Source organism: Homo sapiens, chromosome 7 (assembly GCF_000001405.40).
Source record: "Homo sapiens chromosome 7, GRCh38.p14 Primary Assembly".
In the NCBI taxonomy this organism is placed as follows: Eukaryota; Metazoa; Chordata; class Mammalia; order Primates; family Hominidae; genus Homo; species Homo sapiens.
In genome coordinates this window covers 41,093,582-41,165,670 of record NC_000007.14, presented here as the reverse complement: position 1 = coordinate 41,165,670, position 72,089 = coordinate 41,093,582, and the positions used below count along the sequence as shown (strand labels likewise).

The following is a 72,089-nucleotide window of genomic DNA, read 5'->3' as shown; positions in this document are numbered from 1 at the left end:
ATTCTACTATTTGACCCCCATCCAGTGGAAGGTGGAGGTATATGAACAGTCATCATCATCATCAACATCATCCTTGATTTTTTTAAAACATAAAATACACTTTGCTACAAACGTCTATGCCTGATACACACAGGTGACCAAGATGATATTTTCCCTTGGGCGACAGGAATAACAAGTTAACATTGAGAAAAACGGGAAAAGGGCACAGACTTCAGAGTCTGAAATACCTTGGTCTAAATGAATGCTTCCCAGCATAGGCAATGGACTTGTGAACGTGTTGAGCTCATGTGTCAAACAAATTAATAATGAAAGATAGCATGGTACTGTCTTGAAGATAAGTGAAATTGAATGTAAAGTATTGGTAGAGTTTTGGAAATAATAGTCAGTCTATGACAGTCTTCTTTCTCGTGTCTGTCTCTCCCTACAGGAGGTCTTGTGGTAATTTGCTAAATATTACTATTCTGGTCTGACAGAACTCTTAAAATTTTGCATACCTAACTGCTACAATTACTTAAACAAGGATGATATATAATTGCTGAATTATAAAACCACTAGCCCAAGAGATTAAAAACTATCACAAGAAACTCAAACTTTTTCTTATTTCTCAAGACCACTGAGCCAAAAATGGAGGTGATTGATTCTCCTTCTGTATCTTATGAGAAGCACAGAAATAGAAGTTTGGAAGAGTCAAACTTCAGATTTCTGGTGAAATGAAACTAGTAGGCTAATTTTCTTCTTTTTTTAAAATTTTTTTTAGAAAGAAAAGAGGTTGAGGATTTTTGCTCTGACAGCTCATTCAATGACTCCAGAAAGTGGTGGGAAAGAATTTGAAAATTTAAACTTCAAATGAAAATAATATGAACATATCTCCATGTAATAAATAAGTAGCCCTGCTTTACCCATAAACCCTGCTATTATTAGGCCCCACTGGTTAATTAGACAAAAACATATTTGGCTAATTTCCCTTCAAATTCACCATCAATGTCAACACATTTAGATAATCCTAAAAGGCTGGGAATTTACAAGTCATAAACATTTAACAAAATAGCTAAGCTTCTTAAAATACTTTCGCCATCTGTGTTAAACCACAGAAAATCTAACCGGAACAATATTATATCCCCCAGCCTACAGGAGTTTTTATTAAAGATAGTAAGTCACTTAGAGCTCTGTTCTTTAAGTGTAGAGGGGAAAACACAACACAACCAAATTAAAAAAAGAAAAAAACAGACTTTTGTTATATTAATACTCCAAGGTTAGTAGGAAAAAGTAAGAATTAACTTGTAGTTAAACAGCCCTTTTTCACTGGGCATGTATATATTTCACCTTTCACATATTAGTTTTTGTTCAATGACCCAATTGGGAATTACGTACCAACAAGGCTCTGCACAGTCTGGCTCTCCACATCTCTCCCTCTTCCTCTCTGCTGAAGCCAGCCTTGTCTTCCATGCATTCCTTAAATTTATCAGCTCTTTCCCTTCCTGCGGGCTTCACACATCCTGGAACACTCTTTATCTAACTGCTTGTCTCTTCTTTGCTCAGTGCAGCTATCTGCATGGATGCCATCATCTCAATGATACCTTCTCTGATTGCTCTTTCATAGAAGTTCCTCCTCCCCAGGAATTCTCTATCACAGCACCATGTTCAGTTCTTTCACTGCACTTTCCGTAACTTGTAAATATATATATAAAACCACCCTCTACCCTCTTCAAACAATTTTTGTTCTCTCATTCAAAGTCTGTGCCTGGCTGATTAAAAGTTTCCTTCTACTTCATTCACCAATGTTCACTCAAACAATAGCATGGTACTTGGTACACAATAGGTATGCAGTAGAGATCTGCTTAATGAATCAATCCACAAAGAACAAATGGACGAAAGAATGGATGGATGAGTCCCTGGTCTTTAACTGTTTTTGTTTTAAATCAGAACAAATTATGAAATGTCATCATCCTGTCAAACTTTGTCATATTCTCTCTATAAAAATCTAACAACTTATTATTTAGATTTCTGGTAACTTTGACATTCTTTCATTTAAATATGATTTTTTTAAATTAGGAAAGCTAAAATGTCCAGTTTGTGAATAAATATGCCACATTACACAAGAAGTAATCTAATTGGTAATTAGAAGCTGAAGCCTCATGGTATTTAGAGTTAACTTATTTTTTAAAACCTCCTTTTGGCTTATATGTATACTTTCAGCTTTTACAGTTTGGAAGAAAACACACACCATTATTTCTACTAGGCCTTTCCAAGTGCTTAACTCTCTGCTCCTCAAAACTTTAGCTTTCTAAATGTCATTCTCATGGTCACACTTCTGGCTCCTGCCTTACCACCTCCCAGCTCCCGAAACAACAACCAAACACCTATTTTCTTTCATTCTCATTCCAACCTAATTCAATTGCATATATCCTCACCTCTACCTGTGTGCTTCTGTTTTTGGCTCAACTTCTAGAACCTTTTATTTAGTTCCTTAGAAGTCTTGTTAATTTAAGGGTAATTTTTTAAAACATGTAAATGTGTTTTCACTGTTTTCCTTCAAATTATCATCTGGACAGTGAAGCCTGGCTTTTATCCTGATGACCTAGGAACCTCTTCAACTCTCTTATGGACCTTTTTATTCCTTACTCTGCTTAATGCACTAAAGGTCTGGGCCTTGGCCCCCAGGGCTGCTTTTTAAACACCGATCATCTCTCATCATTTCACTTCTTTACATTGGGAGCCAATAGTGTCTACTTCTATCAGCCTCCTCACCACCATTTATCATCCTTCACAACTCATTACCTTCCACAACCATTTCTGTGCCTGATTCACCATTCTGCTTTCTGCCCCTTCTCTTCTATCATCATTAGTGACTTAAACATTACAGCTGATATTCTGACTCATCGCTGTTCACCCTCCTCCACTTTGACCTTCAACTCCAGTAACCATCGTCCTCTAATGAGCGCAGTCATATCCTGGATCTTGACCCAACATCTTTGAGGTCTCAAATATTCTTGTCTTCTCTGAACATGAGCTGATTATAGATCACACAACCCTTTATCTCTAGTTTTTTGAATTATCTTTTCGCTTTCACCAAGTTCTCCTGTTACCCATTTTTCTAATGGCCCCTGCCAATAATGCTTCTTGTCCCATCTAGTCTACCTGCCTAGTCACTTCAATGTGCCCTCACTGACACATTCAGCCCCATGTTTCTTGGCTTCCCCTGATGCCCACCTTGCTTTTCCCAACCTTGTATTGCTTGTACTTCTTAAAGGATCCTTCTGGACGAGTGTCCAGAGAGCTATCTCCTGATCCTTCTAAAGTAGACACTCTCCATGGAGCTCAGCTGGTTGGGAAGTTGGGAAGACACACTTCTACTCCTTTTCCTGAATCACCCTTTGTCACATAGTCCTCAAAATAACAGAACTTAGGCTTAAAGTTTCACAAATTCTTTCATGAGGGAGCCTTCATTTTTTCTCCTCTGTACCCTTTCATCTGCTTCGTACATTTCTCCAGGAGAATTTCTCACCACACACAAGCAAATAAGAAAACTCATCTGCAAACTAAACCAACAATCCCATAGCAACAACAACAATATATGCAACAATCTCCATCCCATGATTTTTCTGCAAAACATCAGCAAAACATCCACTGCCACTTCCGTTGCACACACAGAAACTCCAGTTTTCTCTATGATTAGATACTAAGATTGCATTTCTGGTTTTGAGGGTAACTACCTACCTAAACACACACACACAAACACACACACACACACACAAATTATTTAAATTGATTTTAAATATCCATTTGTCTTCCCATAACACTGACTGCCAGCCATTGAGTACAAAGTAGTTATTTTCTCTAGCACTAGCTAGTCCCTCCTAAAGACATTAAGAATTCCATTGGTAAACTAATAGCAATTCTGACTTAGTAGGTCTGCAGTGGGGCCTTCACTCTGTATTTTAACAAGACCATAGGTGATTCTAATTCACACTTTTTAGAATATTGCTTACCATGGCCTGACTGCTGCTTGGGGACTAGTTTGAATGAAAGAGGCATCAGTGGGAACCATGATATACGGACTTGCTCCCTGGGACATCTGCTCTATTGCTAATCTCTTGGCAGATCTTCTGAGATAAGAAAGCCTTCTATAAGAAAGACCAGCTTCCAAGGCATTCCACGTATCCATTTATCTATTCTCCTGGGGTGACATCTAGGTTGCTACCAGTACTTACTACCATGAACAGCCATAAACAAGTATTTTTCTGGACAATTTGCTGTTGGGAGAGTTTGCTGACTCATGAAAACTTCTCACTTAGGTTCATCTAGAATTGTCAGATTGCCCCCTAGACTTGCTGCTTATTAAAAATGAGACTGAGTGAGTACTCCTTCATGAACTTTGAGTCGCTCAAGATGCCCCTTTCATGAATCAGTTATTATTATACACGAACGTTTATTCTGCTGGATTGTGTATCTTCTCTTGATTTTCCACATTTCTTTGTCCAGATAAACTTGTTAGATCTAGATGCTTCAAATGCCATTTCCAGTATGTGGTTTCTGTTAGCTTTGCCTATAATGATTTTATTAGACAGAAATTCTGAATATTATGTTAAATACATCCCTTTCTTTATTTTTTGTCCTTTCAAGAGCACATAGGTGTTAAAAAGTCCTTCTCCATACCAAGATCACCATCCATTGACTCACATTTTGCTAATAGATTTATATTTATTCCTATCATATTTAAGTATGTAATCCTCCTGTATATTTTCTTTTTTTAATGGAAGAATTCTAATTTATTTTTCCCTATGAGTTTTTCTAACACTACTAAAGAACCCATCTTTTCTCTACTAAGTTTTGTGCTATCTACTTTATATGTTTCAACATATACACAGATCCATTTCATTGAGCTGTGTGTTCCTGTACCGACACTACACTCTTTACTAATATGGTTTAGTACTTTGCCTGAAACACTGGTAATGCAAGTCATCTTTCCTTATTCTACCTTTTGAAGGTAGATTTAGCTATTTGTGAATCTGTATTCATCCATATTAAGTTTACAGTAAGTTTGTAGAGTTCTTAACACTTCTATCATAGTTTTTATTAGAGTTGATATTAATGTACAAATGAAACAAAATTCATTCCAACCATGAACATGATATCTGTCTCTATTTAGTCAGATATTTTTTCCATTGTGTAATGTACTTTAAAGCTTATTTCTTACTTGTTTTACAGATATGTTATAATGATATTATGAGATATTTTCTATTCTCTTTCTTATGTTCTTGCTGGAAAAGGGGACACAATATTTCTAAATTAATCTTGTATATGTGACTATTTTACTGACCTCTTTGCTTTTTCTAAAGATTTTTTGCTGTTTTCAGGGATTTTCTTTGGTAATTGATCATATAACCTATAAATAATTAGAATTTGCAACATCCTTTTAGATCTTTACCTCTTGTTCCCTTTTCTTATCTTATTGCATTGTCTAGGACTTTTGAAAACATCACTAATGGTAACAATGAATGGTGGGCATTTTCATCTGGTCTGTAATTATAAAGTAGATTCATCCAAACTTTCTTATTAAGTAAAATATTTGATCTCAGTTATTGATAGAAGAATAACTTAAAGAAGGATTTCAACTATTTTTAATATACATATGCCTTGAATTTCATCAAATGTTTTCTCTAAATTTATATGGCATTTTGCATGTATTTTAATAAGTGAAATGGGCCCCACATTTTGTTTCTTTATAGTAACTTTATCTACTCTTGGTATCAAAGTTACATAAGCCATGTAAATAGGTTGAGAAACTTTCCCTGTTTATATATTTTTTAATCCTCTTGTATAAGACAAAGATTATTCTACCCTTGAAAGTTTGAAAGAACATCCATAAAATGCCATCTGAACTTTTATTTGTTTATTTAATGGCTTTTCTATTTCTCTTGTGTCATGTTGGCAATTTTATGATAGACAAAAATATATTTTAACAAGACTTTTAATTGTATTGATAAGTAATTGTTCATAGGATTTTTGTTATTTTTAAATTATTGCATAGTTGTCTATATTTTTTTCTTATTTTTACATGTCTTACCTCTATCTTTTCTTCCTCAGGGCCAAATTTTTCCCATTTATTTATCTTCTTTAAAAAGACTTTGCTTTAACTAATCTCTCCTATTGTTTTCATTTGTCTTTAATTTATTCTATAATTTTTAATATTTTTTCTTATATCTTTGAGTTTATTTTGAAACTTGTCCTCATATTGAGTTGAAAGTTTTGCTCATTTTTTTTCTATTTCTTATTTTTTGATAAGTGTACTGAATGCATCCAATTTGTCTTTAGGTGCTTCTTTAGCTGTGTTTTGGAAGTTTTGATGGTGTTTTCTTTTTCATTCCATTCTAAGGATTTTGTAATTTTTCTGTGGTTTAATCAACACAAATGTTATTAAATAATATACTTTTTAGTTTTTAAGCTACCATTTCATTATTGATTTCTAATTTTATTGCCTTAAAGTGAGAAAACAGTCTGTATGTTACTGATTCTTTGTAATCTGGTACATAGTTTGTGTATGTGGAAGAAGGATTATATATGTGCTCAAAAATAATTTGGAACCGCCACTTTTTGGATATAAATTTCCCTATATATCTATCAGTTAAAACATAGTATGTTATTGCTTTATTCTATAACTTTGCTAACTTTTTTCTAATTTTGATGTTTCTAAATTTCATTTTAATACAGCTGGATATTGACTTTTTCCCCCTTCCTTAGGAATACTGTTTCATACTCTAAGTCCTTTCAGCCTGAGTTCTTTCATGTCACTTAAGTTATGGCAAATGTTCTATAATTAGTTTGAAAACTATTTTCTTCCTCCCATGTATGTTTTTCTCTTCCTTTTGAGATTCCTATTATATGAATGCTGACATTTCTACTTTTATCCTTCATACCTTTTAAATTTTATTTAAAATCTTCCTTCTTTCTCCCTTCTTGTTGACTCATAATTCATTAATCCAATTCGACAGCAACTTATTTATTCTTTTGCTGTATCTATTCCACCTTTCAATGTCTTTTTATTTAGTTTTTAATCTGCTATGTAGTTTCATACTTAATCTTCTCCATTTGTTTTTCATAAATATTTATCCCTGTTTCTTTTTATCAATATTCTTTCTTACCCCTTTGAGAAACTTACTATGCTGACCTTAAAAAGTTATTCTCTCTAGACAATTCATTTCATGATGAATAGGTTGTTCAGTTTGTTTGTTTGTTTGTTTGTTTGTTTTGTCTCTCTCTTAAAGGAGTATTATTCCTCAGAGGTTTTGTTATTATTCTTTAGGATCTCACATTTCCTTAGCTAGTAATATGCACCCATAGGAGGAGCGAAAGTCTAGACCCTAACATGTTTCCCTCTTGATAAGTTTCAAGTGGGTCAGGGCTCACCGGAAAAAAGCCTATCTCATGACAAGCTGAGTTCCATCATTCCTTATTGACCAAACCTTTGACAAATGGCACTGCTCCACAGAAAATCTCCCAGTACCCCCATGCAGGCACTGATTCTTTCCAAACGCAACGTTTCTTTCTTGTAATCAGTCAAATCTTGGGATGGATACAGGGTTACCGGAGGAGAAAATACTGAGGAGCAGACTGGACCGTCTGTGCCTGTTGTGATACACTCACTAACTCCAGACAGTATAGGGAACAACCTCTGGCCTGTTCTTACCAGGTCGGCCTGTTTTCTGTCTCAAAGTGGCATAGGAGAAGGAAATGGTCCACTCCATGATGTGTGTGTGAGAGGAATCTGCAAAAACACACGCATACACACACAATGGAAAGGTCTTGCCCTGCCCTTGGTCTCTGGACTTTCTTCTCTTGGCTAGTGCATCACCCCTCAGTTGAGCCCACCTTCTCTTTCCAGGGCTTTCCCAGGATGTAGCAATAGACTGTTGTTTCTATGGCATCAGTATATACAGTATTTACAGTGTTGTGTTGGGAAGGGAATTAGAGGATTATGTTCATTCACTATCTTGCCAGGGACTAAATTATTCCCAGGTATTAATAATAGGTGCATTTCCCTCCATGTTGAAAATCTTTATTATTTCTCCACTATGAATAATTTTGGCTATTCATTTACAAATGTAGTGTTTCTTTTATTAAAAGCAAAGTGCCAAGGTACTTTTTAAACTTCCTGAAATCAATGTTTCTTAGAAATGTATATGTAATTTTCAAAGAATCTGTGGTAACTTCATGCTGATTGTATTATATTGACAGAGTCTCATATTTAAACATTTATATTACTGGATATATTTTACTTGGTTATGGGAGATTATTCTTTTATTGTATTATGTAATTTTTATTTTGGTTTTTAAATAAAAATTGTATATATTTAAGTTGCACAATATTATGTTTTGATATACATAATCACAGTAAAATGATTACTACAGTCAAGCTAATTAACATCCATCTCTTCATTTAGTTGCCTTTGTGTGTGTGTAGTGAGAATGCTTAATCATTTGTATTTCATTTAAGGGTTCCTTGTGTACTTTTATAAGTGAAATCCATCTCTATTTTCTCATATTATTTGTATGAAATGTAATTATTTAAGAAATTGTTACATTTTCTTTTTAGAATAAAAGGTATGGCCACCTGTATCCATCCCTTGAATGTTAGAAGGAATTAACCAATCAATCTATCTATGAGTTGGAATACATGGAATTCGTAATAGCCATGTAGATTTCACCTATAAAAGCCAACAATAAATATGATTTTATTCATTTGAATATTAGAGTGAACATTCCTTCATTAGTGTTCCAATCAAGTTTTTACTTCATTGGGAGTAAACATTGATATATTGGTACTGATTTTTGATAAAGCAGAAAGGCATTCTTAATTTCTTTTCCAAACCTACCACACACATTTAGAATGATATGAAGATATATATTTAGAAATAATTCTAGAATTTTTGTAAAGACAAAAAATCCCTTTATTTACTAATATTCTCACCTACAACATTCTAGACAAACAATATAGCAAAATTAGTTTCATCTATCTGTTGCTTGACTCATTCACTCTGGCCTTTCTTTCCAGGCAAAATACATGGGAAAAACAAAACAAAACAGTGAACCAAGAACTCAAGGGAGAATCTTTTGAGCTCATTTTCTGGGTGAATGCTTCCCTCCTACCCGACCACCAGAACAGAGGAGCTTCCAGGAAGTTAGAGAATTGAAAAATAGAGAAAAAGAATGAGTCACAAGAGGGTCTTATCATCTGACTAAGTGGGAGACTGGATAAAAGCCTTGTAAAATCATTGCAGCTTATATACATGTGTATGGTTATCAAGTAGCATTCTATTTCTCAAATTAAGCATATACCGCAATTATTTTGTGAGACTATAAAATTCTTCTAGAAAGAAATAAAGAACATTAAAATTCTACCATTCGTGTTTTAATGTAAAACAGTTTTTGTCTTATAAATGAAACTATATGATAGAGATTTTGGGATTTTAATAATAAAGTGCCCTTGGATACAGTCCAGTATAGGCTTTCCACATAAAACATTATGTTTTAAAAGCAAAAGATAGAATATTAAATTTCCAGGGCAAAATGCACACACACACACACACACACACACACACAAAGAATGATCTTTGTGTTAACCTCAATTTGTTTTACATATAGAAGACAGTTTTGTAAAAGTAAGATAATGGCGAGAACTAATTATTAACTTGTTTTACCTTCAGAAAATGTATTTTGGGATGGATTCCCAGACTTCAGGGTTGTTTAGGTTCGTGAGAGATAGGTCTGTGTTTTGGAAACTCTCCTCTCCATAGCCTTTGCTCTTGCTCTTCCTGCGGCCATGAGGGCCCCTGCTTTTCCTGGCCTGAGATTCTGAACCTATTGCTTCTGCCTTGATAGCATTCAAAGTTCATCTTTTAAAGATGGCTCCTCAAAATTTTCCCCAAATATATTTTGTGCTCTATTGACCACTCTCAGGTAGAATAGTTGATATTATTCCTAAGAGAGTGAACCACACCCTCTATGATCCAGAAAACCCTCATTCATATTCTTAAATTTTTCTTATTAGTCATTTTTTGGGGTTGTGTTATACAGTCCCCTCTCCTTGAGATTATCTTTTTTAAAATACGAACATCTGGGAAAGATCCACCATGGGGCCTTTACTACTTTAGTATGAATAAGATTATTAGACAATGTTCCTTTGGAAAGAGAGCTCTCAGCAGGGTACTGGGTACCAAGATGAGAGGATGGATGAGGACAGAAAAGAGAGGCAGAGTCCAAAGCAAGACCAATTTATGATTTTTTTCTCCTTTGTCTTTCCTTATTTAGAGCATAACTATATTTTGGTTTAGTGCAAACCGCTGGTGGGAATGTAAATCAGTTCAACCGTTGTGGAAGACAATGTGACGATTCCTCAAGGATCTAGAACCAGAAACACCATTTGTTCCAGCAATCTCATTACTGGATATATACCCAAAGGAATATAAATCATTCTATTATAAGGAAACATGCACACATATGTTTATTGCAGCACTATTCACAATAACAAAGACACAGAATCAAACTAAATGCCCATCAATGATAGACTGGATAAAGCAAATGTGGTACATATACACCACAGAATATTATGCAGCCATAAAAAGGAATGAGATCATGTCCTTTGCAGGGGGACATGGATGAAGCTGGAAGCCATCATCCTTAGCAAACAAACACAGGAACAGAAAACCAAACACCGCATGTTCTTACTCATAAGTGGGAGCTGAACAATAAGAACACATGGACACAGGGAGGGGAACAACACTTACTGGGGCCTGTCGGGTGGGGGCAAGGGGAGGGAGAACATCAGGATAAATGGCTAATTCACGCAGGGTTTAATACCTAGGTGATGGGTTGATAGGTGCAGCAAACCACCATGGCACACATTTACCTATGTAACAAACCTGCACGTCCTATACATGTATCCCAAAACTTAAATCAAAATAAAAATTTTTAAAAATCCAGCTGTAGAAGGATGTACATCAAAATCCTATCAGTAAAAATCAGAATTGCAGTGGTGAACCACTATCTAATTTTTAAAAATTCCTATGCAAGAATGTATTACAACCATATCTCCAAAAACCGTGTTTGGATAATGTTGATTTATTAGTACTGTAGAATTCCACTAATTAGCACAAATGACAGGGGAAACCCACTGTGGATTATAGAATTTTGCAAATTAGTGAGTACATGAATAAACAACAAAAATCAGGAGTCCTGAACTGAAAAAAAAAATAAAGATGATGGAGTCTGTAGTCAAATTGGCCAGGTTAAAATCTAGGTTCTACTACTTACTGTATTTGTGATTTGAGCAAAGTGTTTCATTTTTCTATGCTTTGGTTTTCTCCTTTGTAGAATAACGTTGCTACCTCACAGGGTTGTCGAGAGCACTAAATGAGGTAGTACAGATAAACTCTTAGAACAATGCATGGCATGGAATAAACACTCACTACTATCTTCGTTTGCTTTGCTCTGCCATGTGGAATTCAATATGTGCAGTTCTAAGAACAAGGGTCCTGATATTTTAAAGGATTTATGGTTGAAATCCTCATTTGCCTCTCTTTATAAATCATAATAATCCATACATTCATCTATGATTGGCTATTGCCTAGGACACCCTGCCTATTCACAGACACACATTTCCTGAAGATGAAGGTCTCTGTGAAGTCACCGCCTGGTTGTTATTAGCTCAAGATAATGGGAAACTTGTGAACAAAGAGTACCTCATTTATCTCTACATCCCCAGTGCCTTACACAGCATCTGGAAAATGGTAACCAAGGGAAATATTGGCTGCACTGAAAATATATTATTAATTGTGATAATAATAGTAACATTTAGAGTTTCCATTGATAGCTTTATAGTTCCATTTCTCTAAGAAACTGAAAGCACTCTATAAACTATATAGAGAGTTGCTCTGCCAACTATATGATGCTATACTTGTTTCACATGTATTTGAATTGGAAAATTATCTCCATTCAGGATGAAAAGAAAAAGCATTTATTAAATACCATGATCCACAGGTGGGATGCCCAGTGTTATGGGAATTACAAAAAAAAAAAAAAAAAGAAAAGACCCAGTTCCAACTCTGGTCCCACCTCCCTCTCTTAAGTACAGCTGGAGTTTCTGAAATACAATGTTTTTCCCTGTCTGGTCTATGGCATCCCTCTCATTCCTCATGATATCTCCATGCATACCCAGAATGACTCCATAATCACCTTAGTGAGCTCTGTTCACACTGATTGTTGCAAAACTTATCAAGACCTTTCTTGATGCTGTTTTTTAGTACTGTTTTATTCTACTCTTTTTTACCCTGGTTAACAGTAGCCTCTTAACAATACTTGCAATGTAATTTTAATTTGGAAGGCTGTTTACCTCAGTGGAAAAGATAAAAACAAATAGGGGCTACTCCATGTTATCTTTTCTTTAAATTGTGTAATATTTATGCAACCTTCTCCAAACAGTAGGGCTATACATCCTTTGCCAACTTTTTTATTCCAAGCGTATGTGCAAAAATATTATTTATCTATTTATTTGCTTGTGTTTAGCAGTTATATAAACATGAGTTTATTCTGAGCTTTCCCTGGTACCATCCTCAGGGCTACATGGCACTCGTTAGGCTTCCTCTTTGGTTAAATACATCATTGTTCTTTCTCTTTTTTGAAATCTGAGAAAACTTTTCCCAGAAGCTACATGCCCTAAGTGCTCTTTCTGCTTTCTTCTTACTAGGATGACATAAACATTTATTTTCCAAGGCTCTTCTCATTTGCTTCTCACCAGTCACTGAAGGATTGCATGGTGGATCCGATGGATCACAGACTCTGAAGCTAAAGTTTTCATTCTAACTCCCTCATTAATAGTTACTGCCTATAAGACAGTTATTAATCTGAGTATTTACTTCCTCATCTGAAAAATAGGTCTAAAAATTGTACTTCAGTTGGATTTTATGAAGACTCAATGAGATGAGGGCTGCAGAATGCCTGGAAGAGTTTGATGAGTGTTAGCGCTTCTACCCTATTTTGTCGTTTAGATCAAGGCTAAAGTAAACCATTTTCCTGGGGATTTTTCTAGCTTTCGAGTCATAAAAGATTCTTCTGGTTACATCAAGAATATATCAACTGTTCTGCATTAAGGCACTACCAACAGAGACTAATTTCAATTCAAAAAGCATTTTGCTGAAATCTAAAGGGAATTCAAAGATGAGAGAGGTAAGGTTTCTGACACTAATAGCCTGAATACTAGAGTTATAATCTATATTAGGAAAGCATCAGTTGTATCTTCTCTCTCTTTCTTTGAGCAGTCTGTGGTATCTCTCAGAAACACCATTTTTTTTCTCTGCTTGTCAATATCCTTTTTAATACACTGTTTAACAAATCAATCTACTTTCAACGCAAAATCCACTTTGTACATTAAATCTCTTTCCTTTAAGACAGATCTTATCTTTTCCAGTGTTGTCATACATATTTAAGACTCATCCTGCCAAGCCATAGTGATAGCCATGGTATGGATTTTACCTATGTAAAATTGGCTATATTAACTAAATGCCAGTTGCCAAGTTGCTCATGTTACAACTCAAAAAGATAATTTAGATTCTGTAGGATATACAGATGCCTATGATAAATATCACATAGTGATAAAGGCAGAAATGTATTTAAGAAAAGATGGAATCAGTAGCATGGGGCAAGATACCAAAATGAATGGGGAAGAATAGATAAAAAAGAAAAAGGGTGCGTGTTTGAAGCTGAACAGAAGACCAAACAGCTAGGTCAGTCATGCTGAAGAGAAGAAGGGGGCTGTTGGAGGGGAGAAAGGTGAGGAGACAGGAGAACTATAAACTCAGAAGGAAATCAGGGACACAGCAGTCAAACTTGGTCAGAGAAATAAGGGGATCAAGATCTTTAGACAATTCAGGTACTTTCTGAGGCAGCCACCCTAATATTCCCCTCAGTTCTGCCCAGTTTTTAAAGTATGCTTACTCCAGAGTGATTGAGAATTTGTATGAATTCTGAAGAGCTTAGCTGAAGTCACAGATACTGTTCAGGAACTATCTCTCTATGACACTTCTGTTAATTGTGCTATAATGTCCCATTCTGCATCTCAGGTTGTAATTCACCTTCCTCCACAAATTTCCAATTTAAGACCTGCTTGATCAGTTTGGGAAATCTCCTGCCACATATGTTTTTTCCCTCAAGTTGATGTGAGCTAATAATATGGTACAGTTGCTAAGAAAGTGAACATAATAGCAGATATTTTAAATATTAATATAAATTTATGGTCCTGATAATAGAACTTCTGGAACTCAGAGTTTTCAAATCTCATCTAAAGTACTTTATACAATTTTGGACTATGCTTTTTAAGGAGTTTTTGAGAAACTGAAAAAGATCAGAATGGTAAAATTTCTACATATTATTTTGTAATTGAAATATATGATGGACCTGGTGCAATTTTTATTGAAGTGTACTAAAAGGAGAGATGCCAGCTGATCTTGATTTTTGAAATATTCGCTTATTCAGAGAATAGAGTTGTTCTGTGTTATATCAGAAGGTGAACTGAAAAAAATGGATTGATATTTTAAGGGGGGAGATTAGAGATTTATCCATCAACAACACAGGTGTCAAATCTACCCAATACAGTCTGATCCCTTGAGATATTTAGCATGCATTTTCACTTTAGTATTAAATTCAGCATCACTCCTTGAAAGCTGTTACACGTCTCCAAAAGATGCCAGGTGCTACACTAAAAAAAGACGGTCTGATTCCTAGTTACCTTTCCTTATTACCTTTGCTCTTCTCAACTCTCTAAGGTTCAGTCCTTGCCTTGCTCTTTATATTGATGTAAATTTTTTTTTTTCTTAGCTACAATTTTGACTTTTCTCAACAAGTTTGACCCATGAACCCTGTCACCACTCCCTTCCAAGCAATATTTGGTATTCAGGCAGGAAAAAGTAAACTACATATCCAAAAATATATAAAAGGAACCTGCACTGTGTAAGAAATTCTATCATCCACCATTTGTAATCCTTTTCAAAATTATGATATAACGTCTTATAAATTACATTTTTCCATCTCTAGAGAAACAAATGTCTTTTTTATGGGAGAAAAATTAGAGAGAAAATCTTTACATTTTTAGTTGTTTTGACCCAAGTAGAACTATATTATGTTACAAATTAATAATTATTGATGTAAAAATTACAAACATATCATATTAGGAGTTTTATTGATGGCATGGTAATTCCACACAGGCTGACACTGTTGAGCAGGAATTCTAGGTCTTGCTTTGCATTCATTTTCAAGTAAAGAACAATTCATAAGTAATATTTAAGGTAACAATTGTGAATAAAATATATTATTGCCCCATTCTCCACTTATCAGTCCTGGCTGCTTTCTTGAGTAATGCCAGTGGAGTTGAAACTACAGCACTGGCACTGTATTCAATCCTGGACAAGAAGGCTTGCTTCTCTTGTCTATGGTGGTGGAAAAGAATCAAAGTCTATTCTTTGTCCTTTGACCCTAGCTGTGTCACCCTGAAACATCCCATTACCCTCCCTGGCAGGGTAAAAGCCAGGATTCTCAGCTGCAACTGAATCTCAGGAGGATGGTGGAGTAATCTAGGACCCAAGAAAAAGCTGCAGTAGTAACCACAGAAGGAGGCCAAGTAGAAGAATCAGCTGACACGACAGGGCAGAAAAGACCAACATCCATTTTGCATGATTCCTGGTCTCCATTTCTAAAGTATCACTTGCAGGCCAATGGGTTCCACATGGAGAGAAGGCCACGCCCACAAGAGCGAGGGTGGAGGGTGGAGGGTGGAGACCGGAGCCCTACCCAGCAGCCCCCACGGGAATGGCAGAGGAGCAGGGCCTAACGAGACAGGAGGATCTAGGCGATTGCGCAGGTGGGGCCCGGGCCTCCGCCTCAGGTGGCACCAGGGGGCCTGGAGCAGCCGCGGCTTCGCCCTGACTGTGAGGAGAGGCCTCACACGCAGGCCAAGTGTATTGGCTTTGTGAAGAGGACTTCCCAGGGCCCAGACCGAGTTGGGGACTGTGGTGCGAACCATGCTGCTGCCGGGTCTCTGAGTCCCTGGTGCAGGTGATTGCGGGGTGGAACGTTGAAGCAGGTACTGATCCTGCTCTGGTCCGTGGGGCTGTGGAAAAATCATTTTCAGTATTTCTGGTCTCTTCTGGAAGACCTTCGCTAACAGCAAATTCTCATCTTGGACGATGTCACGCGGCTGTCGTGGGACTGTGTCCCCAAAGCAGCAGTGAGGAAAAAACGGGCCCAGTAGTGGCGAGACCTCGGCCCTGGCCCTACCACTAGGTGTGTATATATTAACCCTCTTCGAGAACCCTTCAGTATTGTTGTATCTTGAAAAGGGCTTGATACTGCTTGATCATAATTCATAATCTACATTAATGAGAATGAGATGTATCAATAAAAAGGTGGCAAAGAAATGAAAACAATGGAAAAGGAAAGGTTGTGCTTGGAGCTTAAGGAGGCTGATAAGCAAAAATAAACAGGGGAACGGGAGTGCCAGTCCAAGAAACGAATTGCACAAAGGAAAGTACTTCTCCCAATTTCCTCTGAAACTCTTCACTTATATACCAAAGGAAATACTAGTCTTTCTGCAGGAAATGTTCCCGGGATATTTGTCTCTTCTTACAGCCATCTATATATATATAAATTTAGCCTTTAGTATGTATTAAAGATAGAGAGTTAGGGACCAGTAGAGTGGGAATTTCTTACACCCATTCTGCCTTCTCTGTGGTTTATTTGTTTTGTTTTGTTTGCTTATGTGTAGCCAAGAGGAGCATAAATGTGTGTGCGTGTATCTGAATGATTCATCTGCCAGAGTTGCTAGAACTACATCTTTTAATAGACCAATTATTGTGGTTAGGATTTGGCTTTAGTCAGGTGATGAGAAATTAGATAAATATTCCAGCCAAGCCTATGTTTTGAAATCCTGCCCCTGGGATTAGAGAGAAAGCCCTGTTCATATTGATACAAACCTTCAAAATGCATAGAGTTTTGTAATATACCTGCCTCCACCTGTTTATTCACTGTTCATGGTTCTTCCTCTTTCAAATGGGCTCTGAATAAGTGCTTCCTTTTGCTAGCTTGCTTGACTTCACCAAACAACTTGTGAGCACAGAGGAAAACATTATAGCGAATTGGAAACTCATGACTGTTCAATAATATGTAATACTGCATATGGTTCAGTTAAGACCCACTTGGGACAGAATTTCTAGTTTTGCTCTGTTCTTCATTTTGTGTTTTCTCAGTGTCATTCTTTATGTTATTTATGCCTCTTAACCCTCAAAGGTCTTAGCTGTCTAAAAAATGAGTAATAGGTAGGGCAAGTAGAAATTCTCAGAAAATGTCTTGTTTTTCATAGATGAAAATCATGACTATCTTTGGACATCTTCAGTAATTTAAAAATTACACCCCACTGGTTGAGAAAAAAATTATTTAAATTATGGCCCCAAGCATGTTCAGACATCACTGGAACATGAGGCAAGTTTTAGAATTGCAAAATAGCTCTTAAATTTTTTTTATTTTTACAAAGATTTTTTTTTCAATTAAATGCTCCCTGTCCTGCACCCCATTCCACATCATTTTTAGAATGTTCTCTTGTAGTGACAGTTAGCAGTGCAGTTACATATGGCCAAGGGGCTCACAAAATATTCCACTGGAGTTTTAGGAGCTTAATTTGTGGCATAAATCTCTGTTCTCAGGCTTCTGCTCTCAGACCCCACAAGGCTGTCAAACCATGCCCGGAAGGCAGTCGGACTTAGTTATGTTTTGGCTTTTGTAGCACTTCACGTGACTCTGAGACAATTGTTTTCCACTGGATTTCAGATGAAGCTGTTAGTTCTTCAGGAGTCCCCCATCTGGGTTTCCATTAATCTTGGTAATAGGCTCAAATCCTTTCACACTCATGCTTTGTCTGAATGTGTAACAGAGTGATGGTGAATGGAACAAATTACTAACTTACTGTTTTCTGGTATCCTTACTCACATTACAAAGTCTTCCATAAAAGATAGTACCTTGTGGGTGGGATTTGTAAACAGGCCAAAGCAGGAATAGCTCAAAGAGATTAAATATAAACATTCAGTTTTGTATTAAAGTACATTTTTCTAGAAAGACATTTGTGTTTGTGTGTTTACTGAGGTAAACTTACATGTGGAGAAATCCACTCCTTTAAGTGTACAGTTCTTTTTTAAAAAATGCACATCTTACATAAACCAAAATCTATCATTTTTATTTATAGCATAAGTACAAGTTTTTAGCAACATGAGCAGTCATATAGCTGCCACCAAGATAAGTCTATCACTTCAACAAGTTTTTTATGTCCCTGTGTAGCCAATTCCCTTTTCTCACCCAAAACCCCACCAAGCACTGATCTGATTTCTGTCCCCTAGTTTTGACTTTTCTAGAAAGTCATGTAAGTGATTTATACAGTATTTAGCCTTTTGTGTCTGGCTTGTTTCATTTAACATGATGCTTTTGAGATTCCCCAATGTTGGTACATGTGTGAGTAGTTTTTTCCCTTTTTACTTTCGGGTATCATCCCATTGTATGGATGTGCCACAGTTGTTTATTCACTCATCAGCAGATAGTTTTTTGGTTATTTCTAGTTTGGGGTTATAAAGAAAGCTGCTATAAACATTCATAATGGGTCTTTGCATGGACAAATATTTTCATTTACCTTATGTTAAATGCCTAGGAGTAGAGTTGGTGGATTATATACTTATGTGTTTAATATCATAATAAACTGCCAAGCTTTTCCAGTGTGGCTGAGCCATTGTTGCATTCCCGCCAGCAAGGTATGAGCATTCCAGTTATTCCAAATCTTCACCAGCACTTGGTATTAACAGGTTTTCTGTTTTTGTTTTTGTTTTGTTTTCTTTACCATTCTATCTGTGTAGTGGTATCTGATTGTGGTTTCAATTAGAATTTGCCTAACAACCAATGATGCCTTATATATGTGTATGCCTGTGTGCATATGTACGTATGTTTATTTTAGGGCCGGCGTTACAATGCACATACTGTCTTATACAATGAGGAAATGTGTCATAACCCCACCTTGGGGGATTAAGTTAGGCTTAGTGGGAAAAGTGAGAGCTTTGGAATCAGGTAGATAAGGGTTTGAATTCTGAGTATTCTTTCCTGATTTTTGAGGTAGCAATAATAATACCATCTTCATACAGTTGATAGAAGGATTACATAAGGTAATGCATCTAAAGCAGCTAGCAGAATGCTGCATTCCCTTTTTACTCCACGGCAATACTGGCCTTAATATATGTGAATCTTCTGGAAAAATATCCCTCTTTACAGAGGTTTGATGTCTGAAATTTCAGGAGTCAAAACCTTCATCTCTTGAATGCACTAGGTGAAAGACGAAGTCTTTGGGGTGGGGAATGCTGTAAAGGGAAACTTAGTGACCCTCCAAAGAGTCAGTTGTTTCTTCCTCTAGGGTGTTTTGTGTGATTCAGCTCATATCTTCACCATTGTACTGCTCTTTAATTCACTGGGGAAATAGCTGCCCTTGTTAGTAGACCATGTGCTTCACAGGGATTGGGACTATGTGTTATTTGCCTCTGTATCCCTCCTGGGTAAATACTGCATCTGGCTGGGATCACCTGGTACCTTAGCATTTGCTGTTCTGCTGCCTGAGGACTGGTGGGAGAAAACAATGGTTTCTCATGGAACTGAGAGCAGCCAGTGTTTGGATGTTTAAATTTGTGTTTTGTTACAGAGTTAAGGGTTAGTGTCAGGTTTACATTTCTCTAGCTGGTGTTTATGTACTGAGCTTGGCAAGCTTAGCTGTAGAACTCCATGAGGCTGTGAGAGAATACGTATTTCTTCTCCTTCTTACCCAAGCCAAGAGCGCATATAGTTCTGCTATTCCAGAACTCAAGTAACCCAGGTACTCCATGGAAACCTATCTTTTGAGATGCAGAATGAAACTGGCTCAAACCCTAAACCGTGTGCAGACAGAGCTTTGATTTTCCCAATTCAATTTGATTTATGGGTTATTATTGATATACCATGTAGACCTTTGTATGTCAAATCCAGACTGTTTTCCTTATTGCCACAAAAACAAACAAAATAAATAGTCACAAACCTGAAATTTACCACAGTAATATCACAGCAACACAAACCACTTAAAAGTAAACATTAGACATACCCGTGCTCATAAAAATCCCTATTTCTTCAAATTCAGTCCAGCATTCTATGTTGCCCAGATTTCTTTCTTTTGCCTCTCCAGAGTAAACTAAACAGCAACTCTTTCTCTTATAAAAACCAGAAGATTATTTCCATTTTATTATGAATGACATTTCATTTCTCTCTTGGTTCTTAACTCTCCTGTGTGTGGATCTCCATTTCTATGGTTCTGGTTCTAGACTTCATCACCTCTTTTCAGACTTTACTATAGCCTCATGTTTACATCTGTTGAACACCACAAGATGTCTTTCTAAAGTATGCATACAGTCAGACTCCTTGAGGGCAAGAGAATGCCTCATGTCCCTTGCTTATAAATTACAAGTTTCTTGCAGTTAATACCTAACACCCTCACAATCTAGAGACAAATCACCTTTTTTCCAATGAACTTTTAAACTTAAATATAAGAAAATGATTCAAAACTCTAAAGTATGTCCCTAAGCTACCTCATTTTGTGAGTTTAAGACCAGCATTTCCAAATGCCTTAGAGCTGTTCCTCATGGATGTCTTACAAACTCTTCAAAATCAAAATGTCCCAAATAAAATTTGTTATTTTTGTTATTTTATCCTCCTAAAACAATCCTCTAAGGATTAGTAAATGATAGCCATGTTGATAAGAAGAGATTGATATAACTTAACAGTGAAGACTTAAACAGAGTGAATTTGCTCTCTGATGGCTCAGGAATGAATGGCTGTGGGAATTGAAAAGAATTCTGAGATTAACTAGAATATTTTCCTGTTGAATTTTTCATATTTTGGGGTGGCAAGAGTTATCTGGTTAAGCAGATTTTAAATTTGTATAATTGGTTGATTGATCAATTGAAACTGACATATAATTTGCCAGTTAATGCTCCATCTAAGATAGAAGCATCACTTGAGTAACCTTTCTAAACTAAAAAAAAATGACAGGCAAGTTGTTATGCATTGCTTTGGGGAAAGGTATAATACCACAGATTTTATAGCTAGAGAAATAATGTCCTTCTTAATACCCCTTTTATACAACACTGGTTGCTGGGAAAAGGTTTGCATAGCAACAAAGGGACCTTAAGGAGCAAATGAGTTGAGACCACCACTCCTATTTTGAGTTTCCACATTATTCAGTATTTTATGATGGATTTAGAGGAATCCATATGCAATTCATTGGTAAGAAAGGAAATGAGTGCTTTCTGATGTGCTTCATCCTCTCTCAACCTAAAAGAATGACAAAAGAGGCTTTTGTGATGAAAGGGAAGGAGTATGGACTGAAGACTGGACCCAGAGCCAGAACCTACCTTGTCTGTCATGTGGAGAGTTGGCCTGAGTATAGCATGCATTTGACCCTGACACCCCCGGTGACCCAGCTGGGCTGGCATAGTGGGTGTTTGGCAACAGTAGCTTAGTCCCAGGTCCCACGTGAATGCAGATTGATGAGGTAACATACATTAGTAATCAAGGGCAGAGTCTGCAGCCAGATTGCTGGCTTCAAAACCCATAAGAAGCAAGTTATTTCTCGGTGCTTCAGTTGACCTCCCTAGTACATGGGGGTACTACTATTGCATATTCCCTAGGATTGTTATGAGAATAAAATGAATTAATACTTGTAAAGGGCTTAATCTGTGGTGTACATAGTAACTGCTGTATGACTGTGTTAAATAAAAGGAAGTCTCAGGAAGCCAGTGGCATAGAAGCCTTGATCAAGTATGTCACCAAGGTGGGCAGACTGCCCTCTCTCTAGGACCCAGAGTTGTTTTGCACAGATTAAAATATCATACATTTTAGTTACCTAATAAATAATACTGTTCTCCTAAAATACAGTTTCATTCTATTTCCTTGTGTTTGCGTGGATATTTTAAAAATTAGAATCCACAGTAGCTCTGAACTATTACCTAGCAATACAAACATTTTTTTCCCGGCAATGGCTTTTAAACCAATTACACAAATTTACATGCCGATGTTTTGGTAGTGTTACATAGTCTGTGTCTTTGGGCTTGTGTGTACAAGTACTCAGATGTGTGTAAGTCTAGCAAGTTGAAATCCCTGTTTATAATGAACACCAAACTGGAAAATGGACTGTTCTCAGGGTCTTATCCCATTAGAAATGACATATAATATTCATTCCTCTGTCTTGTTTTGTGGCCTGAAACTGGGCATCATCCCATCTTGTTAACCTCAGAGATACTATCAGACATTTGGTCATCTTCTTTCACTAAGACTAAACATTGCTTTTCAATTTCTAAAAATGTGTTGGTGACCCCTTCCAGTAACCATGATGAAATGACAACATCAGGGAAATAAACAGCATTAGCAAATTCAAACATAGTGTTTTCCTTTAATTGCTCCAGGCATCTGAAAGACTAAAAGAACTATTATATTCCTAGACAGGCTTGGCCTCTGTAGGAGAACAAGTCTTGTAAACTCATGAGATTTCTGTGTTTGGTAATCATTCTCAGCAGATCATTGTTATAAAACAAAACAGGGTATCTTTTACACCTGAAACATATTTTTGCAAAATAGGAATGCTTTATCTAAGCTATGGCAAAAACCTCACTATTTTATTACCTCACTTATCCAAGGATCACTTATTTCACAGCTCAGATCTCTGGAATATGAACACAGATCTGAAATTAACCCTGAAGTAGCTAATTACAACCCCAAAGTACACGTACTTTTTTCATGTCTCAACTTTAGCACCTCTCTACTCCTACTTTAAATCCAATCCCAGGCTGGGCACAGTGGCTCATGCCTGTAATTGCTACATTTTAGGAGGCTGAGGTGTGAGGATCACTAGAGCCTAGGAGTTAGAGACAAGCCTCGGTCACATAGCAAGACCTCATCTCTACAAAAAAGAAAAAAGAAAAAAAAATCAGTTTCACTAGTTGGAGAACCTGGTTTCTCAACCCATGCAGATTAGAATTCATGTATTTCAGGAGGATAGGGCCAGAAGACATAAGTGTTGTCAGCTCATCCTGATTGGGCTTGACCATGCAGGAAAAAGAAATAATAGATACAGCATCTCAAAAAAAAGCAAGGGGTCATTGAGTTTAAGGGTAGGTAACCATTATAACTCAATAACACCAAAGGATATTCTACAGACTACTGAGCAAATATGTCTTCTGTGTCATTGAAAATATCACAATTACCCTGATTTGATAATTATACATTATATGCATGTAGCAAAATATCATATATATTCATAAATATGTACAACTATTATGTATCAATAAAAAAGGTTTAATTATGGCTAGAATAATTTTAACACATTTAGGAAGTTTCCACTAAAAATATTGGCAGGAGCACTGGTTTAAAGTGGCAAACCCCCTGTAAGTGAAAGATTTGCTTACATTCAACAGTTCATTCTCTGTAACTATCTTGTGCCTATGGTTCTAACCTGGCCACCATGAAACATATTCATCCAAGTCTTTCCTAGTATTTTCTACCACATTTTAAAGTCAGAAAGTGCAGGGCTAAGAGCTATATCATATAAAATATTTAACAGGATAAGCTTAGTTCTAGTCTATGAGTTTGTGGATTTATTTTAGTAAGACTCTTCCATTTATCTAGAATTTCACCTATATTCAGTGTCCCAAAAGAGAATATGGAAGATGACTCTCCTCCTCTTCTACTGCCTTCTTCATTTTGCAACTAACACATAGTCTAGAGGCTCTGTGCAGTGCTTTATTCTTTCTCTAAGTCCACCCTTGCTTGATAGAACAGAAAAAAATTGAAAACACACAGCATCAGTGCAGAGACAGCTCAAAGTATGGGCATCAAGGAAGGCTGTCCTTCCTAGAATATACTAGAAGGAAAGATGTGAAAGAAGTGGTGACAATGTGGGACCACTTGCCAATTGAAATCAGAATTCAGAAATGATGCCTCAGTCATATACATGGGATCTAGGATGCCCAATTTTAATGTCTCAGGAAAACTCCAGATATTCAATTGCTGGGCCTGTCATAAACTGATACGACTATTGATTATTTCCTCTAGTAATGTACAGTGTAGCAAATAGCACTCCAACAAGTTCAAGGGCAAGACCATGCACGTTAGTGATGCATTCAGATAGGCCATTGGTTTTGTAATTGATTTAGCTTCTCACAAGTGTCCTTACTACATCTTGGTAGAATTTTCTTTCCTAGGGTCAGTTATGGCCTTTAGAATACAGATGAACATCCATGGACAGAGTAATGTCACTTTACTTTATAAAACTTAAAATTGTCTTTCCTTGAAGATTTGAAAATACCTTTACTAAGCACTTTTGATTTCTTAATGATTTTATTTATAGTTACTAATATCTTCCCACATCCAAATTACTCCTGTACGAGAATCATCATACTAACCTTTTACCCTTATTTGTACAAACATGATAATCACATGTCCTTTCTTCATAGTGATTTTTAATGATCTTAGAGAACACCCAAGATTATTTGAATTGTGGGGCCTGTGACATGTAGTCTCATCATATCCACTTGCATTCTGAAAATGATTTTTATTTCAGTTCTCATTACTTTATGTTTCTTGTTGATGAGACTTTTCATTGTTTTGGACCAAGCTTAAGGATTTTTGTAGGTATTTATAACTGATTTGTTGGTGATGGTCTGAATTGAATTGCAGAGAATCAGAATAAAACCTTTGTCTTAGAATTTTTATAAATTTGTATTTAATTACAATTTTAATGTCTTTAGCCTTTCACAGCACAAACTGCCGACAGAAGAAGCATGTTTTCCATCATGGGGTCATCAAGTAGGTAGTGAAGGTTCATTAACGCAAGCCTTGGGTAAAACTGACATTTGGCTTTGTTGTTCACCATTTTTTTTGCTTTCTCTGAGACAGGGTCCAGCTGGTATCCCTTCTGGCCTTGAGCACCCCTGTGTGTTCTCCTCCTTCCTATCGACCCATACTCGCTGCCTTAGGAAATGTCTGATTTCAGTTTTCATCTCTTTGTATGAATTTAGTGCTAGGTGTTACTCATATTGTGGAGGCAAAATTGATTGACTGGTCTCCTACTTAAAGTATTTCAGGCATCACTGAAGGTGGGAGAGGGGGAAGAGGGCCTTCCCAGTGACCCAGGGGTGAGGCCAGCCTTGATGACAGGAGCTCAAGTAGTCCAAGGTGAGGGGAAAGAAAATCTGAACCAAACTCACCAAATATGAATGAGTTTGGTAGCATTAAATTTTTTCATAGAATTTACTGTACTAAAATTGGCAGGCTGAAAGTCAGATTTATATTTATCTCTTTCCTTTTACAAACCATCCAGCACTTCTGTGTTTTCAAAGTGAACTTGATCATCTTTTATACCTGCCCATCATTAGGCTGGACAATTACATTAAGGGCGTGGGTCAAGGAGTGATTTTGCATCCCTGAATTGAATGTGGCTGCATGTGTACAAGCAACAAAGAGATAAGTGTGGGCAGGGGGAAATTAATGACTGGAGGATAAAAGACAGTCCGCTCTTCACTGGGAAAATGTTTATCAAATAACCTGCTTTTTTATTGATATAACCAACTGCTGTGAACAATTAGATTGTGTCTCAGAACATATATTACATGAAAAGATTTTTTGATACATTTATAAAAACATGTGCATGATCCCATTATCTCATTGATCTGAACACTTCACAAACTGAACCCAGCTTCCGTTTTCAGCCTCGTCGCTAGATATGACTTAACCATACACATGTATTTGAGCTCCATCCTTCTCAAATGAGACAGAATGGCATGAACTCTGAGGTAGTGGTTTGTAAAGTCACCAGGGCATACACAAAGCCCCTGGATGAACTTGGTACATCATCCTGGGGTTTCAAATATTCCTCAAGAAAAGGTAAATAATTCACATAGTGAGTAAATTAAAAACATTGTTTATAAACAAATACATGCATAGTTTGGAATAGAATGCCAGAAACCAATTTTTTTAAAAAAGCAAAAAACTTGAAATTCTGCTTTGGTAAGGTAATTTCCATCCTCACCCCAAATGTTACATAAAACTTTTATACTCTACTCCTATGGGTATTTGGAGCCAGACACCCAAGAAGCACTTTACTAACTACATCAGATAATTCACAGGTTCCAGAACATTCCAGAAACTTGCTTATCTCTGTATCTTTGCTCGTAAGTTTCTTCCAACCGGAACCCTTGGCCCATCATATTTTCCTGGAAGATCCTTACTTAAACATTGTGTCTGGATCAAAAGTCTCCCGCTTTAAAAAAAAAAAAAAGAAAAAAAAATGTTCCTTGAACACATCTCTCCTAACTCCCAGAATAAATCCTCCCTTAGCTATGTCCCCAGCCCCTTATCATTTTTTATCAACAACCCTCACAATATTCCTCCATATTATGATTACTTATTTAACTGTCTTTCCTGTAGACTGAGAGAATTTTAAGATAAGGGTCAATTATTATTTTGTTCTTTGTATCTTTTATACATTCTATGCCTAAAGCGTGTATCAGGTGTCTCTTGAATGAGGAATGGATTTCATTAATCAAATAACAATGGCATACCCATTGGTCCTCACAGGTGGATCCAGTCAAGTAGGTAGGCTGGTGCCTTCTGTGAGACTATGGTTAGTGTATTACAGATGGCAAATATTTTGAAATCAGATAGATCTGGGTTTGAGTCCCAGCTCTGCTACTTCATATTTGTGTAAATTTGATAAGTTATTTAACTAAGTCTTAGTTTTCTCATGTTCAATATGAGGATATAATAACTGCTTCATGGTGTTGTAAGGATTCTGAAATGATCCCTGCAAAATACGTGGCACCTAGTAAGCAGTCAGTATTGTTTTCTTCTCCATATCTATTGACCCTTCCCTACTTGACATAATTTGAAGGGTAAAAAAATGCCTAGCTGTGTAATACTGCTTCTCAATGAATTAGGGTCCTAGGATCTGGGGTCAGGAGAAAAAGTTGGCTGTTTAACTGGATGACTGGGCAGCTGGGGCCAAGGATAAAGTAAATGAAACATCCTGTCCACAATGGGAGGCAAAAAAGTGACAAATCTGAAGCTAAAGATCTGCAATCAAGCATCCTAACTAAAGATTCTAAACCAGACACAGTGGGCTGGCTAGAGGAACAGGTCTGCAGATTCCCCTGGAAGCATCGGTAGGGCTGGGAAACAGACTTCCCTGGGAGCAGAGTTCACCAACTTCAGGAGAAAGGAGGAGTCTGTTCATGCTTTTGAGCTATTTAGAGACTTACCTTAGAATACAACCCCAAGCTTTGAATCTCCACATGTTGTATTTTCTTTCTGGGTGATTTCTAGAAATGACCACTTTTTGCCTGATTAGTAAAATCTTGCTTAAGAGCAACTTGACATTTGATCCGATTGTTTTCTCAAACTTAAAGGCATAATGACAACATCTACTCTCAGTCAAGCAGAAAGCAGGAGCTTAATGGCATAAGGAGAACAGGTGAATTTTTAGAGAAAAGTTAGTTGGGGGGTAACTGGAAATGAGGCATTGCCTGAATTCTGATGGGATATTATCCTGTGATGATGGAGTGGAAAAAGGTAAGCCCTGAACTGAAATGAGTACCTGGAGGAATTAAAAGGAGAGCACCTGAAGACAGATATTGGAAAAATAACATTTTCCCAAGTATCTTTTCAGTTTATACAACCCATTGTGAGATTAGGGGGCTCTGCTTGGACCCCAATTCACCATTCCTTGTGTTGAAAAGAGAGGAATCATTCATCCACACCCCCAGTGGGCATGGATTTAAGAAAGAGTTCAAAGGGGGTTTTTGAAGAATTCCTACGTATCCCTGCCCTTTTTCTCTACAGTTTCACACATGAGTTCCAACTGCAGTCCATTTGGTGTAATTCTATATCTGCACCAGTCCCCTCTTTGCTTTCTTTTGCATTCTCTTTTCTCCCTTCATCTCCCTCCTGCTTCACAACATTGTTGGTTGTGTCTATATATCCACAGATGACACAGCAAGATGAAGGTCTGTTTCCTTCCAAGTATCAGGGCACAAAATGGTAGAGAAATAACTCCCCTTTCCTAACTCCACCTACCATCCTAAATTAATCTTTCACTCATCTCCATTAACACTGGTGGTTTTAATAGAAAGTTTACTAACATTTGATACTTATTTATTTAGAGACAGGGTCTTACTCTGTCACCCAGGCTGGAGTGCAGTGGAGTAATCACAGCTTACTGCAACCTCAACCTCCTGGCTCAGGTGATCCTCCCACCTCAGTTTCCCGAGTAGCTGGGATTACAGGCAGGCACCACCACGCCCAGCTAATTTTTTCAAACATTTTTTTTTTAAAGAGATGGGGTTTTGCCATGGTGCCCAGGCTGGTATCAAACTCCTTGGCTCAAGCGATCTGCCAGCCTTGGCCTCCCAAAGTGCTGGTGATGGCAGTGGCAGCCTGTCTGGAGCAGCCACTGCAGGGACGCCAGCTGCAGTGGGGTTGGTGTGACCAGGGCTGCACACTCTGTGGAACCAACAGGAGCCCCACCCCCTTCCGAGTTGACAGGACGCCCGGTGGTCCCAGGCACAGCACAGCAGCCCAGCCGTGGCTGCGGATCCAGGCATCCCTGTGTTCTCAGGGCCGGGAAACCCCCTCCCCGCACAGGCTTGGAAGTGCTTATTCCCACTGCCTGGCCTCTTCTGCTCCTGGCACCCGCTCCAATTGGAGCAAGGTTGAAGCTGAGCTTGCTCAGGCACTGTCGCAACCTGGCCAGGTGTGTGTGCGCTCCGGGCAGCACTGACACACCAGCACCCCCGCCGCCTCGGCCCCCCTCTGAAGCTTTGGGCACCAGTGAGTTCAGGAAGGCAGGCTGCCGGGCAGCTGAGGACGGCTCACTGAGGGCCTTCAGGCACCCCTCTGCCCAAGCAGCCAGGGCGTGGAGGACAACATGATGATGGAAGACAGGCTCCTGGGTGGAAAGGGGCAGGTCGCTGGTGAAGCCTCACCTTCAAGCCAGGGACAGCTGAAGCCTGGGAGCCAGGCTGTAAGTTCCGGGTGGTGGAGTCCACAGCCAGGAGTGAGAACTTAACGGTGCTTTTTCTGGGCCTGCCCATCGTCGCCCATAGACCGATCAGCATGCACTTCCTCCATCTGAGTCCATGAAAACCCCGGACTCAGCCAGATTCACACAGAAGTTGGGACTGCCAGTTGTGGGAAGGAGCTTTTCTCTTCGGGTGTCCTCCACTCGTCGGGATGATCTTCTTGTGGGAAGGAGATACCCACCGCAGGTCTCCTCTCCCAAGAACTGTTCTGCTGCTCAATAAAGCTCCACTCTCCCTTGCTCGCCCTCCAGTTGTCCAAGTACCTAATTCTTCCTGGGCACAGGACAAGAACTCAGGATCTGCCGAATGGCAGGACAAAAAGAGCTGTAACACCAACAGGGCTGAGACATGCTCCCCTCCCTGCTCTTTGCTACTTGCGAGAGACAAGGAGAAGGGGAGAAGAGCTGTAAGACAAACAGGGCTGAAACAGCACCCCGCCACAACTTGCCACTTTATGGGTGACTAAGAGGAGAGAAGAGCTGCGGCCCTTTGGGGATCCCAGACCTAGGGCCTCCCTGAGCCAGGGCTGTCACGCCCTCTTTGAAGTTCCTGGTGTCTCCAACCTTTTGGGTGCCAATGCCTTCCCCTCCTCCAGACGCGGGTGCCTGCAGCATAAGCCACGTGCCTTACATATGGTCCAGCTGCAGCCTTGCATGGAGCCAGCACCTGTGCCAGGGCCTGGAGCTGCCTGCTCCACTACAGCAGCTGATGTGCCTGGCTGCGTGCAGAGGCTGGACCCTGTGCTTGCTTGTCCACACACCCCTCACCACTCTGCACCTGGCTGGCCCTTGGCAGGTGTGGGATCTGGGTCAGCAGCGCAAGCTGAGCACAGCCTACCAGGCGGAGTGGGCAGACCAAGCCCAGCAGGCATGAGCAATATTCAGGCAGAAGGTGCTGCTGGCCACAGAGGTTTCTGGCTGGTGAAGTGACACCCTAAGGATCCTGTGACACTGGGATTACACGCATGAGCCACTGCACCAGGCCAACATTTGATATTTAAATGCACCTTCTTGAAAATGCATAAACTTCAACTGATTAATAAAAATTAATTAATATAAAGCTTATGGGCACCATTTTGGGACTGGATAAAAACATTTTCCAACAGAAAAAAGATAAACATGTTCATTAACTACCAATTCTCTCAGTAAAAATGTTCCCACACAGAATCTCTGTTACTAATGTATTCCTTTGGTTCAAAGCAGAGGTGTTTTAAGGTAATATGTTGATCCTTGAAGGACTAGTTACTCATGAGAGCTAAGGAAAATATACTGTGTCTTTGTTACTGACAAACAGGCTAAAGTCAGGGAACTCTTCAATACAACTAATTAACACTGTTTTGATTCCACCTACAAATGTCACTGGCATAACATTTGTAGTCATCTTAAGAAAATGTAGTCATTCCAGGCATGGAAAAACAAAATAAAGTACTTGTGAAATAAACAGCCAAGTAATTCAATAAGATAAACTTTTTGAAAACACTTTTGCTGGAAAAAAAAAACCCTCAAAATTTTACATAGGATGTGGTGATAATTTTAAATGATTACTAAGTTAATTAAATTTGAAAGACTTTTATGGGGTCATCTAATTGAACTCCTCTTCAACCACAGAACTACCTAAGATAATTTCCTGTCATTCTGCTAAATGTCTTTGAGACCAGAGATTTTGTAGTTTTCTTCAATAAATCAGCATGATGTCACTGAGTCATGCCTTCACTTTACAGAGTAACAGTTGATCTGCACCACCGAGGTTGGAACTGGTCTACTCCCTCCCTGCTGCAGAAAATAGCAGGGAGGAGGAGAATGGGCTACAAGAATGAGAAGGAAAGGTGTGGCTATTCCCTGCAGAAAAGGCTGACTTTTACTTGAGCCGGGGAAGTTTATTACTTAAGAGAGTTAAGAGCATGCTTGGCATTTGTCAGAGACGACTAGATCTGATTTAAATACATGAGCACTGCTACCCACAGCTACTACTACCCACTGTCATTGGGGGAAGTGGTTACACACCCATGCCTTGTATGTGTAACTTCATGAAATTACTGTTACTTGCAAAACTGCTATTTGGATCAGTGGGGCTTTCCTGATAGCTTGAAATGCTTCCTGCCAGGGATCTTGGTTGCATTTGCATGACTGTGACCTTCAAATGTCCCAAGACAGCACTGATATTCTATGGCAGTAGTTCTTCATCTTTTGTGGAGTATAGTTTCCTTGAGAAAATGAGAAGCACCATGGAAATATGTACATAATTCACATGAGGTTGTACACACAGTTACAGGAAGTGTGGAGTCCCCTCGATGCCCGTCAGTGAATGCCCGAGTCACCTCTGGCCACTGACATTAGAGAAAGTAGTAAGTACAGCAGGCCTAAAGCAAGGCCTCAGATTTTCTTTTTCTTTTTCTATTTTTTCTTTCTCTCTTTTCCTCATGTAAGAAACAGCACCACCAGGAGCAGGGACTTTCGCATATACAGTAAAAATGTACAGTATCTTCAATGCAAAGTTGGACGCGTGCCAACCCCCTCCCCCTCCCCACTCAGAAGCATCTTCATTTGAATTTAAAGGGGTGGATGAGTGACAGCAAGACTCTGTTCTCCTTCTGACAGGGCTTTGGCAGATCATTGGTTGTCATCAAACCTATTCCATTTCTTGCTCCCTGCCAGGAATTCCACCTACATGCCTGATGGCAATTAGTCCCTTGTAGGTGCTAATGAATAAAACGCAGCACGTAGACTTCACGAGGATGAAAAAGCCCACGATCCAGATCCAGAGAGTCACTCCAAGAATCAGTCCCCCACCCCGGCCCCCCCTCCAATATAGCTCTCACTCTGTCCAGCCAAATGCTAGAGCCAGCCAGCCACCCCCCGCCCCCACCCCCTTCTTCTGTGCACTTGGCCATGGAAAATAGAAAGCAGCTATTTGATGAGGACACAACTAAGCAGAAATCAAGATTTTAGAGCACGAAGTATTACTTGTTTTTCAATTTCTGTCACAGGCTGGGATGATACCAGTTTAGGACAGTCTGTGTCAGAGCATTTGAGCTGAATCTCCAAACCCAAACATGCTTTGGAAGAAGCATTTAGAGACCTTGTTGGGAAGCATTCTGCACTGAGTGGGGGGGTGCGCGTTGTATTATCAGTGGTTCCCAAGACTTGCTGATAATCAGATGTTCCTAAGCGGCCTTTAAAAGTTCAGATTCTTCGACCTTGTCTCTGGATATTCTTGGTCAGAAGGCCTGGAATAGAACCCGAAAATCTAAATTTTAGAACAATCTCCCCAGATGCATCTGATGCTCACACTAGATTCAGTACTTCTGAATTGGCTAAGCTCTTGTGTCCCATTCATCTCCAGCACTAGGTGTTGATTGAAAAGTTCTCAAAGGTTGTGCTCACCATTCATTTGCACCTTGACTGTGCTCTGAACATTGAAAAAAAAAAAACCAAAAAATTCTCCTTTGTAATCTGACCACCTATCAGAGGTGAATTAATATTCAAAGATTCTTTTGAAATTGAAGCTGTAGGTGATTTTTAAATTTTTCTTACACTTTTATTATAATTTTCAAATGTTACACCTTTACTGAATAATAAGCAGGGTTTTTCTAATAATAAAAAGGCAGCAAATGTAATTTTTAAAGATCTTTTTGCATTTCAACAGAAACTGATTGGCTCACAGAGAAAACTGTATTTCAGTATAATTCAGTTTCTTTAAATCCTATATGTTTTTAGTACAGGCACTGAAAAAATGTTACTAGGAAAAGGGTTCCTGGAACTCACCAGACTTTCCCATTGACAGTCCAAAGAGTAAAAGGGATTAAGAACCCCTGGTATGCCAAAAATTAGCTTATTATTCCTATTTTGCATGTATACAAGTATTGTCACCCTAGGATTTCAAAATACATCACAAAACAATTGCAGCTAAAGCCTTGGAGTGACCTGTGCTTGCAGCATGGTCTCTTCTAATGGTAGCAAACCAAAGAAAGTGGTAAGAAAGAAATTTTTTCTTCCAGTTTTCATGGGCCCCAAAGGTTAAGATAGCTTAAATAAGACTCCCCAGAGCATTCAAACTCCCTCATGTTTATCAGAAAGAGAACTTAATCCAAAACCTTTGAGGTTTGTCCTTCTCTAGTCAATATCTATTTCGGCAAAACAATCATGGTTCTAAAGTATAACAGTGAAGCAAGGAAGAAAGGAGAGATTTTTCTTTCTGATAGTGAAATGGGCAGGTGCAGTTGAGACGGAAAGGCCATAATTAACACATTGTTCAGCCAAGGCACTGTAGACGTCCATGCAAGACTGCACAAATCCTCCCCCTGCCCCACACGCCTGAGTTCAAGGTTTTGCAAGAAAGGAAGCCAAAGGTGCCCTGCCATTCAAGAAACAGACCCCTAGAGCCTGAACTTCAGTACCCTCGAGGTACACACAGAGGAAATTCTACACTGCCAAGCCAGTAAAATTGGATTGTGTAAAAACTCGTGCATTTTAAACCACATAAGAAAGAAAAGGAAAACACTTTTTAATTGGACATATAGTTATGTGGCAAGACTTATACATGTATTGGAGTTTTAAAAATCTAATCAGATAAATATTGTTATTTCTATGATATAGATGAGAAATTAAGCCTGGAAAGTTATGTAATTTATCCAATGTCAGACTCTCAATTACTTTATTTTTAACTGGCTGAATCCTAGGACAAACATTGACTACCTTTATCTATGATCATATTAAAGCATTGTAGACTAAGAAAGGTGGCTAGCACAGGGTTGGAAAATTCCTCGAACTTCCTCTCATCCCATACTTGTGGCAGACCTCATAAATTTGAAGTCTGTGCTATTTCTTTCCCGGCCCAGAAAGCTGCTCAGTGGAACATTTCAGGAAATCACTACAAATCAGCTATAGCCAGCACATAGGTGGCACCTGGAGTCCAGGGCAGCCAGGTTCAGGGGACAGGATGGGACTGGAGAGGGAGCAGGTAGAGCTGGTTGATAGGAGCTGCCCTCCCCCCCAGCCCCTTAGCCTCTTCCCCAGGCTCTATGGAAGGAAAATTCTATAGAAACTCCTTATACCTCTTAAAATATCACCTAAATCATTGACAAAAATACTATTCTCTGGTAATAGTTTATTGTGTTCACTACCCTATAGAATCACTCACAGGCTCTGGATTGGAAAGAAATAGATTGCTTTAACACAAAGGATTTAATCTTTGTGGAAGAAATGACTTTCTCCTTGACTAGAGGTTAAGGCAGATTTCTTTCTTTCTTTTTATTTATTATTTTTATTTTTTTTAAATTTGGTAGAGCTTTCCCACATCCCTTTGTGGGTAGCTGCCTCCTCTGCATATGCGTAAACCAGCTGTCCTTGGGAATGACACAGGCCCCCACGGTGTCATGGGGTAAGACAGGTGGGAGGTGTCTGAGAACCTTGCACAGCTATGGTAGGTGGGGCTACTAGCAGTTGTGGGCCAGGCAGTGCTTTGCCAGGGTTCAAAGCCAGGAGGCCAAGGCCTTTGACCTGGACTGCCATCTTTCAGGATGCGGGCCAAGCACTGCGGAGGCCCAATATAGGCAGGGAGTCAATCAGGATAACTTAAGAGGGGAAAAAAAAAGACTCTGCCTTTGCTCGAGTTCTCCAGATTGGCTCTCCAGATGGCCCTCTTTTCTCTGGTAAATTATGCAACAAGCTGCTTCAGCCGAGTTTTGCAGACCTGGATGATCTTGAACTGATTTCAACAAACGGGCGGACTCGTGGGGTTGCAGGGCTTTCTCCTAGTCCTTTCATCCAAGGAAGAATACTGCGGAAAGAAAAACCAGATCATTCCTGGTACCAGTCATAGAAACAGAGCAATGCACATACAAAAGTGATCATTGCTTTATGCTTGTCTTTTTAAAAGAAATGGTTTTGGAGAAGCTAACAGGCTGTCATGTCAAGAAAGGTTAGAGTTCATCACTGTTACTCCACAAAGAGGAATTCAGCCTTGCTTATCCTCACTAATTAAATGCCAGAATCACACTAGTTCATTCTGTGCTGGAATGGAAAAAGTAGAAGGGTTGCTTTTCAGCGTAAAGAGGTATGAGGGTCTCACTCTCTGCTGCTATTAACATTTCCTGGAACCAAAATCAATAGTGCATGCAAATGAGTCCCTTATTATTTCTTTGATTTGCAGAATGTCTCCTCCCACTGCACCCTGGTGGCTGAGGCAGAATGGATTAGCTCATCGGGCCCTGGGAGTGCTCTCAGTGCTGAGGAACACAGGGTGAGGGTGGGCAGTGGGTGGCAGGGCCACTCTGTGCCTTCCCACCCCCCGCAGCAGGATCACAGTCCCGATGCGGCTTCTTCCTGTCCCCATGGAAAGCAGAGGCTTTGGAGCCAGATTTGCCACTGAGGAGGGAGGAAGGCAAAGTGGGAACAGCAGGCAGAGTCAATAGGCCAGGGGGCAGGGGGAGCAGATGGGTAGGTGGTGGCTGAGCTCAAAGCTACAACATGAAGGGAACAACTCGTTATGAAGTGCAATTTGGGAACTAAGAGGAGGAAGGAAACAAATAGAAGTTTCTGAGGCAAAATTATTTCTTGAGCTGATGAAGGTATGCAAAAACCATTTGCAATGTACCCAACCACTGGTTCAACACAAGCTTATTAAGTGCCTTTCAGACCCTGCACCATGTGTTGGAATGCAAATAGGAACAAGATATGGTCCCTGCTCGTAGTCTCAAGCAGTGAGAGCTTTTAAAAACAATAAAATATAATGTGATAAACAGCCAAATAGAGAAACACTGGGTGCTAGGGGACACAGCGGGGGGACTGACACAGAGGGTGGAGCTGAGGAGAAGCTCAGTGTACAAGGAGGTTCTGTGTGGGATCAGCAGGAGGCTGACTAGGGTTTCTTAGGTGGCAAGAAAGAGAAGGTATTGCTGGTAAAGGGATCTGCAAGGGCAGTGGCATGGAGTAGGGGTGGAAGAGCCCGCTCGTGTATGTCACAGTGGTACTTCTAAGACAGCCATACTGACTGAGAACAGGCTACAGGGATGGAAGGTGGTCATTTACTCCTGGATATGGAAAGAGGCTGGCATGGGATTACAGGAACCTTACATGTCATGCCAAGAACTTTGGGTTTTCCTTTGGAAAGTAGAGCACATTTGAAGGAGTTGATAAGAGGAAGTAATAAGATTAACAGAGAGAAAGAGAAAGAGGTTGGGAAAGGATCAGTGACTGTTTGAATCCTGATTCCCCAAACCAAAGATGCCTCAGCTTTCCTTCCAGCATAAAGCCCCCAACTATCTATTACAGCAGGGCCTGGTCCATTTGGCAACTCCAACTATAATTCACAGCCATTTTGATTATTGATTATGCCTCTGAGAAGAGAACCACTGTAACCTAACAGTGAAGAAAATGCTAGTGTGATTAAGTAATGTGTATTCATTCACTTATTCAAACATTATCTGTTGTTCTCTAGGAAGACACTCTACAAGTCAAGCTGGCACTGGTTAAATTATAAGATACACTACAATCTCGTTCCCTGACCTCTTGAAGGTTTTGTTGATAAAGGAAAAACGTAAACATACAAGTAAACACGTAAGTAGAAATCATGTTGCGTCAAACAAAGGAAAAGACCAGAAAACCAAAATAGAAAATAACAGGGTAGAGGGAAGGAATCAAGTTTGTGTGATATGTGAGGAGGAGTTTCATGAAACGGGTAAGGTCTGTAGGAGGCCGGGGAGAAGAATGTGGCACAGAATGAGTGAGATGATGTTGGAGAAACTGTCAGAGGCCAAAGTATACATGGTCTTGTAGGCAGGTTAAGAGGGGAGTCTGTTATTCTATATTGAACTGAAAGCCATTGAACAGCATGATTTGAGTTTTTTTATCATCACTCTGGCAACTGTGTGAATGAATAAGAGGAAGGAAAGATGAGAGGTGGAGAAGCCAGCTAGAGGGCAGCAGCTAGGGGAAGAGATGATAATACCTTAGAATACAGCCATTCATGAAAAGGAGAAGAGCAGGTGAATATGACCACTTCTGAGGAGACAACAAAACAGCAACTAGAAAGCACTCTGTTTAAAATAGAAGAAATTAGAGGAAATTGAATCTGTGGAGTTACTAATTAGGTGACGAAATTTCTGAGAAGCCCACAGGGGAAAATTAGGTAACCTGGAGATTAAACAACACCTTCTCACCTGGTCCCACTGGCAGAGAATGATGAAGGCTGGAGGGACCTTCATTCATCCTCCAGGCTTCTTGGCTGGAGGGACCAGGTGAGAAGATGTCATCACTGGAGTTTGCAGCCAGAAGTCTCCTGATTGAAAGCTGGAGTTAAGAAGACACCACCTCAAACGACTAGAGAAAGAAGGGCCCTGTTCTCTCCTTTCCTCCTGCTCCATTATCCTGTTGATGCCTCCCATGGATGGAACACAACCAGAAACCAGCTGACATGGGCACCTGGGAGCACAGCTTCCAGGGCTAAATCCCCTATATTATAGAAGAGAGAAGAGAAAAGATCAAGAATGGATCTGAGTATCCAGGGCTGGTGTAATATACTATCTGTATTTTAAGGGAGACTTGACATGACTTGGTGATGTGTGAGATATGGGAAGATAAGCAAGGAAGAAATTTCAAGAATGATCACAAGGCTTCTGACTTGAGCACTTCTGTACAGAGTGGGGTGGCATGGACAGGACAGGGAAGGCATGGGGCCGAAGGAGACTTGGTGAGAAGAAGGATAGAAATTCAGTTTGGGAGATGTTAAGTGTGAGATGTTCATTAGATGTGAATTCAAGAAGCTATTTGAATCTGGCATTTAATTTGCAGATCTTGAGTTCAAAACAGAAGAAGTCAACCCTTTTGGTTTGGAATTTGTCAAAATTAGGCTGTATTTACAGCCATGAGAATTGGTGAGTAAATCAAGAAAGAGAATTTAGAATAAAAAGGCTTAAGACTTTTCCCTGATGAAGACCAACACTTAGAGGACAGACAAATGAGGAGGAATTGAGGAAATGTGGAAGCCCATCTTACCAACACAAATAAACACACAAACAAAACCTACCACTCTTTTTGTTTGTTTGTTTTGTTTTCTTTTTTTTTTTTGAGACGGAGTCAGTCTTGCCCTGTCACCCTGGCTGGAGTGCAATGGCACGATCTTGGCTCACTGCAACCTCTGCCTCCTGAGTTCAAGCAATTTTCCTGCCTCAGCCTCCCAAGTAGCTGGGACTACAGGCATGTGCCACCATGCCCAGCTAATTTTTGTATTTTTAGTAGAGACGAGGTTTCACTGTGTTAGCCAGGATGGTCTCGATCTCCTGACCTCATGATCCACCCGCCTCAGCCTCCCAAAGTGCTGGGATTACAGGAGTGAGCCACCGCGCCTGGCAAGACCTACCACTCTTGACTGACAGCAGTTTACCTTCCAGCTACCACCTATATTTCTGCTCCCCCTTTTCAGCAAAACCTCTTGATTCAGTTGTCTTTATTCATACTCCTCAATTCCTCTTACTCACATTCTATCCTGAGCCCCTCTGCCTAGGCCTTCAACACAGCTACTTACATCAAAGTCATTAATGACTTTCACATTTCTAAATATAATAGTTAATTCTCAATTGATCCTACTTGACCCATCAGTTGGCTGACTGCTTCACTTAAGAGGATGGAAGGAGGAGCTATTAATAATTATGCAGAGACAACAGATTGAAGCCTGTCCTGGGCAAACTAAGAACTGTAGTCTCTCTATCAGCATCAGGAGACACAGGTTTTTACCCCCTGCTCTTTAAAGAGTTTATCTTATTTGACTTTCAAGGCACCACATCTAGTTTTCTTCCTCGTTCAATGTCAGTTGTTTGCGGTCTTCTGTGATGTTCTTCTCATCAGCTAGACAACTACACTTTGGAGTACCCCAGGGCTCAGACATTTTCTTGTCTTCAAAACCCAATTTCTTGGTGATCTAATCCAGTATGATGACTTGCGAATCCATCCATATGCTGGTTTTTCTCAAATGTATCTCTCTTTATTGAAATGCTACCCAAACTCAAATATTTCATTACGCAAGTATACCATCCCTACAACCAAAACTCTGATTACCCTTCCCAAACCTGTTTTGTCATCTTTCCCATTTAAATTAATACAGCTCCATTCTTTTTAAAAAAATTCATGTCGAAAAGCTTAGAGTCATTTTAACTTCTTTCTCTCTTCTTTTTTTCACACCCACATCTAATCCATCAACAAATACCATCATCTGTACCTCCATGTATCTCCAGAATTCAATTTCTTTTAAACACATCCACCACAAGTACCCTGGTTCAATGACCAGACAATCATAGCCACCTCCCTGTTTCTATCCTTGTCCCCAGGCAATCTCTTCCCAATTCAAAAGCCAGCATGATTCTGTGAGATGTGTTGGATCTTGTCACTTATCAGCTTAAAATTGTTCATATGATTCCAATCTCACTTGGAATACACAGTCAAAGTCCTAATATTCCCTACTAGGCCCCTAATTTCCCTTCTCACTGCCCAGACCTCATCCACTGGCCTTGCCTTCTCCATCTTCTTCAGACACAGGCCTCCCTTATTGGGCATCTGTCCCAGCTATTCCCTCCTGGAAAAATCTCTCACCACTTATCCCTGAGGGTGGCCCTCCATCTTTATTGCTCACATGTCACCTCAGTGAGAACTTCTCTAATCTCCCTTTTTAAAATTGAACGCCTTCATGCCTCTTGATACCTCGTAGTTTTACTTTTCTCCTTAACATTTATCATTATCTCACATACTATGCATTTTAGGTATTTATTTTACTGTTTGTCTCCCCATGCAGGAATGCCGGCTCTATGGGGTTAGAGATTTTGTCAGTGTTGTTTACTACCATATCCCAGCTCTTGGAACTGTACCCAACGCAGTGTACAAACTCAATGAATGTTTGTTGAGTCAATGGTGAATAAGATGGGTGGGTCATAAAAGAAGAAAGGAACCCAAGAGAGGATTGTGTTACAAAAGCCAAGAGAAGGGAATGTTTCAACAAGAGAAGAGTGATAAACATTGGTGCCAGTGCTGTTGAGACAGCTCCTGAGATGGGATTTGGCATCATGGAGTTTTCTGACTATCTTGGGAAAGAAAAGGCTCAATGAAGAGGTGGAGGAAGAACACAGACTGGAGAGAGATATAGACTGGAAGGAGTGAAGACTGAATGGGAGGACATTAAGGGGTCACTACAGCATGGGTAGCCAAGAAGCTTGGCAGTGACAGACAGAGGAGGGAGAGAGGACTGAAGCTGAAACGAGTCAGTGTCATCATCAATACTCAGCCAAGCTTCAAAACAAAGATGTTTCTTTGATTCTTCATCACTCAACCTTACCATCCAATCATAAAATTCTCACAATTGAATCTCACAATTGAAAGACTTCTCAATCCCACTCCTTATTTCTATTGTCACAGTTCAGTCTTTTAATTTATTACTAGTACAGTCCTGTGTTGCTTAACGAGATGTGGATATATTCTGAGAAATGCATCATTAGACAATTTCATTACGCGAACATCACAGAGTGTACTTAACACAAACCTAGACTGTATAGCCTACTACACACTTAGGCTATATAGTATAGCCTACTGCTCTTAGGCTACAGCATATTCCTATATGAATTCTGTAGGCAATTGTAACACAATGGAAAGTATTTTTGTATCTAAATATTACAAAGAACAGTAAAACTATGGTATAAAACATTTTTTAAAATAGTGCACCATATAGGGCACTTACCATGAATGGGGCGTGCAGGACTGGAAGCTGCTCTGGGGAGTCAATGACTGAGTGGAGAGTGAATGTGTAGGTCTAGGGCATTACTGTACATTACTGCAGACTATAAACACTGTGCACTTAAGCTACACTAAATTTATATTGAAAACTGTCTTCAATAATAAGTTAACCTTATGTACTGCAACGTTTTAACTTTATGAATTTTTAATTTTTTTATTTTTTGACTCTTTTATGGTAGTTTAAAACATCAGCACATTGTACAGCTGTACAAAATATTTTCTTTCTGCATATCCTTATTCTATAAGCTTTTTTCTATTTTTAAATATTTTATTTTATATTTTAACATGTTTAACTTTTTTGTTAAAAACTAAGACACAAGCACACACAGTAGCTTAGGTCCACACAGGGTCAGGATCACCAATATCACTGTCTTTAACCTTCACATCTTGTCCCACTGGGAGGTCTTCAGGGTTGCTAACACACATGGAGTTCTCATCTCCTGTGACAAAAAAATGCCGTAACCCTAACCCTAACCCACCTAAAGGATCTTCCTGAGACTGTTTTATGGTTAACTTTTTTTAATAAGTAGGAGTACACTCCAAAATAATGGTTAAAAGTGTAGTAAATACATAAACCAGTAACACTGTCATTTATTATCGTCCTCCAGTATTATGTACTGTACATAATTGAATGTGCTAGATTTTTATACAATTGGCAGTGCAGTAGGTTTGTTCATACCAGCATCATCACATGAATAATGTGTTGTGCTACGATGTTACAATGGGTTATGACATCACGAGGTGATAGAAATTTTTCAACTCCATTATAATCTTATGGGACCACCATCGTATATGTGGTCCATTGACCAAAATTTCATTATATGGGACACGACTATATACCAATAGCTTCCTTATCATCAGTAAACAGTCTGGCCTCTGGTTCACTGCATTTTTGGAGTTCCCTGCAGGAGAAGGACATAGGCTATGATCACAAGATTAAGAGAGGTAAGGGCAGAAAAGAAACTGATAAAAATAGCAGGGGTACTCTTCCAGCCGCTACTGTTGCACCAAAACCAAGTCCAAAAAGGTATACCAAACTTAGGATACCCTTAGCAAAATCAATAATCAGTGGATAATGGGTGTAGGAAAAGTTGGGCGTGGCAACCAGATTTCCAGGCAGCAGCTATTCTCAGCACCTGGTGATTCTGTAAACTAGGGAAGGGGATTCAAGTTAAGATGTGAGAATACTGGTTCAAGGTCTATGCCCAGATCAAAGGAAACTGACAGGAGTAAGCAGGAGAGCTGTGGTTCTTAGCCGATGGGCTGAAGCAATGACATGGGTACCAAAGACTGGAATGAAGAGATTGAATGGATGGACACCTAGAACCTGAGCGAGATTCCTGGAACAAGTGGGTCATGTGGGATGAAGGTAGGCAGGGCAACTAGACTTTTAGGTTCCCAGGAGTCCAGGACTCCAGGATCAGGACACCAAGATTTTTTTTTTTTTAGACCTCATTTTCTGGAGGCAAAGAGGCTATTCCTACATAACTTGGTCTGGTTTTTATTGAAGTTGGCTCTGAGATGGGGAAACAAACAAACAAACAAACAAACAAGCAGGCTATAAATGACCCAAACAGGTCTTCATGCCTTCATTCTCTCCATTAGTTCCATTTCCTCCTCCTCAGGGTCACTAGAGTTATCTTCCTGGGGTACATTCTGATCACACCACTTTTGTGACTTAAATTACTTGGTCATTTTCCATTGTCTACGAGATAAAGCCACACCCATAGCACAGTAAACGAGGCATTTCACAACCTGAGTCTAATTTAGCTTGCAAACCATGATGTTCCTCCTACTCTCTCCAGTCTCAATCCATGCAAACAAGGGCTGCTGCTCTCCTTTTGAACTCCTCAGGCTTATCTAATGCCATTGTTGCTGCAATCCTCCTGCAGCAATGCTTCCTCTTCTACTTTCTCTATTGGAAGAATTCCTATTCGTATGTGAACGTCCTTTTTATCATCAGCATCTTCCCCAGCCACAGAATGCCATTAATCATTTGGCTTTGTTCTTTTTCATTTTAGTTATTTGTTACTATTTAAAAAGAGTGTATTTACAATCTATCCTGTTTCAAAACAGGTTTGGATCTCATAAACAGTTATAAACAGCACAGTAATATAAATATTAGGATTTTGAGGAAAAAAAGAATAAAGAAAAACAGCCCCAGGGACAGAAAATGGAACCAAGAATGTGTCTGATCCAATCAAGCATACCAAGGAGTCCTGTACAGTTGCTAAAACTGGGCCACAAATTGAGCATTAGGCTTTCCCACAGCCAAGATGAGGAGAGAAATGTGGGTAGTCACACAATTTCTTTTGCCCATAATATAAACACCAAATAATTGGTCAGTGGATGCATAGCTATTCTTCACACTTACACTAAAAGAGAATTTTTTTCCCCAAGGTTTACTCATGAAGAATAAACTGCATAATGCAACAGAAAACACTCTCCACAAACATCTCTATGGGAGAAACAGCTGTTAGTATCCTAAGGCATGCCTTCAGGATTTATGACATATCAACAAAGCACAATCAGTCAAACCAATTCTACAGAGGAGACTGCTACAGATTATATAATTCTCAGTTCCCCTGACTTTGTTTAAAAGGGCAATATTTTTGGACTAAGATATCTGAAAATCTCTCCAGCTTCCTTACCTCCCTAAATTTAACACACATTTTTGCATACATTTTTTATTTTTGGTGTTCATAACCCTTTTAAAACCCTTGGGCCTCACAATTTAAGGATCTCTAGGGAAATAGACTAACTATCCTTAGGAAATCCTTTATACGTGTTGCTTTGCTAATACACAGATAATTTGTGTTTCCAGTGGAATCAGAAGCAAATCCCTTAATATGCCATCCTGTTGCTAGTTACGGAGGAGATGGGTGAGAATGGCATCTCCCAAAGAAAAACTGAGTCACCTATCAATGACACATAACTAAATAAAAGATCATCATACCCTAACTGGGAAGTCAGACAAAGAGAACTTATAGGCAGAATAAAAATTACCCTTATAAAATAATTTTTGAAAGCTCTCTAAAACATAAAAATGAGCCATTGAGGTCCAATTTTCTTCAATTTGTATGATCAAAATAATTTGTCTTACAAATTTTACAGGTGAGTGAAAGGGTTTCCCAGCTTAACCATAAAACAGCCTCAATAAAGCCCATATGATGCCTAGCTTTGATCAGGAGATAATTCTTGTGTGTGCTTGAGAATTATGCCAAGCTAAATAAATGAAGTAGCTTGCTGAATGAGATTGCCAATGATGTGTCAGGCAAACATTAAGGAACTTTCATTTTAGGTGATATTATCTGGCAATAATTAGATACAGCCAGTGCCCATGATTCCCTGCTCTTAAACACTGATCTAGGAATGGTCCAGATGTTGATTTGCAGGTAGGCATAGTGGTGCAGCCAATAACCTCTTGACATTCCTTCTGGTGCTAAGATGCTCTGCTTCTCTCAACAAGCCTGAGTATTAATGAAGAACAACATCAAAAGCCACAAATTAGAAGCAAATTTCTTAATACTTAAGATAATCGTTCAGCGTTTGGCTGTAGCATTTTAAAGCTTTCAAAATGTGATGACCTGGGTAAAGATTTCAATAAAAACAACAGTTCAATATCATTTTGAACTCAGGTGTTTATAAATATAACACATTATGATGCCCTGGTTCCATTTTTTTAAAACCCATTTTTTAAAAAAATCATTAAAATCCATTAAGAGTATCTTTGTATTAGAAGAGAACTGGGCACAGTGGCTCACGCCCGTAATCCCAGCACTTTGGGAGGCTGAGGCAGGTGGATCACTTGAGATCAGGAGTTCGAGACCAGCCTGGCCAACATGGTGAAACCCCATCTCTACAAAAAAATACAAAAAATTAGCTGGGCGTGGTGACGTGTGGCTGTAATCCTGGCTACTCTGGAGGCTGAGGTGGGAGAATCACTTGAACCCGGGATGCGGAGGTTGCAGTGGGCCGAGATCGCACCACTACACTCCAGCCTGGGTGACAGAGCCAGACTCCATCTCAAAAGAAAAAAAAAAAAAAAACATAACTGGCTGGCCACATGTAGGAGAATGAAACTGGATCCTCAGCTCTCTCCTTATACAAACTTGAACTCAAGGCAGATTAAAGACTTAAACCTAAGATGTGAAACTATAAAAATTCTAGAAGTTAACATTGGAAAAACCCTTCTAGACATTGGCTTAGGCAAGGATTTCATGACCAAGAACCAAAAAGCAAATGCAATAAAAACAAGGATAAATAGCTGGGACCTAATTAAACTAAAGAACTTTTGCATGGCAAAGGGAACAGTCAGCAGGGTAAACAGACAACACACAGAGTGGGAGAAAATCTTCACAATCTATACATCTGACAAAATACTAATATCCAGAATCTACAATGAACTCAAAGAAATCAGTAAGAAAAGAACAAACAATCCCAACCAAAAGTGGGCTAAGGACATGAATAGACAATTCTCAAAAGAAGATATACAAATGGCCAACAAATATATGAAAAAATACTCAACATCACTAATGATCAGGGAAATGTAAATCAAAACCACAATACAATGCCACCTTACTCCTGCAAGATTGACCATAATCAAAATATCAAAAAAAAGTAGATGTTTGTGTGGACGTGGTGAACAGGGAACACTTTTACAGTGCTGGTGGGAATGTAAACTAGTACAGCCACTATGGAAAACAGTGTGGAGATTCCTTAAAGAACTAAAAGTAGAACTACTATTTGATCCAACAATCCCACTACTGGGTATCTACCCAGAGGAAAAGAAGTCATTCTTCAAAAAAGATACTTGCACACGCATATTTACCACAATTCACAATTGCAAAATCGTGGAACCAACCAAAATGCCCATCAATCAACAAGTGAATAAAGAAACTTTAGTACACATATACAATGGAATACTACACAGCCATAAAAAGGAATAAATTAACAGCATTTTCAGTGACCTGGATGAGATTAGAGACTAATATTCTAAGTGAAGTAACTCAGGAATGGAAAACCAAACATCGTATGTCCTCACTGATATGTGGGAGGTGCACTATGAGGACACAAAGGCATAAGAATGACACAATGGACTTTTGGGACTTTGGGGGAAGAGTGGGAGGGGGCGAGGGATAAAAGACTACAAATATGGTGCAGTTTATACTGCTCAGGGAATGGGTGCATCAAAATCTCACAAATCACCACTAAAGAACTTACTCATGTAACCAAATACCACCTGTACTCCAATAACTTATGGACAAATTTTAAAAAATTTAAAAATTAAAAATAAATAAATAATTATGAAAGTAGGCAATACACTAAGTTGCATATAAAATATCATAAAAGATAGTGATATGGTTTGGCTGTGTCCCCACCCAAATCTCACCTTGAATTGTAGTTCCCGTAATTCCTACATGTTGTGGAAGGGACCCGGTGGGAGGTCATTGAATCACAGGGGCAGTTACCTCCATGTTGTTCTCATGATAGTGAGTGAGTTCTCACGAGATCTGATGATTTTATAAGGGGCTCTTCCCCATTTTGCTCATTCTTCTCCTTTCTGCCACCATGTGAAGAAGGATGTTTGCTTCACCTTTTGCCACAACTGTAAGTTTCCTCGGGCCTCCTTCACCTTTTGCCATAATTGTAAGTTTCCTGGGGCCTCCCCAGCCAGGCTGAACTGTGAGTCGATTAAACCTTTTTCCTCTATAAACAAAAACAAAAACAAAAACAGACAAAAAAGAGATGGATTTTTTAAAAACAATAGTTCTCAACTGGGGCACGATTTTACTTTACCATCCAGGGGACATTTACCAATCCCACATCTGGAAACTTTTTTTTTGTAGAGATAGGGGTCTTGGCCACGTTACACAGGGTGGTCTTAAACTCCTGGCCCCAGCCTCCCAAATCGCTGGGATTACAGGCATGAGCTACTGCACTCAGCCAAAGCGACATTTTTTATTGCTGCCACTAGAGAAGGGAGTGCTGCTGGCATCTAGTGAGTGGAGGGCAGAGATGCTGCTAGTATAAAGTTACCATGGTTTAGTTTATTTTAAAGACAGCCTCAAAAGAAGCCCTGAACTAACACAGTATGAAGGCAGAGCTGCTCTCTGATGCAGAGATGGGGGCAAGGTGAAGTCAGATGCCCAAGTCCAGCTGACTGGAGCTCGTAGTGGCCCCTGAGGTGTCTCTGCCAAAAACTGCACTCCACAGAGCTCAGTGAGGAAAACCTGATGTAGTGCACATAAAATGTGGCTTTAAATCCTTTAGATCTACATTATAATCCCCTGCATTGACTGCCTACTAATTTCATCAATTTGGGTAAGTGATTTACTCTCACCAAGCCTTAATTTCCTCCTCTGAAAAGAGGGAACAATCATGCTCACTTCACAGGGTCATTGTGGTGCTAATAAAATGTAAAACTCCAAAACCAGCACCTAAGACACGGTGCTTAGTATTTGTTAATTAATTTATTTATCATTTGTTTATTTTTTTGAGATGAGTCTCACATTGTCGCCTGGGCTGGAGTGCAACGGCACGATCTCGGCTCACTGCAACCTCCGTCTCCGGGGTTCAAGTGATTCTCCTGCCTCAGCCTCCTAAGTAGCTGGGATTACAGGCCCACACCACCACACCCAGCTAATTTTTTGTATTTTTAGTAAAGACAGGGTTTCACTATGTTGGCCAGACTGGTCTCGAACTCCTGACCTCGTGATCCACCAGCCTCGGCCTCCCAAAGGGTGTTAATTTATTTTAAAATAAATTCTTGTCATCCTATGAATGTCAGAGTTGGCCCCAGTAATACTGACTGAAAGATCTTTAGTGTTTGAGGCTTATGACTATATATTGATTCATTAACACATTTAAACTATTATGAAAGACTTCATAGCAACATTATAAAAAGAAAAGGAAGACATTTCAAAATCCAGTATTTGCAGGACTAGTCACTTACCAAAACAACCCATGCATTTAATTAGCAATGATCTATAGCTTGTTTCTACAAAACATAGATGTGATTTATTATTGTACCGTAGGCATGCAGAGTAAGAATGCAAAGTTTATAGCAAGAGTAAGATATTAGACATCTATTGTTTTGCTTGCCTAGACTAGCATACAAGCTTCTGCTGGGAAATCCTTCCTCTATTTTAACTTTGGGGTTTACGTGGGAGCTTCTCTTGGTTTATAAATCCTTCCCCTTGACTACTATTTATGGTCACTGGGAAAAGATACCTATTCCAAACTGGAAAGGCATTGGTGTCACCCTCTAGCCTTTCCCTACAACCATTCATCAGTGATTGGAACAGGTATGAACTCCTGATCCAAAATGTACCAGCAGATCCCTTTCCTGGGATTTTTGAGCTTGGGATCAGAGGGAGAAAAAACAAGTCTTTGGTCTCTCTGGTGGTGAAATTGGAACATATAACCCAGCAGGTGGGTTTCCTGCAATCTGAAAAAATGAAACAGGAAGGAGAGATGTGGGCATGTGTGTATATTGTAGTGGAGGCTGAGGGTAGGGAAGAGAGACTCCTCTGTCCCAGGTACAGGGCTAAGGCCTGGCCATACATTCAGCAGAATCCCCCTCCTACCCTTTCGTTTCCCAACATATAGTTATGTGAGTCAAGAAATTCTTCCTTTGTGCTAACCTAGCTCTGTTTGGATTTCTACCACCTAAAACCATAAAAGTCTTGACTAATTCAAGTGGGTTGCAATAGTTGGAAAAAAATGCTGTGTCTCTGCAGGTGTCTAGCTGGAGGCTAATTATAGTGAGGGCTAAAAGAGTAAGACATTAGTCAGAAGAGCTGTAGTTCAAATCTAGACCACCAGCATTACAAGTTAGTTGTGGAAACTTAAAAAAGTTAATTAACTAAATAATCTATTTAAGTTTTAGGTTCTTCATCTGTGATTCAGTCAGGGTCCAGTTAGGAAACTGAAATCACTCAGGTTATTTTAATGGAGAGAATTTCATATAAAGAACTGTTAATTATGTATAGAAGAACTGAGAGAGTGAAAGGAGGATTCTAAGGTATCATGGAGGGCACAACCGCAAGAAAGAGCCACCACCCATAGGGCTGGGGAATTAAGGAAAGAAGCTGGAACTTTCAACCCTTAGAAGCTTGGAGAGGTAGCTCTGTGGTGTGGGAATCCAGGCCTACAAGAAGGCCCAGTGTATTGCTGGTGTCTCTGAGAAGAATTTCGTAAGCCTGATTCTGAGTTGGAAAAACTGCTAGCTAGATTCAGCTGCTGCTCCAGAAAGGCAACCTCACTGCTAGAGTGAAGAAGCATTGGAGCAAGAATCAGACAGGAACGAGCAAGTCCTTCTCCCTGCTCCAGCTCTACAGTCTCCCCCAGTCCTTGCACTGGCAGAGTCTAATATGGTACCCTCCGACCAGGCAGAAAAGTGGTTTTCAGAATCCCAGGCTCACTTTCCCAAAGCTGATAGCAGAAGGGTGAATTTGAAACTGAAAGACAACAGCTCGATAATTGGCACAATGTTTAAGGATAATGAAACATGCTTCACCAGGATTCGGGGAATGTAATTGACATAAGTCTAAAACCGTTACCTGAAAAGAAGCAATCATGAACATAATGTCCTCTCTTCTGATAAAATAAATAAATAAATAAATAAATAAATATTGGTCTCATAAGGTTGCTGGAGAAAATAGTAAGAGTGTCTAGGTGTTGCTCCTCACTGAGGAAGTAGAGATGAAACAAAATCAACTTCCTGAGCACTAGTATTTTCTTCCTAGTTATTCCCTGCAAATCAGATTTCTCTTCTCTTTCATCATTTGCTTTCTTAGAATGTCTTTATTATCAGCTTTTATCTATCCTTCAAAACCCAATACATATTATTTTCCCTCTGGGAGCATTTTTCTGAATGTTCTAGCCCAAAATGATTCTTCTGTCCTCTTAGCTCTTCGTATATTTACTATGCTTTTCTTTCTTTTTTCCAAATAATGGTGAAATGTAATATGCCTAGGGTTCATAGATGAGCCTGGATCTCTCAGAATTAGAGAAACTTTTCAGATCCCTAATTCAGTTATGTGAAGGAATCAGTAAGAAAAAAATGATGGCTGAGCAGAAGGGCCAGCCATACAGTCTGCATCACAGTGGGATTAGGAAGTAAAGCTGAAGTAGCACACTCTCACGGATACCCAGCCCCCTGTCCACCTCCAAGCTCAGGGATAGGACAGTAATAAACTATCTTCCATTTCTAACTGTTTGTGAGGAACCTAAGAATATCCTGCTTATCTAAATTTGTATTAGTTCTAAAATTGAGCCTGTTTATGTCTGAATGAGGCTATGCTTGGCTATCGTTATGGGCTGCCGGGGATTGACTAAATTTGACATTGCTTAGATTAAACAATGCTTTGTATCCTCATGGGTCTCTACCTAGTTCTTTGATGAGTGAGTGTGCAGAAGAATTATATTCATTCTTTCCTGTGAAGATGTGCCTTCCCTACAGACTGAGACGGGCACTTTTCCAATCTTTTACCAGCTCTGTCCCAGGATTGCTCTTAGAGTTTTCTCTGGATCCAAATCTGAGACATTATCTCATTGTACAGAATTTCCACAATTCACAATGGGCCATCATCAGTGAAGACCATGGTGGAACCCAGAAACTATATGGGTGAGCAAAACGTTCTACAGATGAACACTGCATTCTTCCTGGAATAAACCCTTCTCATTTAAAGATTTCCTGTGACAGGTGATAACAATCTTCTCCAATTACTTGTAAAAGTAAGTTGACAGTACAAAATTTCTTTTGAAGGCACTCTATTAAGTACATTTCAAACAATGTTTACTGTCAAGCCAGGAATTCATGCCAGACAGGTAAAATCACTTTCCTTTATAAACCTATTATTAGCATCAGATAGACAATCGGGTCTGCAGAAAGAGTTTTCATTAACATTCACACATTACCAAGGGTCAAATATTTCATCTTTTGGTCCTTTCATATATAATCCCAATGAAAAATATAGGTATTATTTATTACTCTGTATACGAAGTCCTATGCTAATTGGTTTATACATGTATTTGACACTGAGATAAAATACTTACCTTGGGTGGAATCCATGGCCTTTGCTAATTTTTAGGCCATGTTCTTTATGCAAATGTGCTTACTTTATTAGTTTTGCTAGAAATGCTTACTGAATGTGATGATTTCCTCTTGGTTCCTTGCTTTCTCCTTTCTAGGCAAGCAATAAGTAGTGAAATGAGGAAAGATGGTTTCAAAACATACAAAACCTGTTCCTTGTGTAGATACAGCTTAAAGAATATAAACAGATGGATTTCTCCCACAGGACAGGTCATCATACCATCGGGGGAAAATGAGTTGGCTGCTGCTGAGTTAAGAAGCAATGAAGTCATTGCTATGCACATAATTAAAATGTGATATTTCAAGAGGAGTGAATCCAAGGAGGAGAAAAGAAAAATTACAGATAATACATACTGTGGTTGTGGCTTTGAATTAATATGTGCCTGGGTGCAGAAGAAGCAATGCAAACAAATGTCAGCCATCAAAAATAGGCAAAATGACAATACATTTAACTCGTAACTTTATCCCCCTGCCCCCACCACACATGCTTAAGGGTAATAGTATTCATTTTTGCTAAGCTCATTTGAACTATGTAAGTGTTGTTAGCAGACTGGATTTAGAATATATAGAACAGCTTGATGCACCCATTCCAATGTCTAACAGAAGTCCTGGTCAGTGTTTAACAAGACAAGTCAATTGAAAAGACCTGGGCTGTGTCATGCCCCTGGCAATGATGCAGTGATGCTTTTGTATCTACATCTGAATTACTAATTGGATCAATTCAGGAGAGAAGCTCTTCTTGTGGCTGTTAATCAGCTTACATAGGTATGCTCCTTTCTAGGCAGATTTAGGCCTAGATAAAGATGGGAACACTACAGGATTTTGAACAATAGCCCTTGTCCCTTACTTTTCAGGAAACTGCCTAGTAAGGAAAAAACAGCAGATACACAAGCAACTGTTATCTTGGGTAAAAGAGATTCTTTTTTCTTGGGACCATATCAGTTTTGTGTTTACAGATCTTCTAAGGCTATATCTATATGATGACAGGCTTTCTGGTGAAAGCTGAGAAATTCAGTTGCAAATATGAATGCTACAAAATGTGTGGCTATTTGGCAACAGGAAGATCAAACATCTGGATCTTTGACTCAGTTTTTCCATTTTCACCCAATATTTTCATATCGTGAAAAACACCAATTAAAAAAAGCAGCCAATCTGGTGTTTTGGCTTTCTTACCAGCCAATTTGTATCTCAGAATGGTTGGTCCAATTGATTGTGCTGCTTTAGATGGCCAAAATGAACAGATCAAGATAAAAATAGTTGGTTAGGTGGCTGTTCTGATCTGGTTCAACCAATATGGTGGAATTTTAAACTCTAACTGGTACATGCTTTACAAACACAAGTAATTTCTAACGTCTCAGAATTCAGCAATCTATGATTGGAGGTAGATAACTGTCACGTCTTCCCATTTCTCCAGATAAAGAAATGGACATATATAAGGTGATCTGCTTTGGAAAACACAGCAAGCTGGTGTTTTTTCTCTACTAGAACTTGAGGGTTTCTTCCTCAGTGGGGATTTGAGCTAGCAAAGTGAGACCAAACTACATGAGTATGCCCAGAAACAGAGTGGCTGGCTCAGCTTACTTTTGAGGGTCTATGGAAAAGGAATACTGCAAGACTACAGAGAAAAAAAAAAAAAAAGTAAGAGAAATCTTACTGAAATTTTGTTTTATTGTGTCCTACATTAAGACTTCCAAATATTCTGATTTTGGAGAACAGCCTACATTTGGGCAGGGCGGGGGCTATGAACCAATGTTAGTAAACTAAATGCATTTCATTTCAGAAAATGAAAGGGCGTATGTATTAGGATTGAAAATATTGAGGTTATGATACAATTTTTGTACAATTGCACTTGAGTAGTAGATCTAATATTAAGTGGTAGAAGTTCTATTCAGGGAATAGATAGATTTTTGGTAATATTTGAGTAATCAGGAACTGTTTTTTTAAAAAGTGCAGTTATATATCTAAGTACATCACCTTTGCATAAGATATGCCACTTTTTCCAATAAAGATTACCTAGATCTTTGAATACAAGTATAAACATTTTTGTAGGCCTGTATCTAGAATTCCATATGATGATGATTCTATAGCTGCCTTCAAGGATGGCATTTTTTTCCTCTGGCAAGGAATCTGATGCTATGGAAAGATTAAAAAAGAAAAAAAAATACTAAGTCAAAGAATAAAATTGAAATAATATTTAAGGAAAATTATTTTCTTTCCATGTATTTTTAAATTTTGCAGCTTTCAAAATAACCCAGCATACAGTACCCCTCAGATTGACTGACTCATCCCCATGTCCACACACTTTCTTTAAAAACAGAAAAATCATTTCTGAAAATGATCAAAACATAACATTTTGCTGGAACAGATGCCTTGCCTGCGCTCTGTGCCACATTTTTGTAGTATTTAAAATGAACGTTTCAGTTTTAAACATGGAGTGACTAATCGCCAATGGGGAGGAAAGAAGGTCCTGTGGGAGTCAAAGCCAGGGTCTTCCTCTACCCCATTCGTGAGAAACACTGGAGCTTAGAATTCGTGCACACCAAACACTTCTCCTGGGGCTGTCCTTCTCAAGATCATTTTTCAACGAGAAATGTTTTTGAGTATTTGACTATTGAGTTCAAGGAAGGGAGTAATTTTAAATATCTGAGACTGATATGCACTTTTTAATGATCTATTTGTTATTTAATTTTTGCATCTTTTTTTATATCCCTTGCTTTCTTTTAAGTACCATCTGCATTTTAACTTTTCAGGATACATTCTAAACCCCAATTTAGTACTGTATAGTACAATTTAGTATCCCAGATTTATATCTGTTGTTCCAGCATTAAGTATTAGCTGTGGTCCCTTTCTCTCTTAAAACTGGATCTTTTATAAAAGTAAAAAGTAGAACCGAAGATACTACAGGCTGGGAAAGAGAGGGGGAAGGAGGTCATAGAAAGAGATTTGTTGAAGGATACAAAATTATAGCTAGATAGGAGGAATAAGATCTAGCATGTGATGACACTGTAAGATGAATAGTTAACAATAGTATATTATATCATTTCAAAGAGCTAGAAGGAGGATATTGAATGTTCCCAAAACAAAAAAAAAATGTTTGAGATGATAATCTGATCTATACATTATGTGTATCAGAACACCACTGTGTACCCCGTAAGTATGCACAATTATGATGTGCAATTTTTTTAAATTGGCCTGATTTGGAAGGTAAATTATGTGGAAACCCTAACTGTAACAATCCTCTCTCCAAGAAAAAATACACAGGATTTAATTTTTCTCATGTTACATTTTTTACATCAATGGATTTAATGATGAAAGGGTTAAAATCAGGTGACACTTTAAGTCACATAGACATCTCCAAATTTCTACAAGTCTAAAAGAATGGCTGTGATGTGTACTTTTCAGCAGGGTATCTATCACTGTGCCTTTGCACTCTAATATTCTGCCAATCATCACTATACAGATCGGTAACTCGCCCAGGAGATGACCTCTGTCCCTCACTTCCAGCTCTGTGTCCATGCCTCTGAAACCTGGACGATCATCTGGGGAAAACATTTTCCACAATGAAGATCTTATACGTCACTGCAGCATACTAGGATCATATAAACATCCTAATAATAATAAATAATAATAATAAGTATTAGTCATTGTCAGGTCATATACAGTAGGACCAAAGTGCTGAATTTATTCATAAATGTTTTGCTCATTTCTAGCATTAGCACACCTGCAGGTTTTGGTGTGCCATGGGCTCCAGAGTTTCTTTTGTCCCAGTGAAGTTACTCAAATTCTATAACTTCCGCTCTTCAGCGGGAAATGGGGTATTCATGGAAATAAATTATCAGACCAGTGTACTGCAAATTTGAAATGTTTTTAAATGGTAAGGCAATTGGGCAGAACCTAGAGTTTGCCATTATGATGATATGCCAGTCTACCAGAATTTTGTAATAATAATTAAAGCCAATTTGCTACCAAGGTAACAATGAAATGTAGACAGAGTAGGGGTCAGAAATGGCATTTAATGATCCTCAGTGTTGCAGTTTATCATAAAGCACTCATACCTCATCTTCCTCACATTATTGGTCTAATACTATATCTACAGTGTTTCTCAGGGGCTTAACCACACATTACGTAATGCTGAGTTTTCCAGAGAGGAGTCATGGCTCACACCCTCAGAGCAATATGGTGAATATATAGAAGGGCTATGGCCAGGTGTGGAAACAGACAGGGATTGGGGCTATGCATTCTTACTTCTTTAGGTCATCCTCATGTATCATTTTTTTTTTTGGAAAGTACCATATTAGTGGATTCCTGAATTACACAAGACACTCTTTGTCTCTCCCAAATGAATGGCACCTAGACCAGAAGGAATGGTTTGATTGTAGGATAGAATGGAGGAATGGAGAAATTGACAAAACATTAACCTAAGCAGAAACTGCCTAACTATCTTGTTTCCACTGAAACTCTGACATATAAAATAATCAATACATTTTTATAAAGTAGTTAAAATTTATTTTTTACTCTTCCTCATACTAGAAAAGATTTGAGAAGATTGCACATGTGTCACATGCAAGAAGAAGTCAGAAAAACTGAAAGATGTGACTCTTTGGCATCGAATACCTTAAAATGCTGTTGAGAGTCAGCAATATGAAGTAATTGTCCTATGTTATGGGAGTAAATAATTCTTTGCTAAATTATGTTACATGAGAAAATGTGACACATATCTGAGACCATCTCAGGTATTCCAGAGTATATCATATATTCCAGAATTATAATGATTTCTTATATTTTATGTCATTTTTCTATAGGTCCTCTTTCTTCAGACTGAAATATAGCCTAGAAATCTTGAAGACATCTAGAGAACAATCACGTTGATGAATATGTGCATACTTAATAATGCTATAAGAAAAGATAAAGAATAAGTGGGGTCTTAAGTAATTATACATTGGTCAAAGGAAGAAAGTTGAATATCTCAGGCAATTGGCACAAGACAAGGAGGTCCCAGGAAATTTCAAGACACTAAGAACGCGAGTTTGAAAATGTCATGGATTAGGAGAGTGGAAGAAAATAAGGTTGCATGCATGGGGATTCTTGGAAATCTTTAAAATGGGGCAATGCAGGAAAGACTCATCCCAGGGACCCCCAAGGCTCTGATTAAGGAAAGTGACCCGGTATCGTTGAATTTAGAAAGGTTGGTCCAGTGTTATAGCATAAGGCAGGGAAAAGGCAGAGATGGGGAATCCAGACCAAAAGTTGGTGTAATTATCCAGTTATGAAGTGAGAAAGACCTCAAAAGCTTATTTTTTTCAGTCAGACAGATATATTTTGCTGTTGACTTGTATGGCTTGGCTTAATCAGTCACTTGCCTAATTTCAATAGACATACATTTGGGTAAAGGTAGTTTCTAAAAACCAAATCACCTCAAAGAACAAAGTTTGACCATCATTTACAACATTCTAAAGAGCCTCACATAGTATTTTAAAGCAATGGCAAAACATGAATGGCAAAAATATTTTCAGCATTGACATCATCAAAGAAGAGAACATTTTGGTCTGCCCTGCAAAAACTGTCATATTACAGTATCACAGCATTCCTCAAAGTGCATTGTAGAGCATTGATTCTTTGAGGACATTAGTAGGTATTAGGGCAGGGAAATTATTGTGTGTTCAAATATATTTGAAATGTGAGAGTCAATAAACAAGATCCTTACTGTAAGATTTCTCAGAATATTTATATCCCAATGGGGATGTCCCCATTATCCAAGGACAATATCCCAATGGCCTTTGTGCATACATGTTGGAGCTCTAGCATGTAGCATTTCCAATTAGATTTGACCATGGCACTCTACTTTCATGTCCCATCTCCTAGTACTAGTGTGTCACTGAATGCACAGTAAGAAATGCTTGTATATGCACATAGAAGATTACATTATAGTCTTTTGTGCCATGTAGATATATAGATAAAACATATTTTAAAGATATATGCATGTGTAATTTCATTAGGATGAAATTATTTCATAACTGCAAAGAATTCAAGTTATTCATCCTTTGCTAATTGCCTTTGGCTTTAAGGCTTGTCAGAATTCTTCTGCTCATTAAATTCATAATCTCCTTCTGAGGGAGCGTTGAGGACGACTTCACTGGAGTGGCTCACCCACACACAGCCCCCAAATCAGGCTGTTCATCATCTGAGTGTTTTTCTTCAAGCACACAAAGAAACTATTTTCTTCTGGGTAGGGGCTTCCCCTGACCTCCCACCCACCCTGGTTAGGTAAAGAGTCATCCCCAAAGAGATGTGTCATTCTTGGAACAGAACATCCCTTGGCAAACATTCACTGAGTAATCATTCAACTAGAAGCATAAATCTACCCCGAGGGTCGGAAAAACCCATAGTGAAAGAGAATAATGGGCAAAGGGAATTGCATTCCAGGCTATTAAAATAGACACGGGCACTGAAGTGAATGTGCTGAAATGAAACAAAGGGAATTCTCCAAAATTCAAACATGGAACTCTGGGTGATAAACTCTCGACCTGGTCCTGATTAACTCTTAAGTCACTCAGAAGAGATCATCATTCCCTTTTACTCGGGACAGTATGGTGGTTGATCCACACTGGGCCATTTCCTGTTGACTTCAACACGGGGCTGATGGTAAAAACAACCTTTCTTCTTTTTCCCCTATCCTTTCTTCTCCACGCCCCTTCCATATGTGGCTATCATGTTGACCCTGCAAAAGATATTAGACAAAAAGTGAGTCAGAGCTCAGGATTCTCCGGTGAGTCAGAGCAGCCTACCTGCAGCCAGACAGGCCTGGGGCAGAGAGCAGCATTGGCACCAGCTCTGCTCTGTAGGTTGGAACGGGAGCTGAGAGAGCTGTACTTGCTGCAGAGGCTGGCGGGGAAGTTTCTGCTGGGTGGGCTAGGCACAGGTCCAACAGGGATCAACATGTTCTCGTCACGATTCAGACAGACGCCTGACACCAGGGGGGATCCAAGCTGGAGCTGCCCAACAGGTGGGCAGAGCATTGCTCAGAAATTCAGACTGGCCAGGGGCTTGATTTTCAAAGAGGCAGGATATGGAAGTGGTTGGAACATGGGCTTCTGGTCTCATTTCCATCCCTTGTAACTGTGATTGTGGACAAGTTACTCAACCTTCCTGAACCTTGGTTTCAGATAGTGTTACCGAGGCTCTTTTAAAGGATACAAGGAAATAAAATACCCAACATTTATTCAGCACCTACTATACTGTGCAAAAAGTCGGCTAGGCATGATTACATTTAATCCTCACAACAATCCTCTGGAAGAGGCCTTATTATTATCTCCATCTCTGAGGTGAGGAAGCTGATATTCAGGTCACCATCTAGTAAGTGATAAATCCAGACCTGAGTTCAAGGGCCAAAGTTTTAGCCAAATACTCTCACCAAATCCAACTCTTCTCTGGTAGTAGGATACTCCTACTGCTGGTAAGAGTAGGAATGACATTCTTAGCCCAAGTTCTTGATGGATAGTGCCAACGCTTGGAGTAGGGGAAAGGGCAAGGTGACAGCAAGGCTGTGGTCTTCTTAGTCCAAAGTCAGAGCTGAGAAACTCCTCAGCTTGTTAGAAAGGATGCCAAAATCTCACAGAAGGGACTTGAGAACAGAAAGGCATCCACAGAACTCTGGCTTCAAAGTGAGGCACCATGCAAGTGGGCAAAAAACAATGAAGAAGTGCAGGGATCAGCGCAAGGACATGACCCTGGATTAGCATCCAGCACAATCCAGAAAATCAGGAAAGAGTATGGCAGTCTGCTACATGGAAGGTGACTGTGTCCCAAAGACCACTGCAGGACTGCAAGAGGTTTAGGATAGGATGCGTGGGACAAAGACAGTCAGTGTTAGCTCAAGAAATGGAGCTATGGCTGGGCATGGTGGTTCACGCCCAGCACTTTGGGAGGCCAAGGCAGGCAGATCACTTGAGGTCAGGAGTTCATGACCAGCCTAACCAACAGGGTGAAACCCTATCTCTACTAAAAATACAAAAATTAGCTGGGTGTGGTGGCGTGTGCCTGTAATCCCAGCTACTCAGGAGGCTGAGGCAGAAGAATTGCTTGAACCTGGGACACAGATGTTGCAGTGAACCAAGATTGTACCACTGCACTCCAGCCTGGGTGACAGAGGAAGACTCTGTCTCAAAAAAAAAAAAAATGGAGCTACAAATTAAAACACAGACAGAAAGCCAAATGCTGCGTGTTCTCACTTATTAATGGGAGTTAAACATTGGGTACACATGGACATAAAGAGGGCAACAATAGACACTGGAGAAGGGGCGGTGGGAGGGAGGGTTGAAAAACTAACTATTGGATACTATGCTCACTACCTTGGTGACAGAGTCAATCATACCCCAAACCTCAGTATCATGCAATATACCAATGTAACAAACCTACACATGTACCCCCTGAATCTAAAATAAAAGCTGAAATTTTTTTTAAAGTGTTACACACAGTTGCTGGGAATGTAAATTAGTTCAGCCACTGTGGAAAGCAGTTTGGAGATTTCTCAAAGAACTTAAGACAGAGCTATCATTTGACCCAGCAATCCCATTACTAGGTATACATCCAAAAGAAAATAGATCATTCTATCAAAAAGACGCATGCACTTGTACATGTATTGCCATACTATTTGCAGTAGCAAAGACATGGAATCAACCTAAATGCCCATCCATGGACACTTGGATAAAGAAAATGTGGTACATACACACTATGGAATACTGCACAACCATAAAAAAGAATGAAATCATGTCCTTTGTGACAACACAGATGGAGCTGGAGGCCATAATCCTAAGTGAATTAACAGAGGAACAGGAAACCAAATACTGCATGTTCTCACTTATAAGTGAGAGCTGAACATTGAGCATATATGGACACAAACTTGGGAACAATAGACACTGGGGACTGCTAGAGGTGGAAGCGAGGCATCAGAAGTAAACTACCTACTGGGTACTACGCTCACTATCTGGGTGCAATATACGCATCTAACATACCTACACATGTTCCCACTATATCTGCAATAAAAGATGATTTTTTAAAAAAAATAGTATATTGTTTCTAGCTAAGTTTTGAGATAGTTTTTACACATCAACAGATAACCTTGACCCTGATGCCCACTTCCAATTTGAGCCCTCAATTCCCTTTATTTAATAAATCCTTTAAAATCTTAAAAAAAAAAAAGAAGTAGGGCTAGAATAAATTTGCACTTAGGGATATTAGGGGACTTCTGTGGATTGCTTCCAGAAGGTTAAAGATTAAAAGTCATTCCAGGTTATTTCTTCAGTAATGTAGTATTTTCTAGTGTAGTTTAGTGTGGAGTGGTGTGGTGTAGTGTAGTATACTGTAGCATAGCATAGCACAGTGCAAAGTAGTGTGGTACAGAGTAGTACAGTGGTGTGCTGAGGTGTCGTGTAGTTTGTTGCTTTGTCATATATAGAGAGCAATATGGTATAATGCAGTGTGAGACACAGGGTTGTACAGTGTAGTATAGTGTAGTTTAGTTTGCTGCAGTATCATTATATTAGTAGTGTAATACAGTAAAGAAGGAGCCATGGAGCTGAAGTCAGGAAACCTGAATTCTCATCCTTTCTGTGCCATTAGTAAGCTGCATGGCCTTGGATAAATCAAGTAGTCCTTTTTTGGCTGCTTTTTTCTGTAATATATAAAATGAGGAGGTTGGAAAAGATGATCTAGAAGGTCAATCCTGAGACATCCCACAGCTTGGTCTTACTCATGAGATCTCTAACAATTTATACTTTCTGCCAAGATTTAGAGATTCCTTATACAGACTTTCCCCAAGTTTAGAATGCCAGATAATGTTCCTGGAAGAAAGTAGAAAAGGGAAAAGGCCATAAATAGATTTTAGTACCAATTCAACATTATGAACTAAGTTAAATGAAAGGTTAACGTATTGCAATCCAATCCTGGCCATAATTCTTTGTTAAATGAAGGGTATTCTTAGCCAAAATACAGGGAGGTCTGGGTAGCTGCACTCCAGCTGCAGAAAGCTTCCTATGTTATATTCTTTGTGCTGGCACAACTGCAGTACCTGGAGAGTAAGCGATCCATTTGGTCAAAATTGCTGGACCAGATAATCATACCAACCCAGGCCTCCATGATTACTGGTATCAAGAGTCAATGTTAAATCATTTCTTTTTTGGAAGAAGTGTGAATTGCTGCTATATTTTCAAGTCCATAATAATGTATAAGGCATAAGGGTAAATTCTGCTAAGAGACTTGTTAAAAATATAGAATATAGAATATAGAAGCTTCTTGCCCTATTCCTCTTCACTTTCTACAGTCCTCCTCAAGGCAACTACTTTTGACTCAGCAATTACTTCAGGTATTTATACATCTTCATATTTCTTAAATAATATGATACTTCTGTCTTTTGATTCATCAATTTTAGACATTATCTGTTGATTTCCCATATTGATAGATTAGGATTTAGCTCTCTAATACCACCATTCCCTCTGTGTGTTCTCTCATATACTCACAATAATACTGTATTTTGAGGTCGAGCCAATAGTCAGTGTTAGTATTATTATACATATGAAAATATTCTTCACAACTGAGCATTATGGTGTACTATGATTCTGTTTCCTTTTTTACTTTTGCTTTTCCTGAAGTTAATACACGCCTTGTCTTTTTATTGACTTAGTTTTCTTTATATGTATTGCTAATTATTTCAACATCTTCCCAAAGCTTGTCAGGTTAATTTTTCATGAGATAAATGACATCAGTAATCCTTCAACAACTTATTAGTTTAATTTTGTTTTGTTCTGAGACATCTCTAGGCTTGTTTCATAGCTGTCATCCTGGGACTTCCCTTTGTCCATCATCCTTGGAATTCCCTTGCTTTTCTCCTTGTTTGGGTTCTCTAGCTCCTGTGTGTCATGACTACCTCTTTAATGACATACTTCTTTGTTTTGAAGAAGCAATTCCTTTAGCTATTCTGCCAGATTAAAAATATAGTATTAGAGCAGAAATCATGGAGATAACAGCCCTCAACATGCCTGCCTTTTGAGTCATGATGTTCTAATATGGACTGGCTTTTTTGCAGCCCCTGGGGCACTATTGTCATTCTGGAATCTCCCTTCCTCATTGTTGCCTCTAGTTTAACTTGACTCTCTTGCTTTCTGAATTCTGTCTCTTCCTCTTTCTAGATTACTACCTCCTCTGCTAGAAAACATCTGTTAATGCCTTTTTGAAATGGAGTAGAAGGAAGGCAAAGTATTTGAGACATTGCATGTTTGAAAATGTCTTCATTTTTACCCTTACAATTGATTAATAGCTTGGCTAGGTATAGAATTATAGCAGGGAATTCTTTTTTCCTTCAAAGTTTTAAAGGCATTGTTCTGTCTTTTTTTTTTTTTTTTTTTTTTTTTTTTTGCTTCTAGTATAATCCAAAAAGTCAGATTCCATTCTGATTCTTGATCCTCTGTATAGACTTTCTTTTTTCTCTCTAGAGGATTTTTTGTTTCATTGTCTCCAGCACTCTGAAACCTTACAATGATGATCATTGGTGTGGATCTATTTTCATCTGGTATTGGACACCCTGTAAGACTTTCAATCTGGAAACTCACCTCATTTAAAAAAAAAATTACTTCTTGGATGATCGTCTTCAATCTATTTGTGTGCTATCTTTTTCCAGAGAGACAAGTTATTCAGATGTTGAGCCTTCTGGGTCTTGTCCTTTACTTTTTTAAACCTGGTTTCCATCTTTTTTCATTTTTCTGGAATAGTTCCTTAACTTTATTTTCTAACCCACTGTTGAGTTTTCAATCTCTGTTATCTATAAGATTTTATTTTATTTTTTATTTATTTGAGACAGAGTCTCACTCTGTCACTCAGGCTGGAGTGCAGTGGTGCAATCTTGGCTCACTGTAACCTCCGCCTTCTGGATTCAAGCAATTCTCCTGCCTCAGCCTCCCGAGTAGCTGGGATTACAGGTGTGCGCCATGACAACTGGCTAATTTTTGTATTTTTAGTAAAGACGGGGTTTCACCATGTTGGCCAGGCTGGTCTCAAACTCCTGACCTCATGTGATCCACCCGCCTTGGCCTCTCTAAGTGCTGGGATTACAAGCATGAGTCACCGCACCCAGCCTGCTATCTGTAAGATTTTAATTTCTAAGGGCTTATGTGTTTTCTGTATATTCATATACATAGCCATGTGCTGCATAACAACATTTCAGTCAACAGGGGTCCATAAGATTATAATGGAGCTGAAAAATTGCTATCTCCTTGTGATGTTGTAGCTATCATAAAGTCATAACACAATGCATCACTCGTGTTTGGGGTGGTGCTGGTGCACACAAACCTACTACACTGCTAGTCATAAAAAGTATAGCATTTATAAAAATGTGCAGTACATAATACTTGATAATGATAACAAATGACTGCATTACTGTTTTATGCAGTTACTGTACTGTACTTCTCTTGCTTTCCTTCATCTACCCAATTCCAGGCCCTTTCCTCTGGTTTCTTAATGTGTACTCTATTGGTGACCCAAAGCAATGGCTTCAGGTCTCACCTTTATACCTGGACTCTCAGATTTACCTTTTCTTTTGATTTCTGGGATTTAATTTTCATCTCTTTACTTCCTTTCATTTATCATATCCAAAACTACATTTCTTTCCCTCAAGTAGCCAAGATTCTGTAATTGCCCACTCATATTAATCACTCTACCGACACTTACGTTACCTGGGTGAGAAATATTCGCATCCATTTTCATTCATTCTGCCCCATTTCTAAAGCAACCAATCATGACATCTTGCCATTTTAACTTCATAATGTCCCTCTTCTTTGTCTCTTTATTTTAATAACTTCTGACCCATTGATCATTGTTGCTTTTAAGATAGTCCCTGGCACTACTAGGAGGTCAACCATTTTGTTCTTTTCAGTAGCCAGATGCCAGCAAGTTACTGTCTCTTCAAATTAAGCTAGGTCATCCTGCTCCCCTATCCTTTCACAGTTTCTGAAGTTGGCTTCTATACTCAGTTCTAATTCTGACATCACACTAGGCAGTGCTGGGCATCATTCATCCTAATACTCTATAAGTGACCTTTGTTTTGTCTTTGTGTTTTGCCGATGTCTCCTGTAATGTATTGCCAAGCAAAATGTAGTTCTGTAAATGCAGTCTGTGCCCTCCTTGCTGCCTTGATGCATGCCAGATCTCGCTCTCCTGAATATGTCAGGAGCTTGAAAGCGGCATCAAGAGACTTCCAGAATTTCCATGCAGCTTACCCATATATGGAAATCCAGGAGATTCCTTTCTTATCATCTCTCCATTGAATCATAGAGCAGGAGAAATATTGATGACATAAAAAGCCTAACAGAGAAATATAGTCCTATCTTAAAAGAGTTCCAGAGGTATGTGGAGATCCTTCTCAGTAAGAAATTGCCAACAAAGGGAGCTCCACAAGTCAAATAATAATCCTCAAGCCAAAAGGGTGTTGTTATGTTTAGCCTCTTTTTCCAGTACCCGAAGCAGAAAATGGCCTCTCAGTAGGGTCAGATGGGTCTCTCCCCCAGTGAAATAACCTCAACTATGAAACTCTACAGCACATCAGGTGGGAAGGGAGTCACAGAACTTCCTAAGATTTATTACCTACAAACTTGGTACCCATGATGAGCTCCACTCATCCTCCCCAGATTGAGAAACTGTATAACACTCGTACAGAGATTATCCCCATTAGACTATGAGTTTCATTTCCTAGTATACATACAGCAAAATCCTGCATGCATAGCAAATAGAGAAGTGGCTTTTGATATAACCTTTTCAAAAAAATCTTATTTGAAATCTAAATATAGAAAATGGATAAGATTAGAAATATTTTGCTTGGAGCTGGCTAGGGGCCTCTATGAAAGTTCCATGTAACCTATGGAGAACACTAGTGCTCTGGGAAATATAGTTTGAAATAAATCATAATAAATATCATGTATGTCCACATTTCAGAGAGTATGTTACAAATGCTACTGTTCTCTAAAATTAACTTTGTCCCCTTTCTCCAGATATATTAGCGACAAACTTACGATGATTTGGGCTTAATGTCCTTAAGCTGGTTGGATTGGTGATGGATGGCATCATTCAAACCTCCCAAGTCTAAGCTGATGGGGCTCCATTGACATCAACACAAATATCAAATCTCAGGGTCTGTGCGATGAGCAAGAAAATCTTGATTCCAGTTTTCTTTCAAATTAGTCCCATGTGCTTACAATTGAATGAATTATTTTTAAAATAAGAATGTTACCAAAATGCCAGAGATTGGGTCCAGGTCTTCTTGCTCACCAAGCAGAAAGCTAATCACTGGGACAAAGAGTATTACCAGGGCAGAAGACTTTATATTTGGGTAACGTCAATTGGGAGAACAGGAGATAAGTCTCAAATCCGTCTCTCCAGCAAACTAACATTAGGGGTTTATGTAACGTGGAAAGTGGGGAAAACAGGAATTAGGGAGGGGCAAGAAAGCAATCAAGATGAATGAAGGTTTGACATCTCATCCTCTGGATGTGGGGATCTAGTGGGTTTCAGTTCTAAACAAGGAACTCAGATGGGACAAATGTAAGTTTCAAGTTTTAAGACAAGGAAGGCCCATTTCTACGGTTATTCAAAAACCTAAGAACAGATCATCTCATTGTTTGTGGAGATTGAGGTTTGCTACATTCCCCAATGATAAAATAGAAAACACCTTGTTTCATCACAGAATACTTTTTTACCAAAGAAGTGTTCAGGCTTTCAATGCACTTATAATTTATGTAAGGCAATAAGACACTAGTGTACTTGTTTTCCAGTTTTAGACTCATAGAAATGTACTTGTAACTTGCTTTTTAAGTAAGGAAGAATATTCTGCATCTTATTCCAGAAGTTGTGTTTTGTCCCCTTCTGCAATCCTACCATGCCATGCCTATATATGAAATCTCTTTGAAAACTATAGAAGCATAGGAGTTTTATCTTTAGAAAGTTGCCTACAGCTTCTAAAAGCACAGTAGTGTAGCTTATCAATTCAATTAAATTACCCCTGTTGTATCTGTGAATTCTGGACATGACTCAACAAGTTATTCTATAGACTTGAATAACTGACTAAATGAAATGTAATTTCAAAGCCCTTTTTAATCCAGTTGCCACAAAGATTTATCTTTCAAATCTTAAAGCCAATAATCCCATGAAGACAATTAGTAGTTTCTTTAAATTAAATTCTACTTTAATGTTAACAGGTCAGCAGCCTTTTCTTACTAATGTAGCTCATTCTAGAATAAAATATAAACATCCTTTGTAGAAAAATACGCTAAAACTAAAACTTCGACTTAAGTGCCAAAACACGATTTTAAATTTCAAAATGAAGGGCTGCATCGAAACGCAGAATTCACAGAGAAAATGGTGAAGAACCAACCCCACAAAGCCTTCTTCAAATCAAGGCCATAAATGGAAGATCAGAGTATGCAGGGAAGGAGTTGTGAGGTTTCAAGAGAATTTCTATTCTCTGCTATGTGGGTGAGTCACTTTCAACTTAAGGGGATCTGTTGGGGGGTGCGTCTGGGAGTGGGAGTGGGCTGTTGCTAGCTACTCTGTCTCAAGCATAGAGCAGATGGAGAGCTTGAAGCATGTTCCTGGAAATGTGGGCCCATCTTGAATTGGAGGCTTATTCTTGCCCGAGAAGATTTAAAGTGGTCTCTGGCAGGGCACAGAGAATAGATGATTGCATTTGGGAAGGAATTAATCTCTAATTGATGGCAGGGCAAGGAGTATATGAGTTTTTCCCATGGATCACACAAAAAAAGAAGGTCTAGAGCTATTTAGGTCTAACTCGAGAGGATGCTTGCAAGGAAGGGGATTCTCAGAAGCAAATGGGCACGGCAAGGATCATCTGAGAGCCAGCATCGGGGTGTGTAGGAGCCAGTGTGCTGCAGTACCAGTCACTGGCCAAATAAAAACGTGAGGAGCAGAGAGAAAGAGCTAAACACACCCCTTCACAGATGGTGAGTGGCTGCTCAATATAGGCCCTAACATGAGGAAGGGCTGAGGGAGTGTAACCCTAGAATAAAGATTGAAGTGATGTTATCTTAATCTGAATGTGCTGGTTTCACAATGGACTGGTTTGTAATTTCAAGTGATTTTAGGGCTGTTTGTGGCCTAAGTTTGATTGAAAAAGTCCTGGTGGTGGGAAAACAATCCCTTACCCCTGCACATACTTTAAAGGAATAAGGAGAGACAAAGCAAGCTTGCATTTTCGTTACATTTTGGCTGCGTTTTAGTCGTGGCTTTTCACATTCTGAATTATATTTAGATTGTTGAATTGAATTCAGTGAGTACACAATCCTTGCTACGAGGACAATTAGTACAATTAAATAAAAAGAGTGTGTGGTTTGGGATCAGAAAACCTGGATTTGTATGCCATGTCTTTGCTTAACTCATAATATGACCCTGAGGAACTTAACCTCTCTGAGCCCTGGTATCTTCGTCTATTGATTGAGAAACACAACTTGAGATTCTTTTGAGTATTAAATGAGATAATGAACAGAACAGCAATTCTGGTAACTGGCACTTGGAAAGTATAATAAATGGTTACTCTGTAGGACACAGTCATATAGATGCATTTTTTTAAGTGAGCTTAAAAAAAGGAATGCTGGTGTGTGTATTAGAAGATAATTTCTTTATAATTATGAACAAGTTCTCTCTTGTCTTTGGAGGAATCACTTTTAAAATGCATTAATCAGGCAGCCTGTGGACTCCTTTCCACAGTCATATAAGGACATCCATACACACAATAACAGTAATCATCAGTCATGCTAATGCTGGTTAGCCACAATGACACACACCTCTGAAGTGCATATTCAAAAAGGAACGTTAGAAAATATGTTTTTAAACACATGTCTCATAATAATGACTACATCTTGAGTAGCGACTAAAATAGACTGACCTTGTGCTTTTTTAGTGTCCAAAAAATGTACATTCAGCCCAGCAAAAACCTCAAATGGCTTCTTCCAGGCGGTTGAAAAACTTCGCCGGTGAAAAGCCACTCATATTTTGGCGGAGGATGAACCTACAAACTCTGCTGATTTTTTCCGACACGTAAGATTCTAAACTGTTACCGCGTGGACATTAACACGACTAAGGCAGACTCTCCAGTCTTGAAGGAACTTAGCCACGGAATTGAGCAACAATAGCATGGATGAACACAGGAACAAAGAAAACGTTTTACCTGCCTAACTCCCAGAGGGGTGGGGTGATGGGGAGGAAGGTAAAAAGTGCCACAGAAGTTCTAAAAGGATCAGGCCATCATTATCCAAACCAACCACCCCTGCCCTCCACTCAGGCTTTATAATTATATGGTCCTTTGCCCCCCTCCTTGCCTAGAAATTTCCAGAAGACCACAGGAATGATCCACTGTGGATGATGTCATCTGTCTTGCTCACTCCACTTACAGGCCACCCTGATCCAACCCCATCAGGAGGATGCTGTACTTTCCATGACCTGACCAAATACTTCACAGATCCCCTTCATCATCCCTCGCTTTCCCCACACACTTTTTATCATAGTGTGACAAGAAACGCTAACCACAATTTATATGTAGCCTCATTAATCCGTTATAGGGGCGTGCAGTCATTTCTTTCCACTTACATTCATTCAGACTCTTTCTGGTTCCCACTCTTTATACTGTTCACTCTCGATCTGTGCCAGAGACTTTGGAATTTATTTTTCCCAGTCCCACAGAACTCTCTACCTCTTCATGCTGCTAGGCTTTATATAGTTCCTTTTGCTGGAACTTTGACCCACTCTTCATTATTTGACATTTCTTCACATGGAATTTCATCAGCCAGTTATCAGGATATGTTTCCATTTCTCTTTTCACATCATGCTGAATTTTATCACTGATCTTCTCCTCTGTAGGGATCTAATTCTTTACTTTCACCACCTTACTACAAATAACCTTTATTGGGCAAAAATATTCAGAAAAAAAAAACATTTTAAAATGCCTTTATTCCTCCTAGCAATCACCTTTCTCTCTATATTTAGAACAAGTCGACAGAAAATTAACCTTCTCCAAAGGCAACAGCATGCCCTATATATTCATTTGCAAATGCAAAGATCCCTCCCTAAATGTACCTACTAACTCCAGGCATCATTCTTCCAAAGAACAAAATTCAAAAGAGTGTCTATGTAGGATGCCATTTTTAGAAGGTTCATCAAAATCCGTATGTCTCCTTCCCTTGCATATTTTATTATGACCATTTTTTCAGTAATTTATTCATGCTTCACAGGTGGCCCTAATTTGCATCAAAGTAACATCTCTTTTTTTGATTCAGTAAAACTCTGACACTTTCTGTCTTCGTCCTTCTCTAACCTCTTAGCAGCGTTGCGCACAGTGGAACACTGGTCCTGGCTTCTTTAGCATCACACTTACCTGGTTGCCCTCCCACCTCCCCACCACTTTGTTCATCTCTTGTGGGTTCCTTCCTCTCTACCTGATTTGAATGATGGAGTCCTTAGGGCTTGGGCCTGGCCCCTGTTATCTATCCATATTTTCTCCCTTGATGGTTTCATCTTATCTCATAACTTTAAGTACCATCTATATGCTGATGTCTCTCACATTGATATCTGGATTTGTATGTTTAATTATTTGTCTTCTTTACTTGTATGACTAATGAGTATTTTAAACTTCATATGTATAAATAGACCTCTTTATGTCCCTCTGTCTTCTCCCCAGCCTGCTTCAGGCTGAATTTTTAATCTTTTATTAAATGTACTATCAAACACCCAGTAGGTCTAGCCAAAATTTGAGGAGTCTTCACTGATTCTTCTGTTTTCTCTGCTCCTACATTCAATACATCAGGACATCACATAAGTTCTACCTTCAAAACATATCACAAAAATATCCAAATTTTCTCTACTTCCATTGCCACCCGAGCACAAATCCCTATAATTCTCACCTGGATTGCTGCAATAGCCTCTTAATTCACCCTTTGACTTCTCTTCTTACCTTCAAAGATTCATTCTCCACAAAGCAACTGAGCAACCTTTTTTTTTAACTGAAATCAGATCACATCATCACTTTGTTGTGATACTTCCATAGTTGTTCATTATCCTCAGAATGAAATCTAAATTCTCTATCATGACCCATAAGGGCCAACATGGATTTGGCTTTCTGCTCTCATTTTCTACCACTGTCCCCCACAGTCATTTCAAGCTATTGACCTTTTTTCCATTCTTGAAACACAACAAGCTTTTAAATACTTCAGGGCCTTTAGACTTCTGATCCCGCCTTATCTGAAAAACTCTTTCCATAGTTCTACCTCTGAATGGGTTATTTTCATATTTCAGGTCTTAACAACAAAGATATTACCTCCTCGGAGAATGTCCTATGATTGCCCTCTTAGCACTTAGTAAATTTGTAATTCATTTATTTATTTTAGTGTCTATCTCACAAACTAGAATCTAAACACCCCAGCTGTCTAGTTTACCCCTGTTTCCACAGCATTAGACATTCTACCTGGCACATAGACAGGTACCCAATAAATATTTGTTGCAAGAATATATAAATACCTAAATGAATGAATGAATCAATACATGTATCTCTATTTCACTTTTAGTTTTAGAATATATTAAATAACACAAAGTTTTAGAAGATCTATATATTAGTCTTGTAAATTCTTACACTGATAAATTAAAATCATTATCATATCATTTTCCTTACATAAACTATTCTTTGAGGTCATAAAAATAATTTTATTTTAAAAGTAAAGTGACTCAATCTGTCCAAATAGAGTAACATTGTTTCCAGCCTGAAACATAATAAAAAAAAACAAGCAAGCTGTATAGACAATTATTTTTATATATTAGATATATAACGTCACAGGACAATGGCCCCTGAGAGAGAGGATACAAATGACATATATGATTGCCATAGCTTGCTACTTGTGGAGGGTTTCCAGGCCATAGCTCAAGAAGAGGGGACCCAGGAGGTAACTAGATATATTTTTATATCTGTATATAATATTACATATAAGTATATAAAAATATCTGTAAGATATAAAACTATGGGTAAATAATAATAGTGATGATTAAATCAATATACACAACTAAACGAGTTTAAGTAAAAGCATAGCAAAACATGCTACAAAGCATATTCCATGACCCTAAAGAAGACCAGAGTCTTCTTTGCACACATTCATACTTTTTGCATTTGTGTCTACGTTTTTGGTGTTATCCTTCACTAGTTAGAAGTTGTTTGTTTAACAACGTTAAATACCTGGTTTTATATGCACAACTGATAGACATTTCTGCTAATTTTATAGAATTATAGTGCCTTAGTCAGGATCCTTGTAGGAAACAAGAGTTAACTGTGGGGATCTTAATGAAGAGAATTTTTAGATGTGAGGAGGGTATGGGATGTTGAGGTCCCTATGATCATCATCAAAGGGAAGCCAGTAGCATTCCTAAGATGATGGAGCAAATGGAAGAAATACTGGTGCCTAAGCCAGAGCTGGAGCTCTGGACTTGGAGCCACTCATTCGAAGCCGCAGACCCCTGTAGAATTGAAGCATCAAAGCAGAGATAAAGCTGGGAAGGGCTAGGCCACACTGATTCTCCTTTCATCTTCTGTTTCCCAGCTGGAATCTTCCATTGGCCAAACCCAACAGGAGGCCAAAGGAATGATGAAGAGCACAATGGGATCCCCAGGAATAAGGAAGGGCAGAGAAGGCAGAAAATTAATCTTGAAAGGAGCAGAGGGAACAAATGGAGAATAATCAGCATTACTAGTCTGGAAGCCTAATTTATAAACTAATTAGTTTAATTTCTAGATATTATAATTATTGCAATCAAATTCATTTTTGCCATTGGAGTTTAAAGCCTATGTATGCACTTTCTGAGATTTAATTTTTAAGGTTATATTTTTTCTTTTTTAAAAACATTGACAGATAACATTTTTTTTTATCATATACAATATGATGTTTTGAAGTACATATACATTGTG

The 72,089-nt window shown here is 38.9% G+C and overlaps 2 long non-coding RNA genes across 2 annotated transcripts, besides 8 other annotated features; one reads left to right on the top strand and one right to left on the bottom strand.

Annotated features, from left to right (window-relative positions):
* Positions 1 to 15,875: 15,875 nt before the first annotated feature.
* Positions 15,876 to 56,803, top strand: LOC105375241 (uncharacterized). The gene is made up of 4 exons (XR_927190.1): positions 15,876 to 16,328; positions 36,659 to 36,777; positions 50,562 to 50,736; positions 55,897 to 56,803. It is a non-coding gene; the product is annotated as an uncharacterized LOC105375241 (long non-coding RNA).
* Positions 29,889 to 30,390: an enhancer, noted in NCBI's record as "H3K4me1 hESC enhancer chr7:41174879-41175380 (GRCh37/hg19 assembly coordinates)". NCBI's record gives its function as "activates a minimal SCP1, AML or CMV promoter by ChIP-STARR-seq in naive H9 embryonic stem cells {active_cell/tissue: H9 hESC(naive)}" and the evidence as "EXISTENCE:reporter gene assay evidence [ECO:0000049][PMID:30033119]".
* Positions 31,140 to 31,189: an enhancer, noted in NCBI's record as "active region_25898". NCBI's record gives its function as "activates an Ori minimal core promoter by ATAC-STARR-seq in GM12878 lymphoblastoid cells {active_cell/tissue: GM12878}" and the evidence as "EXISTENCE:reporter gene assay evidence [ECO:0000049][PMID:35858748]".
* Positions 31,250 to 31,329: an enhancer, noted in NCBI's record as "active region_25897". NCBI's record gives its function as "activates an Ori minimal core promoter by ATAC-STARR-seq in GM12878 lymphoblastoid cells {active_cell/tissue: GM12878}" and the evidence as "EXISTENCE:reporter gene assay evidence [ECO:0000049][PMID:35858748]".
* Positions 31,550 to 31,689: an enhancer, noted in NCBI's record as "active region_25896". NCBI's record gives its function as "activates an Ori minimal core promoter by ATAC-STARR-seq in GM12878 lymphoblastoid cells {active_cell/tissue: GM12878}" and the evidence as "EXISTENCE:reporter gene assay evidence [ECO:0000049][PMID:35858748]".
* On the bottom strand, positions 32,170 to 64,067 carry LINC01449 (long intergenic non-protein coding RNA 1449). The gene is made up of 6 exons (NR_110832.1): positions 63,812 to 64,067; positions 57,748 to 57,812; positions 53,108 to 53,227; positions 46,388 to 46,704; positions 34,822 to 34,999; positions 32,170 to 32,447 (listed from the first exon to the last, which is right to left on the bottom strand). It is a non-coding gene; the product is annotated as a long intergenic non-protein coding RNA 1449 (long non-coding RNA).
* Positions 33,485 to 33,564: a silencer, noted in NCBI's record as "silent region_18119". NCBI's record gives its function as "represses an Ori minimal core promoter by ATAC-STARR-seq in GM12878 lymphoblastoid cells {active_cell/tissue: GM12878}" and the evidence as "EXISTENCE:reporter gene assay evidence [ECO:0000049][PMID:35858748]".
* Positions 57,162 to 58,361: an enhancer, noted in NCBI's record as "P300/CBP strongly-dependent group 1 enhancer chr7:41146908-41148107 (GRCh37/hg19 assembly coordinates)". NCBI's record gives its function as "activates an origin of replication core promoter dependent on BRD2, BRD4, P300/CBP, MED14 and CDK7 cofactors, with strong dependence on P300/CBP, by STARR-seq in HCT116 cells {active_cell/tissue: HCT116}" and the evidence as "EXISTENCE:reporter gene assay evidence [ECO:0000049][PMID:35650434]".
* Positions 62,066 to 62,115: an enhancer, noted in NCBI's record as "active region_25895". NCBI's record gives its function as "activates an Ori minimal core promoter by ATAC-STARR-seq in GM12878 lymphoblastoid cells {active_cell/tissue: GM12878}" and the evidence as "EXISTENCE:reporter gene assay evidence [ECO:0000049][PMID:35858748]".
* Positions 62,126 to 62,175: an enhancer, noted in NCBI's record as "active region_25894". NCBI's record gives its function as "activates an Ori minimal core promoter by ATAC-STARR-seq in GM12878 lymphoblastoid cells {active_cell/tissue: GM12878}" and the evidence as "EXISTENCE:reporter gene assay evidence [ECO:0000049][PMID:35858748]".
* Positions 64,068 to 72,089: the final 8,022 nt, after the last annotated feature.